Below are 72,089 nucleotides of genomic sequence, written 5' to 3'. Positions count from 1 at the left end.
AGGAGTGAGACGACAATACAAAGTGGAAAAACAAAAATCCGAAACTACACTACCAAAATTATTACTAAAAAAAAACAAACACCAAACTACTAACAAAAATGGGTCACCCTGTGGTGGCTATCGGCGATCAAGGCCAGATCTCCACGAACGATGACCCCCTAACTACGCGCACGCAACGCAGCAGGAACAGAGCGTAAGGCGATTACGCGCTAGCGCCTGACGCTACGTGCCACAAACACACCGACACTACCAGGAAACTAACGGGACACGCTTAGTGTAAGATTTTACGCTAAGGCGTGCCATGCGATTGAATCCTGGCACAAAACACTAACAGTACACACCAGATAGCAGCACTGTCGTGGGGAACCGTGCTGGAATCGTCGACGGTACAGGATCACTTTAATAACAACACTCACACACACTGGCACCACGAGACACGGTTAACTGGCCAAGCACGAAGAAGCGCTAGCGCGTCCTATACGCTCGGCTGCAGGGAGCAGAATGAACCAAACTACTTTCAGTGTTGAAAAAATATTCTAACGTAATCCAAAAAACTAACGAAAAATTGTCATGCACTACTAACATAAAACACACAATTAACACAAAGGATGACATCCCGATTCACACTAAAACATATCGCTATCCACAAATACATAAAGCAGAGGTCGACAAACAAATAGAACAGATGCTAACATATGGCATTATTCAACACTCAATCACACCATGGACATCACCTTTGGGTTGTTCCGAAGAAAATCGACGCAAGCGGAACCAAAAAATGGCGTGTTGTCATATATTATAGAAAGCTGAACGAGAAAATTATCGATGACAAATTTCCCATACCCAACATCGATGAAATTCTTAATAGACTCGGAAGAAGCATGTACTTCACCACTCTCGATTTGAAATCTGGATTTCACCAGATAGAAGTCGATGAGAAAGATAGACCAAAAACAGCTTTTAGTTCCAACAAAGGTCATTTCGAATTTATCAGAATGCCTTTCGGACTAAAAAACGCCCCGGCAACCTTCCAAAGAGCTATGAACAGCATTCTGAATGAACTAATCGGTTCATGTTGCCTAGTCTATCTAGACGACATAATTATTTTCGGTAGCTCATTACAACAACATTTGGAAAATCTCGACAAAGTGCTGAAAAAACTAACAAAAGCAAATCTAAAGATACAACTGAATAAATGCGAATTTCTTCAACGTGAATGCGAATTTCTTGGACACATTGTAACGGAAAATGGAATAAAACCTAACCCTAACAAAATAGACAAAATTTTTAACTGGCCCATTCCAAAAACCACCAAACAAATAAAAGGATTCCTCGGAATTCTCGGCTATTACCGAAAATTCATTAAAGACTTCGCAAAATTAACCAAACCTGTTGCGTCACCGAGCCAGCCCTGGAAACCCGAGCAGCGAGACGCGACGATGCCAGGCGGTCACCAACCCAATTCGCGACCACAATGCACGATATCGTCATTCTGCTGACACTGCATGCCGATCAATGGAGGACGGCGGGGCGCGCTGTGCGACGATTAACAACGGGCCGGCCAGCGACTCCCGTTTGGCAGCCGATCAGCTAAGCTGGCGTTCTACGACAAGCACAGCGCGCGCTGGACAATGATGCGCGGATGACGACACGATGTGCGCTGGGTGACAACGGTATCGCCGGGCACCAAGCGATAACGAGGTGGTCAGTGCTCCTGGTTGACGACCAACCAGCTGAGCCAGCGTTCCCGATGCGTTTTACGATTTGTTTTTTTGGCCGCCTACGCGCTGTCGTCAAAATTGTAGCAATAAGCAATTTGCAAGAAAATGTTAGTATATAAGAACGAAAATCGTTAGCAATAACCTTTTTCGTTACGATAGCAATAAGCTTTTTCTCACCTCAAACGCTTACGGTTCAGTCGTGACTCAGTTCGCATCCGCTGTTTTTTTCATCTACTTAGTGGTTTTCCGAGGTACTGCGCAGTTTTAGTGGCTGTTTCCGGTGTGTTATCCCGGAATGATACACACTTTGCGAGCTCGTCGGCTTACTCGCGCTATTAACCGCAATATTCGACTTGGAAATTCCCGGCGTCGCGGTGAGCCTCTATTCAGTGCTGCAATGGCCGCCTGTGGTGTGTGTTCTCGACCACTGGATGGAGACTTTGTCAGTTGCAGCGGCGGGCTTGGAGGATTGGCTTGTAGCCGGCTTTTCCATCCGGATTGCCTGAAGCTTGGAAAGCAGTGCACCAAAAAAGTGTTAGCTAATCAAAACCTGAGATGGTTTTGCGACGATTGTCGGAAGGTTGTTTTGGTTCCAGCGAGCCATTCATCTTGCGAGCTCTCTCGTCTCATTGATGAGAAGTTGGGATGGCTGCTGAGGGAAATTGACCTCCGATTCTCTCGTGGCCTGGCTCACAGCATGGATTTGGCTGCGTCCGCCGCGGCATGCAGCCCGTGCCCGAGTTCATCTGCTATTTCAGCTAGGGCCCCCGCACCCACTTCATCTCACTGCACTACAACAACGACGGCCTCAGCGCATCCCACACCTGCGAAGCCCCATCCGATTACGGAGGATACCACTACTTCTTCTACGGCAAATGTTCTGATCCCATCTCACTGTACGACATCGATGGCACAAACGAAGGCGATCACGAATACCACTACGCCCGGGCGGAGTGCTTCCCGTGTTGCCGCTGCTGAGGATCCACTTCCACACACCCCACTTTCACACGCCGCACACACTCCGACCACCCATTCCGGCATGTTGCCAGCTTGCGAGAGAGGTACTGGGGAAGCGCTTACACATACACAAGCAGCTTCAGCACAGCCTGCTCGAGTCTGCACAGAAACAGACTTTGCCCACGGATGCGCTAAATCTCGACGCCGGAGCACCTCAATCCAGCCTGTTGCCCCTAACCAGCCAGCTAGGGGCATCCACGGCGCGGCTCCAAAATCGTCTACACAGACACGACGCACCACTACCTCCCCCATTGATGGCTCTCCCTCGGCTGCGCATCACACTCCACACAACTCGACCTCGACTGCAGCTACTACCTCTCCACTCTCACCTACACCAGCACTACAACATGGGGCCGGACCGTCACCTGCAGACAGTATTATCGCCGACTGTCTTGCCACGCCAAGGTTCTGGCTTTATCTGTCAGGATTTAAACCGAGATGCACCGAGGAGAGACTAACGAAGTACCTCGAAGTGCGGCTTGGCACCGTCGATCTGCGGGTGCACCGGCTGACTAAGGCTGGCGCGGACATAGAGAGATTGTCGTTTGTCTCCTTTAAAGTCAGCCTACCCACACAACTGCGCGCACTCGCATTGTCTCCAGCCACGTGGCCGGTGTCAATTTCTTTCGGCGAGTTTATTAACCGGCCGCTTCCGCTTGTCCCAGAAGATCATCATCACCCTGCGATCTCCATAATCATCCGACCACCTTCACGCGAACCCCCGGACGCAGTCAGCCCATTGCCTGCGGCGGGACCTAGCAGGCTGAACTTCGCTAAGTGCGATTTCGAGCGTCTGAACCGGCTTGTGATGGAGGCTGATTGGTCCTCGATCGACACTGCGAGCTCCGTGGACGAAGCTGCGGTCGCGTTCACCGCGTCTCTCCTAGGATTGCTGCCCTCATGCTGCCCTCCCCTGCGCCCTCCGCCCCACCCCCCCCCCCCCCTGGTCGGCGACGCGCCAACCGCCTGTACAGCAACTCCAAATCGCCCTACTACAAGCTGCTATTCAAACTCGCCTCTGCGGTGTTCCGCAGCTACAACCGATTCCGTCACCAAGGCTACCTACTAAGGACACAATCCAGGCTGTCCTCAGACCCCAGGTCCTTCTGGCGCTACGCCAACTCTAGGCGGGGCTCCTCTGGACTCCCCACCACCCTCACTCTGGGGAGCGATACAGCCTCCTCTCCGGAAGACGTGTGCGACCTCTTCGCTAGGCACTTCTCTGAGCTCTTCATCGACCCAGCCAGCTCCTCCGTGCCTCTTACCGCCGGTCTTGTGCACACTCCCCACGACTCCCTCTCCATTAACGCAGTACCCATCTCGGAGGATTGTATCCTCTCAGCCCTCGCAAATCTGAAGCCCTTCTTCTCCCCGGGTCCGGACGGTATCCCTTCCTCTGTGCTCAAAGGATGCATGCGCTCTTTAGCACCAATCCTGGTTAGACTCTTCAGCAGATCTCTGCGCGAGGGGTCTTTCCCGCGGAGTTGGAAGTCCGCTTGGATCGTCCCAATCCACAAGAAGGGTTGCCGCCAAATTGCCTCTAACTACCGCGGCATCTCCCTCCTCTGTGCCACCTCCAAGATCCTTGAATCAGTCGTTCATTCCCATGCTCTCTCTCTCGTCTCTTCCTCTATCACTGAGAACCAACATGGCTTTATGCCTAGGCGGTCCACAGTGACCAACCTCATGTCGCTTCTGCAACACGTCTACCCTGCCGCTGCATCTGGCTCGCAGGTCGATGTTGTCTACACGGACTTTAGTGCCGCGTTCGACTGCATCCCTCACTGTCTGCTGATCGCTAAGCTAAGGCAGATGGGTTTTGCGCGATCCTCTCCTCTCCTGGATTCAATCCTTCCTCTCCGGGCGAACTTTCCGCGTTCGGACCCCCTCCTGTACTTCCCTCCCTCTTCCTATCACCTCCGGGGTTCCCCAAGGCAGTGTCTTGAGCCCCCTCCTCTTTTCCCTCTTTATGAACGACTGCTCCGCTGTGCTCCCTCCCAATGGCCACCTCATGTACGCCGATGACGTCAAGTTCTTCCTTCCGGTTTCCAACCTTGACGACGCCCGCTCCCTTCAGATGGCTATTGATGATTTCTCTGCCTGGTGCTCGTCGAATGGCCTCCGCCTATCCCCGAACAAGTGCTGCGTTATTTCCTTCTCCCGATCTAGCTCCCCCCTTTGCTGGGACTACTCCCTCCATAACGCCCCCCTCCCTCGAGTATCCATTGTGCAAGACCTTGGCGTGCGCCTTGACAGTGCGCTCACCTTCCTTCCACACATTGAGGCCACTGTGTCTAAGGCAAGCAAGACCCTCGGCCTCATCACCCGACTATCATCGGAGATCCGAGATGTGCGGTGCTTGAGGGCTCTCTACTGCTGCTGGGTCCGTCCGATCCTTGAATACGCCTGTGTCCTATGGTCGCCCTCCTCTGCGTCCTCCATCGGAAGGCTTGAAAAGGTGCAAAGGAGGTTCACCAGGCTGGCTATTCGTCGACTACTGGGGACATCCTACGTCAACATGCCCCCCTATGCCACCCGCTGCCACATGCTCGAACTGCCGACCATCGAGTCCCGCCACGCCATGGCCCGAGCCCTTCTCGTCGGAAGCCTGCTGCTTAACAGCCTCGACGCGCCGCGCCTGCTCGCATCTATACCCATCTACGTTCCATCCCGCGCCCTCCGTGACAGGCCTCCTCTCCTCATTCCCGCTCGCCGTAGCATCTTCGGCCAAAACGATCCGTTCCTTAGGGCGCTGCGCTCGTTCAACGACGCCAGCGCACTATTCGACTTTAACCTTCCTATCTCTACTTTCCGTTCTCGCCTCCGCAACGCCCTCTCCTAGCCTTCCAACCCGACCTCATTTGTACTCTCAGCGTCTTAGCTTTAAGTAACTTTGTATAGCCCCTCTCGGCGAACAAGGTGTTTTTTCAATAAAATAAAAAATAAAAAATAAAAATAAAAATAAACCAGTATTGATTGATAACACGAAGAAGCACGTCTTTTATTCAAGGCCTCGTTTCTCTGCGCTGTTCTTCGATCGATGCTCCGAGGGAATTCCGCCCTCCATCCGAAAGGCCGTCGCGATCGACTTTCCCCTTCTGCAGCATAGGCTCCCTAATAATCCCCTTGAGAAGCAACTAGCGGGAAGGTAACATAGAGCCCGAAAGCTTCAGCCAATTATTCGGGCGGAATAACCCCTCCTTCTTCTTGCTGCCCCGTGTTCGGACCAAGCGAAGAGGTCCCACCTTCGCCGGATCTCTGGCCTCGGACACGCGGCAACAAAACCACTTACAAAATGCTTAAAAAAGGATGCTAAAATAATACACGATGACGAATTCATAACATACTTCGAAGAATGCAAGACATTACTAACAACAGATCGCATTCTTAAATACCCCGACTTTGAGGAAAAGTTCATTTTAGAAACAGATGCAAGTGACTTTGCATTAGGGGCGATATTTTCCCAAAAATTCGAAGATGGAAAGAAGCACCCAATTTGCTACGCTTCAAGAACATTAAACGAAACAGAGTGCCGATACTCCGCTACGGAAAAATAACTTTTAGCCATAATCTGGTCAACTAAACATTTTAGACCTTACTTATACGGAAGAAAATTCGATATCAGAACGGATCACAAACCACTTGTCTGGTTGAGACAGAAGAATGATCTCAACAGAAAATTACTAAATTGGAAACTAACACTTGAAGAATTTGAATTCGATATAACCTACAAAAAAGGCATATTAAATAACAATGCTGACGCACTTTCACGCATGCCAGATAACCAACTAATCCCTAACACGCTAACCCAACTAACCACTAACACACTAACATCATCCGAAACCCTTGAAATCAATAACAATTCAACTGATGATGATATGACGCAACGCAGTGCTGATACCGATGATAATGATTTTATTAAAAGTACCCTAAAACCCCTCAATGAATTTCGACATCAACTTGTCCTAATAAAATCGCACGAGGATAGTCGTCAATTTGAAACCATTTTTCCAAATAATCATAGGACAATTATCAAAAGTCTTGTATTCAGTCCTGGTGTGCTAATAAACATCCTCAAAAAAAGAAACATCCCCAAGTCATGTTAACGGATTGTATTGTAGCAAATAAATATTGCAAACCCTCCAAATTATTTACAAAAAATACTTTTCACGAGCAAAATCTATCAAAATCCTATGGACAGAAAAAATACTCATTGACATCTCCGAAGATGACGAACAGGATCAGATTATTCAAACTAAACACAATTCCAACCACAGAGGAATTGTAGAAACACAGAAACATATTTCACTAAAATATTTTTTCCCAAAAATGAAATCAAAAATTACTAAAGAATCTATGCAAACTATGTCAAAAATCGAAATATGAACGACACCCTTATAAACTGAAATTTTTAGGTATGGAAACCTCATTCAAATCATTAGAAATCGTTCACATGGACATATTCATAATCAAAGAGAAACACTACCTCACATTTTGTGACAAATTCTCAAGATTAGCAACTTCAATACCAATAAGAACTCGTAACACAGTTCATATCATCAATGCCATTACATATTACCTAGCTAACATTGGAAAACCTTCTTTATTAATTATAGATCAAGAAGCCTCCTTCACCTCTTCAATGGTCAAGGAATTTCTGGAAGATCGCGACATAAAATACCACTACACAAGTGTGGTCAATCAACATCAAACGGAACAGTAAAAATCGTACACAGAACCGTTAGAGAGCTACATAACATCCTCAGCAACAAAGAATCCACAAAAGACCTCTCTGAAACCGGAAAGATCAACCAGGCAATAGCTATCTATAATGATTCTATACACTCGCAAACAAATGTAATCCCAAAAGAACTTTTCTTAGGCTTCCGCAACGAAGACTCGATTCCAGAGAATCTAGACGAACGAATCGAACAGAAAGAGAAATTTTACAAAAAATTCTACGAACAAACAAAAATCAGGAAAATCAAGGAGTTAGAAAAAACCAACAGGAATAGAGAAGAACCCCAACAATTTGACACAGACGAGACCGTCTTTATCAGAAATAGAAATAACATAAAACATCAAGAATCTTATAAGGAAGTAAAAGTCAAAGAAAACAAAAATATTCAAATAATCGATGACAAAAACAGGAAAATTCACAAATCTAAACTTAAGCGTAAAAGAAACATACCGAGGCTATAAATGATTTCACCTCACTCTTTTTATATTCTAACACTTAACAATTTATTTTCCTTAATTATCTCATTTTAGGATAAAGTAAAAGAAGAAGATGAAGATAATATTAATCCTAATATTATTTACACTATGTAAGGAAATCAAAAGTTCCCATCTCGACATTCAGGACCTAAGTAAGAACCCTGGAATGTTCGCCATGAAGCTAGGAAACGCATGAATTATCGAGGATTACCACCTCGTAACCCACAAAATCAACATAAATAAGTACGAAGCAGTAGTAAAGCAATACAAAACCATCATTTTCGAGCTAGATGAAAAATTGGAGACAATTAGAAATCATTCGGACATTCCGCAAGATTACAACCAATTGTCAGGCATAAGAAATATCCTGAAACATAAATATGAACAAACATATTTGATGTTCCTAAACTTCAAACCAATAACCACAAAATCGAAAAGATCTATTGAATTCTTAAGATCAGTTGTCAAGGCAATTACAGGGAATTTAGATCATAACGACTATCTAGAAATAACCGACAAATTCGATGTGTTACGCGAATCAACTAACAAACTAATAACCGGAAATAACGTGCAAGTCACTATCAATGAAGAATTTGAACAACGCCTAAACAACATAACAGAAGCAGCAAGAAGTCAAGCGAAAGAAATCCATGATTTCATCCGACAGTCTGGATTTTACACCAACGATTTTAACGCACTTCAACAAAAACTCCATCTACATAACGTCATCTTTGGTCTCGACAATGTTAGAGAACAAGTGAACATAATATTCGAATCGGTGCAGCTAGCAAAACTAGGAATACTGTCAAAAGCATTACTTTTCCCGTCCGAAATGGACTTCATTATAAACATACTAGTAAAAGAAGGCATTCAAATAAGCAGCTACGACCAAGCATATCAATTTTTAGAGCCAAGAGCAATTCATAAAGGTCAAGAGATACAATTGTTGGTAAAAATACCGAAACTGAGAAACGGAAACTACTCTTTGCTAAGAATCGAGCCAATCCCTAAGAATCTGGCAGTAATTCAAACGCTATCGAATTACGTTGTCATCAACAAACAGGAATCATACCTGGTCGGCAAATTCAACAGAATCGAAAAAGAATACATTCTAAAATTAACCGACCTACAAAATATCACAGGCAACCAATGTGAACATCAATTGCTACGAGCCAATCCCAGTAGATGTGTCACGACACACCACGACAGTAATATGGAAGTCGTGAACATCGAAAATTACGGGATACTTATAAAGAACGCTGAAACAGCAAATCTGGAAAACACATGCGAATATGGCAACAGAAACCTTAATGGTACATTTCTCGTAGGCTTCAGAAATTGCACAGCGTCCGTCAACGGCATTAAGTACGAAAACAAACAGATGCAATCTGAAGAGCAACCGAACATCATTCAATCCAAATAGAGACCAAGAAAATTCACATGGATGCCTTCCAAAACACAACGTACCACCAAATCAGCAACAGGGACAAAATCCGTGAATTAACAAAAACCAACAAGACCATAATTGCTCATCAGGCTACAAGCTTTACCATAATAACCATGGTAATTATTATAACTGCGTGGTGCCTCATTTTAACGACCTACAAAGGAAAGTCACCATTACGGTAAAACCAGAATTGGATCGAAACGCTCCAATCTAACAGGGGGAAGTTATGTGCCGACGCATAAGCCAAGTCGTCACATCGACACAGCGGTTCCAAGGTCAGCATACACATGTGCCGACGCAGCGACGGCTACCAGCGAAGAAACCGGAGCGGACACAAGCCAATCCACCACATCGAAGCAGTGACGAAACCGGAGCGAACACAAACCAAGACGAAACATCGACGCAGCGGTTCCCACGAGCAACGAAACCGGAGCGGCCCCGCGTCACGTGGCCGCCACGATGGTGCATCCCGGTGTGTCCAGTCGGGATGGTCCGCCAACCTTCAGTCTTGTTCCAGCCTTCAGAGTGTTCCCACCTACAATTCTAACCCCGTTCTAATTTGAAACGATTAGCAAATAAATAGATTTTATTTTTTAAAACTCAAACCTTCATCTCCCATCCATAATTATATATCAACTAGCTGCCCCGACAGACTTCGTACTGTCTTTGATCGGTCGTGGGTTTATCGTAAACAGAAACTTTAAAATTTCAGTAGATATAATTTTATCTATTCCATAATTTGGTAGTATTCGATTTATCAATGAACAAAATCAATGGCTAGGTCCGTTAGTGATGTTGGAAATAGAGATGACGACGTGCTTGTAAATATGAGCTGGAAAGTTAACATGAAGTTTGAGTTTTAAGGCTTTGCCTTTCGGGCTAAATGACGTCATTTGGAACAACGAACTATATTTTCCCAAGTATTTTTAAAAAAAGTTTGACTTTGGTATTCGGCTTGCACATAGCTCGTTAAGTTCAAATGCTGTGTATTTAACGGCATTACAATACGACACACTTGATTCATTTTTCCGGTATTCAGTTTACGATGATTTAAATAGTCACATGGTAGATCATAGCTAAAAGCACCGCACTTCAAATTAACTCAAACGTCGATCGATCAGATCGAGGGTCTTTCTTTTCTCTCGGACATTCTCGGTGATCATTTCAATCGCAAGTTGTTCCGGATAGATAGGATATGTTGGTATTGCTTTCTATTACTATTCGGTTACTGCTGCTTGTTTGTGTTTGTGCATGCAATTCCGATCGTTTACCATTCATAATCCGATACGTTGAAAATTGTCAATGATAAGAGGCACGTAAATCAATAGTCGAAAATTAATATAATTCTTGATCAATTCAAATATTTCACAATTGAATAAGTTTTTGTTATTGTTTCATGTAAATTGATTTGTGAAAATTAAAGCAACTTCTTAATTAACTCATGACTTAACTAAACTTAAGAAATTGTTAAGAAAATTTAAACCAACAATAGACAACCAATAAAAAATGGTAACGATTTGCAGCATTGCCGGTCCCATGGTTATCATTCCACCCTAGCCGGGTTCCCTCTCTCTCTCTCTCTCTCTCGCTTTCTCTCTCTCTCTCTCTCTCTCTCTCTCTCTCTCTCTCTCTCTTTCGTTCTTTTCCTTAACATCTATTGGTCTCATTTTTTAAATTATTATTCATGAATTAAACGCAACTATCTAACCATCCCACCCCTCACTCTGCTCTGCAAGAGTACGGAATGAAGGGTGGTGATGGTGGATAGGTGAAAGAAGCAAGTAAAAGAGTATTAACAGAATCCAATCGATTTAGAGACCATCAAAACCTAGGAAACGATACCCATATTGCCCTAGGACGTATTTTAAGGATTGGGGTTGTATGGAAGCGCCCCTTTCCCCTCATCCGATGTAGACCAAATTTTGTCCCATAGTTTCTCAGATGACCATCAACAATTGTGCAAGTTTTAATGGTATTCGGTTCTCAACTTGCGAAGTAATGAATGTTTTTAACAATCTAGTGTTAGAGAAGGGCATGAAGGAAGGTAGCGAGGGGTTTCTAACCAAGCCTATAGCACTCACCGGCCCCAAAAACCCCCACATACCAAATTTGGAGTCAATCGGTCCAGTAGTTTCGAAATCTATACGGGACATCCGGACAGACACATTCATTTTTATACACTGTGTCGGACATGTCGGACATAAGTTAAGCAACTTAGTCAAGATGTATGAAAAAGTGTTCAAAACATTAGTTTTCAACCAAACTGTACAATTTCCGACTCAACTACTGAAAAGGGTACCTATTTACGATATTTTAGGACGATTTCAGTTATTATTTTTTCTTTAAATAGCGCATTAGCACGATGGTTTCAAAAAAACATTGTTTTTTCATGCGACATAAGTTAAGCAACTGAAAGATATCAATTCGTATATACTGATTTTTTCAGTATTTCGTTGTGAATCCGTTATTTTTAATTACAGTGTAGAAGTGTAGCACTTCTTTTGGGCATAAATTCAATCAATTTGTTGATCGTTTCTTTCGGAATTTCACTCCAAGCCTTGGAAAGATCCTCGAACAATTCAGTACAGTTTCGATATGAAACATTCGTTCTTACTCGGCGAATTACAATTTTTCACAAATGTTCGATTGGGTTTCAATTGAGTGAGTTAGTTAGCCACGATAGAACTACAATATTGGGATCTTGGTTTATTTTATTTTTGCATTTTTGCAAGTATCGTTCGGGTCATTGTCGTGATGATATTTGCAATTCGACGGAATTAGCGGCAAGCATGAGGAAGCATCACACTTTCCATGATGTCTCTGCACATTATTCCGTTGATAATCCCTCGAATTCAATGAAATTGTCCCATACCTTGCCCAGAGAAGCATCCCCAGACCATCACACATCTTCCGCCATGTTTAATAGTTTTCGTGCAATATTGTGGATTTAGTCTAGTACCAAGTGGCCATCGAGCTCGCTTCATATCATCCGAATTAAACAAATTGAATATGGATTCATCACTAAGCAACACTATTTTTTAATATTGAGACATCCCAGATCAAACAACTCATCGCAAAATGATGTTGTACCTTCGTTGTTGATGTACGGCTTTTTTGTTGGTTTGCAACTGAATAACCCACGGTCTCCCAATCGTTGCTGAATGGTCTGGGAGCTCATATCCAAGCTTAATTTACTTCTTATTTCCATTCCTGATGCAAACGCATCTTTGGTCGAATACCATTTGATAATGTGGTCCATTTTGGGTGAAGTTTTTCAAAGACGAACAGGACGCAAAGCCGTTTCAACAGTTTCTTTTGCCTTTTACGGGTTATTAAATGAGAAACTACTGATTTATCTATGCTATAAGCTTCACTAATGTGTTTCTGAGAGTTTCCCTGAGTCGCTAGTTTCATTTCTATTTTGTTTTTAATCGCTAGAATAGATATTACGCGACACTGTTTCGTTTTGAATGTAACCGAGTGTATCGGGTGCTCAAAGGCAAAAAGAATACTAAAACTTCATAAACCTTGACAGATTTAGCAAGCTTACACGCCAATAGACTACTACTATGCAGAAATTCCACATGTGATGATCAATATTTTATTATTTTTGCTCCAAAATAGCCAGTTGCTTAACTTATGTCGCATGAAAAAACAATGTTTTTTTTTTTAAACCATCGTGCTAATGCGCTATTTAAAGAAAAAATAATAACTGAAATCGTCCTAAAATATCGTAAATAGGTACCCTTTTCAGTAGTTGAGTCGGAAATTGCACAGTTTGGTTGAAAACTAAAGTTTTGAACACTTTTTCATACACCTTGACTAAGTTGCTTAACTTATGTCCGACACTGTATATAGATATTAACGTTGTATCAATGTGTAAAGCATCGTGATAATGTCTTTCTTTATTTGAAATATATGAATATATTTCTGCTCGCACTTTGCTGATTGATGGATTTCAAATAATGGTGAAACTTAAGGAACTTAAAACATCCATTATTTAACGATATTATCTTACTGAACGATATGGATTTGTCGCAATGTCTCGTATCAGATTATATCGTTTTAATGGAAGCAAAATTAAAACCTCATAGATTGAATTTACTTCCTTCATTAAAACCATGCAATTATTTTGTTCATAAATGTCACACTTGCCATGATGCATCGAAATCTCGATGATGTCCCAATTATGAGAATTGAAACATGGTACATTTAGAATATGTTTTTAGATGTTCCGTTGATAAATTCGTTACTTGCTTTACGCAAGATATAACTGGCAGTTCATAAACTTTCTTAATTTGCAAATGATTTCTTTGCCAGTTTTTATGATACACTTTTATAATGTTACTCAAAAATAATGTTCTGATTGACTCAATCCACACATTACTCTGCCTTTGTTTCTAAATTGAATTGCAGCAAAATATTAGTCTAGTTTGATTGCCCAGTTTTGGATTGGTTGCGCGGGTGAGCCGGAGGATGTAGTGATATTAGATCTTAAACATATTTTCTATTAGAATGTAAACTTCCGTTTCCGGTGATAAATCTATTTCTATTAAATCTTATGTTATAAAAATGTAAAAAGAGAAGCCGAGCGAATTTTTGATTAGAAAATAAATGGCTCCTCGGAGAATAGTTTTGATTGAATTTTCAATGTCATTTGAACTGTGTTTTTGAAAGACGATGTAATAACTGCGCATAAAACATATTCTTCCAAAATAAAATGTGCATATTCGATTCGGCAAGGAGATTTTCTACCCACTGATAAATTGCTTTCGCGATCACAAGGTAAACACCTAACCCTATTACATGTAAAAAGTGTAAATAATATCAATACTGTCATCATTACCTTTCACTGAAACACTCATTACAGTACTTGCATTCCTTGCATATATTTTACTTATATCATTCCTATTATAATTATATCCTAATTTCGTATGCTTGAACGCATTTTGTCATTATGTTACACCTCATTAAGGGCATAAATTTCTTCTAAAAACACATTCGACTGTAAGCTAGCCTATCTGTTAGTGTATAGAATTATCGTAATTGCAGGTAAGATGGTTCCGAATTTTTTTAAACTATGAACTTTTTTCCGTATTTTTTTAAAACTATGCTATATTCCATATAGGCTGCTCTAGAAGGAGAGTTTAGAAGGAGCTATTTAAATATTGAATAACTATGCGTGCTTATCTAAAGAAATTTTGGAGACGCCTGCCTTGGCACCTAATTCTGAGTGAGTTGTCAATAAATGACATTGTATTTGCAATAACATTGTTCTCTAAATAAATCCCATTAATTAATACAAATAGTTTAATAGCTCCTGTCTATATGGCGCACCCTCACATGCCTATCCAACATTCTCGTTGTACTTCGTTTCTACCTTCATTTTCAGTACATGCATTTATACGCCATTTACAAAGTATGGAAACATGCAATGTAGAGCTTGATTGTTTAATGTTCTAATCGTGAGAATAGTGTAGATAAAGATGATTTAACGTAGAATTCTTTGGCATATCGAAGTAAAAGATGGAGGTGAAACAAACAGCACTGGCTGATGTTTTAGTAATATTTAAAAACACATAAGGATGAGCACCTCATAAGATTTCAGGTTTCACATAATTAATTTTCCCAACATGAATAAGCGAGTAATTCGTGGTAAGCATTCAAATGTTCAGGTATGTAATCAAGGGGTTTGCCTCTATCTATAATCGATAACATCTGATTTAAATATCAAGCCTATCAGCCAAATCTTTTAGGGTGGATAGTGTTACTTTTTTGGCCGATAGTGTTAGTGCCGAGCCGATTGACACTATAAGTGTTAGCTTCCCTTGTCGTTGCATGATTGCCACTTATATAGATCATATCGTTGTGCCCATAGCTCGTTAGCGATCTCGTGAACGTTAGCGATCATATTTACATCCATAATTTCGACACATTACGACACAGCCATGTGCCTCGTGTTTCTCGTTTTAAAATGTATTTATTACATTTAACACGGCGCGAAACGAGTGTGCTGCCAGGAAGTTCTGTAATTTTTTTAGCGTTAACTTATGTAAAGGTAAATTATCAGATACAGCTACCGAAGTGAAGCGCCGTTTGTCATCCGTAAATCGTGTTCGGGGTTACTCTCAAACAATTATTTCTCGAATGACGCGACGATTTCGTGAATTTGGTGTTGAGTATCCGCTTTCCAGGCCTTCATCGTACATCGGTTGCGATTGTTGCTGCTGTAAGCGTCCATTGTCTTGTGAATGATTTAGCTGTAGCGATTTGCTATCTTTTTGATCAAGGTGATGTTCCAGGTAGGGATCTTGCAAACCATTTAAGTCATAATATGATGAATCTGAAGCAAATTTATAAAAAGCAGTTACGAAATATCGCTCATGAATGGATTTTAATGTGTTCAAAGTATAGTTTTTCTGTCTTACCGATTTGAGAAGACTGCTCTAATCGTTTTTGTGCTGTATGCACTGACGCGTAAGAATCATTGCAGTATTCCTGACGTGAGGGATGGAACGTACCTGCACGATACTCTTGATGTGGCTGATGATGTAAGTAAACGTCTTCGCCGGCTAGTTGATTGAGTGGTGTCACCTGGTTAGGATATTGAATGCACTCATCTACTAAGGATATCGCAGCTCCATCATAAACGTTTGAGATTGACGCTAGTGAATGATATGCATTGTTTATATCGGTTTTACTGGATACGGGTACTATTCCAGTAGCATAAGCCGAGCTAGTATTATGAAGCTCACCGAGAGCGGAAAATGGATGCACGGTCGCTGCTTCTTTCAGTTGACGCCAAATGGAATCCTGTGAGTAGACACTACCGTCATTGTACGAGAGTGTGCAACTATTTTCTGTGTAGCCTGTTCGGACCCCTTTTATCCATGGAGAATGAGTGAGAGAGAGAGAGAGAGAGAGAGAGAGAGAGAGAGAGAGAGAGAGAACAATTATGTTGATCTAAGAAACTATATTATTATTTTCTTTGTTCATAATTTGGGATAGGGCATTATACAGTCCGTTTCATAATAATAGCCTCACCCTCTTTTATCGATTTCGAGCTCAAATAAAGCGTCCCAAAAATAATTCAAATGACTGTATATTCTCCTTTTATCTCTAGAAAACGTATGCAATTTGAATTTTTAAAATATCTTAAAAATTGTGGATAAGAGAGCCAAAAAACCAAAAATGCGGTGATTCATAATGATAGCCTAACTAAGAATTCTAAATATAAATCTGCATATTTTTGCAGATCTCATCCAAAATCCAAGATGTTTTACTAATCAGTGCTTCTTCTGTTATCGTTTCATCCCAGACAGATGAGTTTCGGTTCTTACTTACTTACTTTCCGGCGCTACAACCGACGAGCGATCTTGGCCTGCCGCAGAAGATTCCTCCACCGCCCGCGATCGAGCGCCGTCGTATAATTCCGCGTTGTATCGTTTTCTCCATCGCCCCTCCTCACACACGGGGCCAAATATCCTTCTGAGAACTCTCCTCTCGAACGCGGATAAGAGGGCTTCGTCCGTTCTGGACAGTGTCCAAGTCTCAGAGGCGTATGTGAGCACAGGTACTATATACGTTGTATACAGTCCCAGCTTCGTCCTTCTCGGCAGATTTCTCGAGTGAATTAGTTTCCGCAGTCTAAAGTATGACCGGTTGGCTGCTAGCACCCTAGCGCGAATCTCTTGTGTTATGTCATAAGTAGGTGAAGTTCTCGACGACTTCGAACTTCTTGTCACCTATTAGTACGTCACCCCCAAGCATATTAGGCATAATAGCTTGTCGGGCCGCTGACGGTGCCACCATAAAGTTTCGGTTCACTTTTTGGTATTTTTGTCAGGTTTTTCTTAGATAGAAACCTCTGTGCATAGCTTATGGACTCTTTAAGCGTCTGTATGATCATAAAATGATTCAATCTGCTAAATTGTAGTGATATTAACAAGTTTAGACCTTTATTATATGATACTAGCTGCCCCGACAGACTTCGTACTGTCTTTGATCGGTCGTGAGTTTATCGTAAACAGGAACTTTAACATTTCAGAAGATATAATTTTATCTATTCCATCATTTGGACTTAGTGATGTTGGAAATAGAGATGCGGCGTGATTGTAAATATGTCCTGGAAAGTTAACATGATGTTTGAGTTTTAAGGCATTGCCTTTCGGGCTAAAATATGTCATTTGGAACCACGAATTATATTTTCCCAAGTTTTTTTTATAAAATACCTCGACTTTAGTGTTCGGTTTGCACATAACTCGTTAAGTTCAAATGGTGGTATGGGTCAACGACATTACAATACGACACATTTGATCCATTTTTCCGGTATTCAGCTTACGATGATTTGCATAGTCACATGGTAGATCATAACTAAAAGTACCGCACTTCAAATTTACTCTCTCGGACGATCTTGGTGGACATTCCAATCGCAAGCCATTTCTGATAGATAGGATATGTTGGTATTGTTTTCTATTAATATTCGGTTACAGCTGCGTCAATGATAAGAGGCACGTAAAGCAATAGTCGAAAATTAATATAATTCTTGATCAATTCAAATTCTTCACAACTGACTGAGTTTTTATAATTGTTTCATGTAAATTGACTTGTGAAAATTAAAGCAACTTTAAAAGCAAATTTAAACCAACAATAGACACCAATAAAAAATGGTAACGATTTCTGCAGCATTGCCGGTCCCATGGTTATCATTCCACCCCAGCCGGGCTCTCTCTTCTCTCTCTCTATCTCTCTCTCTCTCTCTCGTTCTTCTATTGGTTTCATTTTTAAAATTATTATTCATGAATTAAACGCAACAATATAATTTTCCCTTCCATTACTCTGCTCTGCAAGATGTACAGAATGGAGGGTGGTGGTGGTGGATAGGTGAATGAAGCAAGGAAAAGGGTTTTAAGTGAATCCAATCGATTTAGAGACCATCAAAACCTAGGAAACGATACCCATATTGCCCTAGGATGAATTTTAAGGATTGGGGTTGTATGGAGGCCCCACCCCCTCCCCTCATCCGATATATACCAAATTTTGTCCCATAGTTTCTCAGGTGACCATCAACAATTGTGCAAGTTTTAATGGTATTCGGTGCATAACTTGCGGAGTAATTAATGTTTTTAACAATCAAGTGTTAGAGAAAGGCATGAAGGAAGGTAGCGAGGGGTTTCTAACCAAGCCTATAGCACTCATCGGCCGCTAAAACCCCCCCATACCAAATTTGGAGTCAATCGGTCCAGCAGTTTCGGAGTCTATAAGGGACATCCGAACAGACGAATTCATTTTTATATATACTAGCTAAACGGCCCGGTTACAGAATATTTCAATGTTTTGCCAAGGTTTTTGTTTTTCTTTTGGTTTTTGAAATGTTTTTGTTTCATGCCATTCCATGCCATTCTAGCGCTCTCCATGTTTTGCCGCTTATGATTTGTTTTCTAAAATCCAAGATCAGAAAATATGTTAAGCGCCATTGCGAAATTTTCGTCATTGAAGCAATACTTGTGTAACTTTTATCGGTTCACCGGAATGCTGGAGAGATCAATGATTTCCAGGTTCCCTTTCGTCAGTGACTTACCAGGCCATTGTCCGACTAACCGATGCCATGTTAGACGCGATCGATCAGCGCTTGATCATCCGCCCGTCGGCTGATCTTCAATGTGCAAGGGCGGAAGGAATAAAAGCATCTGCCATGTCCAGGTCCTTCATGCCCAGGCCATGTCCTGTCAGGTCCAGGTCCAGGTGTGATTTCACGCTAACCGATAATATGAAACCGGCCACTTTCCCAGCCCCGGTTGCATAGCCTTTGTTTCGCTATGATAAGAATAGAAAATCTGGCACGATGTGTTGCAATGATCGATCCCATTCGGATTCATCATAAGGTTGGGTGCTACTTGCTGTGAGGTTAAACTCATAAACCACTTACAGCGCATGACATTTGCGGACCATTTCCAAGTTCTGGTGGCCGCTCCTCCATGGTGCCATTGATAGCGATTAAGCCACCATTTTCCGGTGACTTACCAGGCCACCTGTAGGCTGCGCTTCGATTGGCAAGGGCGATCTCAAGCAAGAACAGCTTCTACCATGTCCAGGTGTGATTTCAGGTCCATCAAGGAAATGAATCCCGCCACTTTCCTCTGCACACCCCACGTTGCATAGCCTTCGTTTCGCTATGACAAAATCTGGCACGATGTGTTGCAAGGAGCGATCCTATTTTGATCAGGTATAGAGATAGTCGGACAGTAAACCATTCCTATGACCGCGTGTAACCATTGATAGCGATTAAGCACACATTTTTCCTGTGACTTGCCAGGCCACCAAGGTTCAACAGACAGACCATTGCAAGCATAGACACGATCCATCCGCGTTTGATCATCTACCTGTCGGCTGATCTTCGATTGGCAAGGACGATCTCGAGCAAGAACAGCTTCTATCATTTCCAGGTGTGATTTCAGGTCCACCAAGGAAATGAGATCCGCCACTTTCCTCTCTACAGCCCACGTTGCATAGCCTTCGTTTCGCTATGACAAAATCTGGCACGATGTGTTGCAAGGAGCGATCCTATTTTGATCAGGTATAGAGATAGTCGGACAGTAAACCATTCCTATGACCGCGTGTAACCATTGATAGCGATTAAGCACACATTTTTCCTGTGACTTGCCAGGCCACCAAGGTTCAACAGACAGACCATTGCAAGCATAGACACGATCCATCCGCGTTTGATCATCTACCTGTCGGCTGATCTTCGATTGGCAAGGACGATCTCGAGCAAGAACAGCTTCTATCATTTCCAGGTGTGATTTCAGGTCCACCAAGGAAATGAGATCCGCCACTTTCCTCTCTACAGCCCACGTTGCATAGCCTTCGTTTCGCTATGACAAAATCTGGCACGATGTGTTGCAAGGAGCGATCCTATTTTGATCAGATATAGATACAGTCGGACAGTTAACCATCTCTCTAACCGCGGATTCATTCTGGCGCATGCAGCGAGGCCAGCGAGTGTTTGCCTGTCCCATTTTGCATCGGCAACCGTGACGCGGTGAGCGGCTTAACGCAGCGATCATATGCTACGATGTCCTGGAACGCAAGCGTGGTTGACTTATCAGGCCACAGATTATTGGACTTGTTCTGGCATTCAATCATTCCAGAGATTAAAAACCACGACAGCGGCGCCCGTTGAGTCGAATCTAACTTCATTTCGAGGGGGGAAATAGCGTAAGATTTGTTTAACTGCAGGTTTTTTGCCAATCTCATAATATGCAATTCATATCTATCAGTAAAATAGTTTTTCAAATCCATTTTCGCGCAGAATCTGTTTTTCGCTGGAATTTGTTTTCTCGCTCGCGTTTACGTCTGCGGTACGTTGCATCCCTCGGGTGGCGGAATTTACTAAAATATGTATATGGATCATCATCACCATCGATCTATTTCATCATCATCATTGCATTACTTTCAGCGTGAGGTTTTGCCTGAGGTTTTAGCGTGAGAATCCGTAGAAACTTTTTTTGCTAGGTTTACATAGGTTTTTGTGAGAAAAAAAAATCACCATCATGTTTGCCGTCATCAACTTCATCTTATATCGTGTTGATGATGATCATCATTCATCATCATCACCACGTTATGGCACTTTTTAGAGCTTTTTACAGCAAAATCATCATCATCATCATCATCCACCATCATCCACCATCATCATCGTCATCCCCGTCTCCAGACGCATCATATGCAGTGCTCAGAAGCATCGTGCGATGGCCCGTTTGGGCGCAATGCCGCGTTACACGGAGCGTTACGCGAGCTAAAATTTGTATATAGATTTGATTTGATTTGATTTGGTTAAGCTCAAACAGAGTGCTAGAAGGTTATTAGGTTGATCTACGATCGGTCAAACCACGCCTTGTTTGGATTCCTTTCGTAGGCTTTCATCCTTTCGTAGTTTCATCACTCCTGAGACCTTCTAAATTGATACGGAAACAAAAACATACGAAAATGTTAAACATCATAACTTTGACTGTTACAATCATTCCTTCACGTTATCAGATGTGGTCGTAAAGCATGTCCGACAATTTTAGTTACAATTTTGATCATGCAGTTTTGTTTCCAATAAGTTGTAGGCCTGCTATCATATGGTTGAACTTCTCTGTACCATACCATGTACCACTTTGCACAATTCTGCACTCATGTAACAGTACTGCACGTCCAATAATCACAAAATATCAATAATAAACTTTAGTTTATTGGTTAGTTGATGTATCCTTTTGATAGAGCAATTTACCATTTAGATTTCCGTTAGTAAAAATTAAATATGTTAGGCTATCATTATAAAACGCCGCATTTTTGGTTTTTTGACTCTATTATCCACAAACTTTAAGATATTTTTAAAATTCAAATTGCATACGTTTTCTAGAGATAAAAGGAGAATACCAGGTGTATGCCTATGAAACCGCCCTCCGTTTTGTAATGCGATATTTATGCCAAATGGAACCGTAGAACCGTTCTCAATATTTCTTTTTGTTCGTTCGGCATCTGGTAATCAAAATCAGTGCGCAATAGTTCTAATTTCACACTACAACCAATATTTTCATTGTGTACAAAATGGCAAGTTCCGTCCTTAATAACTGCAAAATGCGGACATCGTTCATTTTCTGCCTCTATTTTCAAAAATAGGGGATAGAATCGCATCAAATGCTTATCGAAGCTTACGGTTAGCATGTTCTTTATGAAACACAGTGCAAAGAGTGGTTTAAAAAATTTAAAAATGGCGATTTTGATGTGACAAACGAAAATCGCGAAAAACCACCAAAAACGTTAGAAGACACCGAATTGCATTCCGTATTGGGCGAAACGGTTATTAGTGAGCCATACAAACAACACTTAATCGATTTGGATCGTGAAATCCGCATAAATCGACCGGAATATCGAAATTGATAAAACAGACCGATTTTGCTCGATGAAAATGCTCCGCCACACCGCGGAAAACCGGCCAAGAAGACTATACAAGACCTGACACCAGACTTGGCTCTATCGAATCAACACTCATTTGCATCGTTGGGACAGATACTGGCCGAGCAGCGCTTCCATTCTTACAAAAGTTTGAAAAAATCGACCTGTGATTGGTTCGAAACAAAAGATCGGCTTTTTTTCGGCGAGGCCTAAAGTGTAAATTACCTAAAAGATAGGAAAAATGTATAGCTAACTATTGCCATTTGTTTGAAGAATAAGAGTTTCTCCATTTTCGCAGAATAAAAGCTTTTTCTTGACAAAAAAAGGCGGTTTCATATGCATACACCTGGTATACAGTCATTTAAATTATTTTTATGACGCTTTATTAGAGCGCGAAATCGATAAAATAGGGTGAGGCTATCATTATGAAACGGAGTGTATTATTCATAAAGGGACAGGGCCAGAAATGCAAGTCCTGCAATATAATGTAATGCAATAAAATGTTACTACATGGTGAAGGTTACTACATAATCTACTGCGTATAATCCCACAAAATATGGAGACTTTTTGATAGTAAAATGTCTAACTTTCTAGTAAAGGCATTTAATCCTGGTTTGATAGAAGCGGTATCTAAATAAAAGGTATTGTACAGTTATTGGTTGGTGTTTGGCGATGACCAGAAAAAAAGAACTGACATACAGATTGTTATACGATCAGAGCCATCCCTTTATATTACGAGGTTGCATGAGCTAAGCTAAATACTCACATTCGTTTGATGGCTGGTTCCGGTTTGCTACTCGCCTTCTAGTTCCGCTGCGATATTCGTAGCCATTGTGAGTAGCGTATACGGATGTTTGTTGATCATCGACCGATAGTGCATGATCCATTGAGTAGTCTAGCGCTTTGTTGTCCAACACTGGTGTAACGTGATAGTAAGGAGGTGGTGCTTGACATTGTTGTGCCACTATCGAAGGTCGCGCTGCTTGCATTTCATATCCCTTTGATTGATTCGATTTTTTCATTTGGCTTCGTTTACACCGACAAAACATTCGCATGAGTCCGAAGAACAATGCAAACACTACGCACGAAACGACAATTGCGATTAGCGTTGGGGTGACAATGATTGCAGAGTCATGTATCAGTATTGGACCAACTGCAACAAATAGGAAGAAGATAAGAAACATTTTACAAACGATGAAATTTACGTTCAACAATTTGTGAATAATGAAAAGAGGAATTTTTGTCATCTGGTATCTATTAGAATTTGATGGTACTTACTTTCAGCATCTCTGTATGCGCCGCAGTGTTCGTGACTAGATTTTAAACACAACTTGACACGAATTTTTAGAGGAATTTCCTCCTCCAGTGACATAGAAAAATCGTCATCGGTAGTCATTGACCGACCGCTGGTTGGACGACGTTCAGAGTACATGTTCTCGAGGACATGTTCCATAAACAATGGACCGTTACCCGACACATTAAGAGGAATGGATTGCACAATCTGCCAGGACTCTATTAAACTTTTGTGAAATCCAATTGTCTCGACGACGGCCATCAGTGGTACACAAGTGGCTCCAACACTTATGCCTATTTGTTTGGTATCTGGGTCGAATCTAACATGAAGAGGAGCGAATATTTTGTTGATTTTGGTCGTCGTTGCTATCTCGTTGGAGAGTTCCGAATGGCCCTTTCCGTTAATGGCCTTCACCTTGAAAACATAATTCTGATACGGATCGAGTGGTGTCACGCTGCACGGTACGTTCCGTTGGCAGTCGTATTCGATCCACTCGGAGCTAACCTGCTGCGTAATTATACAATCGTCTATCGCTTGGCCATGCTGCGAAATAGCCACTTTCCGGAAGAATACAAAGAATTTTGTATTTGTGATGCCACCGTCGAAGCCAGGATCCCATATTAGCGATACATAATTTGAACCTACGTCCGCCGCAGCAAGATTTGTTGGTTTTTCTGGTGGCCCTTTCGGCTGTAGACGTACTGATATCCGAATCGTATCAATGGGGTTCCTTACGCGACAATTGTAGTCTCCATAATCTTCATGGTTGACGCAGTTAATACGCAATACGCTAGTATAAATATCATTGTTGTCAGTGGAAGTGTTTATTTCGTAGTGCCCATCGGACGACAAAACGGCCGTGTTGGTACCGAGTTGCCATTGGAACTCTGGTTTTGGAAAAGCCTGCACGCGACACACAATGTCCGCTTTCTCGTTGATCTCGTAGGCGACCTTATTATACTGATGCACTACGATCGGTCCGTGCTCGATGCGCAGGTTCATACTAGCATTCGTAGCACTGACGTCGTTCTCAAACAGACAAGAATAAGTACCCCTATCGCTGGGAAGGAGCTGGTTCCTGTGCGGTCGAGCTTTACCCTGAAACAGCAAAGTGCTCTGGACAGTAACCATACCACTTAAACTATTATTACTCTTTGTACTAATGCGATACATGTTGGCATCCGTCGTTATATCTCGAGTATCTTTAAGCCATCTTACTGTTGGCCGTGGCTTACTTTTTACATTACAGGTAGCCGAGAAGTCCATATCACCTTCGCGTTTCATCATGTGCTGTTGCATTTTCCCGATTAATTGAGGAGGTTGATGAACTTCTAGACTGATTGTAGCCATTGGGCCATGGCCTAACTCATTCACTGCATGACAATGATACCTTCCTTCACTACCAAGATGCGCACTTATTATCACGTATTGGGGTCCTTGTGCAAGAATAGTTTTGCTTTTAGATAGTTCACCAACAGCATCCTTAAACCAACGGAACTGTGGTACTGGCCAGCCGGGAGGATTTACGGAGCAAGTCAGCGTTACTCCGTTGCCGACATGTACAACAGGTTTGTTCGGATTGATGAATGCCTGACCTGGACGATGACGTACCAGCAAAGCCACCGTTGAATTACCTGCGCGTTCCACGATTTTACCTTTATATGGTTTCATCCTATTGACTGCGCGGCAGATGTAACGTCCAGCGTGTTCTGCTCTAACATCCTGCAGTTGCAGAATATCACCAGTATACCGAATGTCGGGATTACCTTCTTTAAACCATTCGATGGTGATAGGCGGCGGATTGGATGTCACATTGCAGCGTATTGATACCATCGATCGTTCTTCCGCTTCCCAGGTTTTCGACTCGATAACTACAATCGGAGCATACAGAACATCCACCGTAATGATCTTTTCATCCATTTTGCCAAGCCCGTTGTCCGCTGAACAAGAGTAGCTGCCTGCATCCTGGACTGATACACGTTGTATCGTATGGGAAGGTGATGTGCTTACAAGCCTTCCATTGCGCGTCCACCTGACATTCGGAACCTTGGGGTTAGAGTCTACAGTACATTCTAAAACCACATTCTTACTATCACGTTCCACTTGCAAAGGATTTTCGGGGCCAATCATTACCCTTGGATAATCTGTATTGGAAAAATGGAATGAAAAAATGAACAAAAATACCTTACATTGATTAAGTATTCCAGTTTGTACTCGGCACTGCATAGTCTTCTTTAATATACTATACTACATTGTTTGGTAAAAGGAGCTTTCAAACTTTTGAAAACGATGTAAAATTCATTTGTTTCTTAATTTTACTGAACAGGAATTAATTCAGGATTTTTCAATAAGTCTCTTTTAGCAAGACTTGAAACGGTAAATGAAAACATCACGCGATGCGCGATGGCTTTGAATCATAAACGGAAAAGTACACTTTTGCATCTGTATAACTTGCATTTTGCATCTGTAGTTGAACTGGCATGAATGGAGATTGAGCTCGCGAAATAATCTGTGATGTAAATTTTTTTTAATTTACAATATGCAGTAATTAACAGACGAATGATACCAATAACAAAAGCTGATGGCCTTTTTAGTGTGAAATGTTTCTCTTTCTCACTGTCTATAAATTTTAGTTTTTTCAGGTCAATTGCTGGAAAATCTATTCTACAGGAAGCTCAAGCTCAAGCAGTAAAATTCTTCATCAATTGCCCGAATGTGCTCTACACACTTTATACCATCCATATGCCTCTACCGCTGTCCGTGCATCTGATTCTGTGATTGTTTACATTAGAATGTTATTTATATCTTCTGCCGTTAGCATCGTTTGGGTTTCCCGAAGGCTATTTTTCACATGCAGCCTACTACAAGATGCTCGGACTACGGATCACGAGAAGTGTCTTTAGAAAATCGGCTAGTAACCAGGACTGGAAAACGTTGAATACGCAGGAAAATAATCATACAGAACACGATGAGTATCTGTTTCGAAAGGCGACTGCAGGGAGTGAACGTAAACAGCTTTTCAAACACGAACTGCAGCGTAAATAATCAACCAGGCTTTGTGTCTTTGTCTGAACAACCTACCGGAATGCAGCGCACAAATTTACTAATTGGGTTGCTAGTGAGTTTATTAGGGTCAACGTACGTAGCGACCCAACCATTTTAAATCTTTTCGGTTGCAGCATCTTGTTTACGAAATGAAGCCGTTCATATAAGTCTGAGATCTAGTACTGAGGGTTCATAGTAGGTTGCATTCCACAAGCCTTGCTGGCATTTGTGATCCATTAAATGCCAACGTCGGAAATACCGTCAACCGATTCAGTTCAAAAGATTTCTTCCATTTTTAGAAAGAGTTTGAGTTATTTTTGGCATTTTCAATTCATTGCATGAAAACTCGTTTAGGGGCTTCAAAACGCAGAACATGTTGTACTATCAATCAATATTATGAAGGTGGGTACGGCATACATTACATTTGAAATCTCCTAATAGCTCTGATTTATCCCCTATCATAGTTTTGATCTTGCATTTACAAAAACTTAAATTAAAAAACGACCCCAAAAGACATTATTTTTAATGCTATTTCTGCTTTGGCGTTTAAACGCAATATTTACGTAAACCAAAATATCATCAATACAATGCATATTTCTGATTGTAAACAGTCTTGTCGTTTGGAGATTTACTGGAGTCAATGCTGACTGTAACAAGTAGAAGAACATGCTTCTTATTTAAAAGCAGAACCTGTGCCGGTGTTGGTTTGAAAAAGAGTGATGACAAATGCACCACATACATGAGCTGCTATTCTTTTTGCAATATGCAAACAGCATACATGAATGGAAAATCATAAAACTGCCGTCTAGTGGTTGTGGTTGTGCCATCGCGTGAAAACTTACTGTTTTTGATCTCGGATCTCAGAAAAGGAATTCGGAAAGGAGACAACATGGATGAATCGAATGGAAGAGCATGTGTGTGTTATACATAAGTGTCGGACATAAGTTAAGCAACTTAGTCAAGGTGTATGAAAAAGTGTTCAAAACTTTAGTTTTCAACCAAACTGTGCAATTTCCGACTCAACTACTGAAAAGGGTACCTATTTACGATATTTTAGGACGATTTCAGTTATTATTTTTTCTTTAAATAGCGCATTAGCACGATGGTTTAAAAAAAAAAACATTGTTTTTTCATGCGACATAAGTTAAGCAACTGGCTATTTTGGAGCAAAAATAATAAAATATTGATCATCACATGTGGAATGTCTGCACAGTAGTAATCTATTGGCGTGTAAGCTTGCTAAATCTGTCAAGGTTTATGAAGTTTAAGTATTCTTTTTGCCTTTGAGCACCCGATACACTCGGTTACATTCAAAACGAAACAATGTCGCGAAATATCTATTCTAGCGATTAAAAACAAAATAGAAATGAAACTAGCGACTCAGGGAAACTCTCAGAAACACATTAGTGAAGCTTATAGCATAGATAAATCAGTAGTTTCTCATTTAATAACCCGTAAAAGGCAAAAGAAACTGTTGAAACGGCTTTGCGTCCTGTTCGTCTTTGAAAAACGTCACCCAAAATGAACCACATTATCAAATGGTATTCGACCAAAGATGCGTTTGCATCAGGAATGGAAATAAGAAGTAAATTAAGCTTGGATATTAGCTCCCAGACCATTCAGCAACGATTGGGAGACCGTGGGTTATTCAGTTGCAAACCATCAAAAAAGCCGTACATCAACAACGAAGGTACAACTTCATTTTGCGATGAGTTGTTTGATCTGGGATGTCTCAATATTAAAAAATAGTGTTGCTTAGTGATGAATCCATATTCAATTTGTTTAATTCGGATGATATGAAGCGAGCTCGATGGCCACTTGGTACTAGACTAAATCCGCAATATTGCACGAAAACTATTAAACATGGCGGAAGATGTGTGATGGTCTGGGGATGCTTCTCTGGGCAAGGTATGGGACAATTTCATTGAATTCGAGGGATTATCAACGGAATAATGTGCAGAGACATCATGGAAAGTGTGATGCTTCCTCATGCTTGCCGCTAATTCCGTCGAATTGCAAATATCATCACGACAATGACCCGAACGATACTTGCAAAAATGCAAAAATAAAATAAACCAAGATCCCAATATTGTAGTTCTATCGTGGCTAACTAACTCACTCAATTGAAACCCAATCGAACATTTGTGAAAAATTGTAATTCGCCGAGTAAGAACGAATGTTTCATATCGAAACTGTACTGAATTGTTCGAGGATCTTTCCAAGGCTTGGAGTGAAATTCCGAAAGAAACGATCAACAAATTGATTGAATTTATGCCCAAAAGAAGTGGAGCTGTAATTAAAAATAACGTATTCACAACGAAATACTGAAAAAATCAGTATATACGAATTGATATCTTTCAGTTGCTTAACTTATGTCGCATGAAAAAACAATGTTTTTTTGAAACCATCGTGCTAATGCGCTATTTAAAGAAAAATTAATAACTGAAATCGTCCTAAAATATCGTAAATAGGTACCCTTTTCAGTAGTTGAGTCAGAAATTGCACAGTTTGGTTGAAAACTAAAGTTTTGAACACTTTTTCATACACCTTGACTAAGTTGCTTAACTTATGTCCGACACTGTACGTAAAACGAAAATATCAAAATTTCTAATAATTCTCTTTTCATGTGCGAATCCCTGCCTGTTCAGCTAGTCATTTCAAATTCAATTTCTCGACAGTTGTTTTTTTTTGTTGGTAAATTACGAGCGAGGTCGTATTTATTTCTGTTGGTTTGTCTCGTTATAAAATTTCAACCAGTATAAATTTGGGTAATTTTCAATATATTTTTTGCGAATTTTTTTACATCTAATCATCATAAGAGGCATGACAGAAGCCGATTGCGTCGTGTTTAAAAGTTACTTGTACTGATGATAATAATTACAATAATAGTATGTTTAAAAGTGTTCGTCGTCAGGCTAGACATGATGATGGTCGGATATTGATATTCCCCTTGATTTTTGCGTGAAATGAAAAAATGTAGGAAGTGTGCGGAAGAATCTTCCGGAGACCAAAACTACTAAACGGTTAAGTGAATAATATGAATATTTGCGAATTAGGTACTTACAGTTTACGGAAAGAGTGACTGTCGTTTCCAACACATCTATCTCCGACAAGGCACGATTCCAAACAACGCAACGGTATTTTGCTCCATCGTCCTCACGGCGTGGCACTATTCCCAGAGTAATCGAAGTACGAAGGTCCTTTGACCCTCCCTTTATGATAGTTGCTTCAAGAGGTTTTTCTGAACCTATCCGATACCAGCTTCACGTCACACAAAAATGTTTAAAAAAAAGACAAATTTTAGACGTTAATTTTTTTTTAAATCGAAATTTATAGATCCGATAGTAGTACAAGCATTTTTTAATTTTGTATTTTAAATATACAATCAAACTTACGTTATACTTGGATCTGGTGATCCTCCAACACTACTGCATGTTAGTTCAAACTTTTCATCCTCGGTGGCTTTAAGATCGATTGGTTCAACAATTGGAGGCTGAGGTGGAGTGAGCACAGTTAGGTTGTAGAATTCCTGGTGTACGTCAGCTCCAGTTCCGCTAGCCTTCACGCGACACTCAAAGCGGCCATTATCTCGGCTGTAGGAGCTATTCAATATTGTAAGATCGTATATACCTTGTTTAGGTCGAAAGTCGATTCTAGAGAAAGAAAAGATAGAAAGCCTTATTAAATAGAACAAAATTATCTGTTTGTGCTTGTGTTTCCCTTCCAATGTTTCTCGTATCGCATCTCGAATGACTTGATCAAATTTAAAATCGGAGTAATTTGTATCAGGTATTTATATCTACATAGTTGCAGTATATTTCAAGAATAAAGCCCCATCCATTTAGAATCTGGACACACAAAACAGTTCATATCTCAGCCAAATTGACGTAAAAAGAAAAGAAAGGTGTCATTTTGTAGGTTTTCTTATTACCTTTAATAATATATATTGATGAAAATTATTCATTCATTTTTTATATGACTTTTTCAACTTTTACTTTGACATCACCCAAAAATGTTTGCACAGTACTGTAGGTCACATCATTTGCCCTCTTGTTGCATGTCACCCTCATTTTAGTTGGTTTTTATACATTTCTGATATACTTTTTAAGTTTCCTTGTGATAATTGTCGAATAGAAATCGATATAACGAAAATCCAGACATTTTTGTGGATTGATAGTTTTCCCTGTGAAATCGATATATTTGAATACCAAACATTAACGCCACACCTTCAACAAGAACAGCTATCTAAATCATGCCAAACTTACACAGAATCGTTGGTGGACAAATGCAGGACAAAATCCTTTTCTGTAGCCACTCTTTTTTCGCACAAATTTCGAATGAACGTTGACCGAATGGTGAACACATTTGATTTGTCGCCACAATGTCAAATCCCACGCCAAATCATCATCTTATGGGCAAATTTATCTCCGTAAAGATTCCAAACCCTTCCTAAGCCATTCCCTTTATGATTGGCAAAATATTTTTTTTGCCCGGTATTTTTTGAAATGCATTTTTACGCTTGTTGCACCGTTCATCGAAATGCATGGTTTCAAATCGGTCAACACTTGTTCATACAGATTCCTTGCACGGATTTGGGCAATTAAGCTGTGCTCTAGGGTCCTATTTGGCTGTTTTCTGGCATGATACGACCATAAAACTTCTCTTAAACATATTTGCCGAAGTGTTGTGACGTCTGTCGTGAGTTTTTCTTGGTGGAATCAAGCTGGGAGATCCCAAGATTGTTGACTAACTTTTGTCTGCAGAATCGGGCATTTGTTACACTTTTCGGCTGTTTCATTGTGCTAAAATCAAGGTAAAAGTCTTCCAGTAACATTTTCATACGGTATTTTTAGTTAAGTTTGGAAATTTTAAGAGTTTCGCGGTTTTTCTCCAGCCAAATCGAGTTTTAGTCATGAGTGTGCAGATGTTTTTTTCGACTTTCACGTTCCATCGGCGATAACTTTTGAAGGCGTAGATCAATTTTGACAAAAATTTTACCACTAAATGAACAGACTACTACCATTAAAACGCTGTCAACAGAATTGCAAAGTGACCACTAGAAGCGTTGCAGTGATTACAAACGTGTGTCCAGATTCTAACTGGACGGGGCTTTAGCAAATTCTTCGGTTGTCAATTTCAAGGTTTAGTAGTTGTTTAGATTTGGTTAGTTGAAACCATCTATGAAGCGTACCTAAACATTAACTAAATCTGATGTTTTTTTAGATATCTAAGGACGGACCGTATGTTTCATTTTGATTTGATGTTAGGGTCACAATCCTTATTTTGATTATTTTGAATATTGAGCTATTTTAAGTTAATGAACTACAGGGTGCGCCATCTCAACACGACATATTTAAATGTTGAATATCTCCGTCATTTCTGACTCAGAATATAGCTATAGGTCTAATGACCGCCTCCACACACACAAAAAGCGGCTTTTTTTGGATATTGTGCATGGTAGTTGACAACATTTCGGGAGTAGCAGCAATTCCCGCCCTAATATTAGCAATTAGTTCTTCAAAAATCTTCGGTTTGCTGTCCTGTTGTTCATGTCCTGTAGTGTTTATGTGGATGTATACCTGTAGTTCATGTTTAGCTGCACGCCGTTGATAGCAACGTTGTCGAATTTGTTACCAGCAGAGCGGGCCCAGTAGTAGGAAAAACGGTTCGATACAGATTCCGCGCTGAATCGACACTTGAGCGTCACTGTTTCACCTTCCCGAGTATCGTGAATTTCGTCTGCTGCAGATAGCATGAAGAGCGTTACAACCGCCAGTGGCCATGGTAATACTGCAAATAAGAGGAAAAAAAAAGATAATAATAACTATTGTAATGCAAATAGATAACTAAATGACGGTGCACAACCACACAATTTTCTCACAAGACACTATTTTACAAAACAATTTTGTTATATTAGGTTCTCGCATGCTCCGAGTATGATTTTTTCGATTTTTCAGATATCCAAAAAAATGTTACCCAAAATTTCATGATTTCCGATAACCATGTTTGGGTCCGTTCAGGCGAATGCAACGTGGTTCTATCTTGCTGATATACAGGGTGGCAACGTGAAAGTGATACACTTAAATTTTGTCATAAAAAGGATACTATGTAATTTTTCACGTATTTCTTATTTTTAACACAATGTTCTGCTATAGTTTCAATTTGATTGATTCATTTCAATTCTTTTCCCTTATTTTTTTATACCAGCTCACAATCGCTTTCCAAAACTATTCCACGCCGCACGGACGACTTCCTTTGGCATTTCGTCTCAAACTTTTACAAACCGTTTTTTAACGTATTATAGTCATATCCTTTGCGTCAACCAGCTTCCCTAGCATGTATTCCCATACTTAAAAATCAAGTGGGTTTAAATCTGAAAACGATATGGTCCATTCCGATGAGCTTACAAAACATGGAAAATTTTACGCTCACCATCAATACCACCACAAGGAATCAATTGGAGCTTGAGAACGAACTCCAAATCGTATTTTTCGTGGATTTTTATGGCTTTATCAACGAATAACCGTGGGAGTTTTCTTTCCTTTAATATGGCGCCCCATACCATCATATACGAGCCATTTTGATATCGCTCCGCACCTTTTTTATCGGTTGGAATACCGCGAAAAGATACACTATGCACGCAATCATTTTGCTTGTTCAAAGATGCCTCCAAGTCTTTTGTTGCCCTCTTAAAAAAATATGTTGTGAGCAGCGTGCGTCTTCAGCGGCTTCCGAGATCTAGCAAAGTTGTCGGCGACGTTTTTGCGAGACAACCCATGAATCCTCTGCTTCTTGAAAGGACTAAATCGAAGGTCCTTTTCATTATGTTTTTCATGCAGGTGTGACTCATTTTCATGCCATGTGCCATTTTTCTTTCCGATCGTTCCGGATTTCGTCGTATACGCTCCATCACGGCATTTATTGTCGTTAGACTTCGTACAGTCCGTTTTTCCCCGGTTTCTATTTGGGGACAACCATATCACTATCTTAGAATCGTTTGATGGTTCTGTACGCGCTCAATTCTGATGTGACAGCTTTCCTCTTATTTGAATGTTGGTGAGGATTTGAAGATACAACATTCTGATTTGTTCTCTACAAGAATCCATTACAATTTTTGGGTGAACAACACTCAATCCCAGCAGTAAAAATGCTGCTTTTTACCAAGATCTGCAATATAGGTGTCCGAATTAGTACAGGGGGCCCTAGAATAAGTGTATCACTTTCACGTTGCCACCCTGTACAATATTTCAGGCACGCCGAAGTTTGCTTTGAATGATGGCAAACCATGTTTCTTCAAAATAAAGTTACAGATTTTAATATTCATTTTAACGATATTGGACGCAACTGTTCCAAAAACCACACCGTTCACCGTTTACCCATGCATATTGTTTTCCACTTTTGAATATGACCAATGGATTATTTTCGATATGATAGCTAAGTATTCAAAAAATAGGAAAATTATTTTTCGTAACTTTCTGTTAACCTTTGATTTGACATTTTTCTTAGATTTTTCATACAAAAAACTAATCCCAAATTTTCAAAGTCCTAGCTCAAACAGTTATTTTTTAATGATTTTCTGAAAATCCACTAATTCACCGAACAGTAGATTCAATATTGAGTGCCAGGGAGCGTTTCCAGCGCGAATAAATTAAATTGATGAGAATTTTAGCCTAGACGGCTTATCTCAGACCAGTTTAAGCATACTCAGGGTATATTCGAATTTTCGAAATTTCATCAAAGGTCCAAAAATTATCTGTTATATATTATACTAGCATGACCCGCGTGCCTCGCTACGCGTAGAAGATTAAGTTTAATGAAGCGTTCTATTTCTTTGAGTTTCTACTTTGTGTGTTATCATGGTTGTTTATATTTGCCGATGATCCAACCTTGGTTACATGGTCATGAGGTACATGATGAGGTTAATTAATAAACTATCATTGGCAGTTGATACTCGGCTGGCACGCTTCCCTTTTGCCTGCGAAGGAATCGGAAGCTTTGCTGCGCACCGACTAACGGAGACTGTTTGTTTCGTATGTAATCCCGTCGCCTTTAATTCCTCCTCGCTTTTGGGGACTATCGAGCTCAGGTTTTTTGTAGTGGGTGCTAGGCGCTCGGATAGGAGTACTCGCTTTTGGGATACCATTAGCGTCGCAAAGAATCTGACCAAAAAGGAATTTTATAGTCAGATTCCCCTTTATTCGCAAATCTCCTGCCCTTTTATACCCCGGGTCTGCCGGTGTTCTTCTAGGGAACACACATAATGACTCATTTTTCCAATAACTGAGTTGAGCTCCTAACGTTACCGCCTGGAGTTTGGACCCCACGCAACAGCATTTATGATAATGTTAATCTATATATCTATATCTATATATATATAAAAATGAATTCATGTCTGTCCGGATGTCTCTTATAGACGCCGAAACTACTGGACCGATTGACTCTAAAATTGGTATGGGGGGGTTTTAGGTGCCGGTGAGCATAGCAAGGCTTGGTTCGAAACCTCCCGCTCCCTTTTTTCCTTCTCTTCCCTAACACTTGATTGTTAAACACTTTTAATACTCCTAAAGTTGAGAACCGAATACCATCAAATTTTGCACAATTGTTGATGGTCATCTAAGAAACCATGTGAAAAAATTTGGTATACATCGGATGAGGGGAAGAGGGTGCCTCCATACAACCCCAATCCTTAAAATTCATCCTAGGGCAATTTGGGTGGCACATCCTAAACTGGTAGTAATGTGTGTGCACGTTTTAAATATTTATAAACTAGCTGCCCCGACAGACTTCGTACTGTCTTTGATCGGTCGTGGGTTTATCGTAAACAGGAACTTGAAAATTTCAGTAAATACAATTTTATCTATTCCATCATTTGGTCGTATTCGATTTATCAATGAACCAAATCAATAGCTAGGTCAGTTAGTCATGTTGGAAATAGAGATGCGACGTGATTGTAATTATGAGCTGGAAAGTTAACATGATGTTTGAGTTTTAAGGTTTTTCCTTTCGACCTTTGCCCAAATGATGTCATTGGCAACCACGAATTATATTTTCCCAAGTTTTTTATAAAATATTTGGACTTTAGTGTTCGGTTTGCACATATCTCGTTAAGTTCAAATGGTGGTATGGATTTTGTATTTATTGTCAAATGTGGCATTACAATATGACACATTTGATCAATTTTTCCGGTATTCAGCTTACGGTGATTTACATAGTCACATGGTAGATCATAACTAAAAGCACCGAACTTCAAATTTCTAAGGGTGGTTTCTTCTCTCTCGGACACTCTCGGTGGACATTCCAATCGCAAGCCGTTCCGGATAGATAGGATTTGTTAGTATTGTTTTCTATTAATATTCGGTTACAGCTGCTTTATGTGTTCGTGCATGCAATTCCGATCGTTTACCATTCATAACCTGATACGTTGAAAATCGTCAATGATACGCAAAACAATAATCGAAAATTAATATAATTCTTGATCAATCCAAATACTTGACAACCGAATGAGTTTTGATTAGTGTTTCATGTAAATTGACTTGTGAAACTTAAAGCAACTTCTTAAACATTAAACAGAAATTGTAAAGAAAACTTAAAGCAACAATAGACATAAAAAATTAAATAAAAATGTCTTTCTCTCTTTCGTTCTTTTCCTTAAGATCTATTGGTCTCATTTTTTAAATTATTGTTCAAGAATTCTACGCAACTATCTAATTTTCCCACCCCTCACTCTGCTCTGCAAGATGTACGGAGGGTGGTGGTGACTAGATGAAAGAAGCAGATTTTAAGTGAATCCAATCGATCGATCGACCCATATTGCCTTAGGATGAATTTTAAGGATTGGGGTTGTATGGAGGCACCCTCTTCCCCTCATCCGATGTATACCAAATTTTTTCACATGGTTTCTTAGATGACCATCAACAATTGTGCAAAATTTGATGGTATTCGGTTCTCAACTTTAGGAGTATTAAAAGTGTTTAACAATCAAGTGTTAGGGAAGAGAAGGAAAAAAGGGAGCGGGAGGTTTCGAACCAAGCCTTGCTATGCTCACCGGCACCTAAAACCCCCCAATACCAATTTTAGAGTCAATCGGTCCAGTAGTTTCGGCGTCTATAAGAGACATCCGGACAGACATGAATTCATTTTTATATATATATAGATATAGATATATAGATTAACATTATCATAAATGCTGTTGCGTGGGGTCCAAACTCCAGGCGGTAACGTTAGGAGCTCAACTCAGTTATTGGAAAAATGAGTCATTATGTGTGTTCCCTAGAAGAACACCGGCAGACCCGGGGTATAAAAGGGCAGGAGATTTGCGAATAAAGGGGAATCTGACTATAAAACTCCTTTTTGGTCAGATTCTTTGCGACGCTAATGGTATCCCAAAAGCGAGTACTCCTATCCGAGCGCCTAGCACCCACTACAAAAAACCTGAGCTCGATAGTCCCCCAAAAGCGAGGAGGAATTAAAGGCGACGGGATTACATACGAAACAAACAGTCTCCGTTAGTCGGTGCGCAGCAAAGCTTCCGATTCCTTCGCAGGCAAAAGGGAAGCGTGCCAGCCGAGTATCAACTGCCAATGATAGTTTATTAATTAACCTCATCATGTACCTCATGACCATGTAACCAAGGTTGGATCATCGGCAAATATAAACAACCATGATAACACACAAAGTAGAAACTCAAAGAAATAGAACATTTCACTAAACCTAATCTTCTACGCGTAGCGAGGCACGCGGGTCATGCTAGTATTTTATTCAATTTGGTTGGGGAAATAGTAAATGTATTCGTCAAAATTGTCAAAAAAGCAAATCTGTGGAAGTGTGCATTAGCAGGTTGAAAATGTCCAATCTATTCCAAATAAAACTAGAAACCATGAACTATCAATTTATCATCGTTTGATAAGCTGTCGGTATTGATATGGTGCAATTTTCTTGTATATTTAATTAACCTTCGCGTAATCCTTGTTGAACAGCGAATTTAAGCTTTTGCGTAAAACGGCGCTACTACACTTATGCATAACAATTTCGCCGCGAAGACCTACCAGCGGCACTTGAAGCAGGATACGTGCGTCGGGATCACAGGAAAATGGTAATAGAGATGACCCGGGACCTTAAGCGACGCCAGGAACAACATCAACTATTCAGAGGGATGCACTATAAACGATCCGTTTTCCAGCGTAGCAGGGCGAGCGGTGCCATCGAACAATCGGCGACGCCGACAACAACAACAATCATCGCCCAGTAAACGCCTGGGACAGCCATCGACGCATGATGTTCTCCGCCGAACAGGTAGAACGGGTAAAGCATGCGGTGTAAGGAACGGACAACGCGACCGCATATAGCAGGAGCACGGAACACGGGAGAGGGAGAAAAGGGTAAAAGGTACCCATTACCTATACTTTATACTTACCCAAAGCCTATTCCAATGTATGTACACATATCCGAATAATTCAATATAATCAATGAAAATCCTATTCACGAGTGAAATTTTATTTGTAACCGCAGTGTTTATTGTAACCGCATACTTTTGGTACGCAAATTTTATTTGTAACCGCATACTTTTGGTAGTCTGAAAGACGAAAGTGCAAGTTTCATCATATTATCCAACGAACCGAGACGTTCTATTATTCGTTAATCAATGCGACGAAGAATGCGACCAAACATTGATTTTTTTTATATTTAAGAACGGATGTTTAATTTAAAAAAAAAAAACAAATATTGTAAAAATAACCTGTGGTTGTGAACGAATGAAAACGTGCCCTAGCCAAACTAAAACCATCGAAATGGAAAGATAATGGAAAATTTAAACAAGAAGGGAAATGATAAATCCTTTACAGAAGGGTCTAATATTAATTCCTATTATTATCATTGTTTTGATTACAATGTAATAGCACATCTGAATAAACTTTTTTTGTGGAATTTGGCGTGATCTGACGTGATCTCGTAACAGTAAACCTTCTCAACGCCACAGCAACTTGCCATCGTGTAGCAATATACTAGGGTGAGAATATTTTTGCTTCCGGCACCTTAGAAATTTAATGGTGGGGTTGAGAATTGTTTCAGCATAATCAAGCATCCCCTTTTAACAGAAACAATAGCTCTAGCATCAATTTATCTAAAAGGTTGGTTGGTTGGAAGAAAAAGACATTGTTGTGGAGGCCTGGCCAACGCACTCGATTCTTCTAGAAGTGGTAGAAGAAGAGATTCTCTCTTCTCCATTCTGGACGCAGAAGAGAAAACTAATCTTTCCGAAAATTAGTTCTTTGCCGGTGGTTGTCGTTTTATTTTTTGGGGGAGATGAATATTTGCGTTTTGCTTGGTTGGATCATAGTCGAAGACTGGCTTTTGTGCTTTTTATGCTGCTTATGCGAATGACTATCTTACGCATGTCCTTGTTAATAATAATCAACTGTGTTCTTGTTTTTTTGCTGATCTTGAGTTGATAATTATTGTGTTGAGCCAGAAGTTGCATAGCTAGACTCGTTATTCACAAAGTAGAACAACGAAGTAAAATGCCTATTGCATTGATCAAGGTCAATCAAGCTGATATGGTTGATGATTCAATGATTGACGATGATTTATTGCTACGAAACTTACTAAAAATAAACGAAAAAACAACTATTTACGAAAAAATGGCAAACAAAAATGATCATCTATCGCGTACTAACATTAGAAAAGTCGCACAAAGCATAGAGACGTACATAACAAACACACACATATTTTGAAAATAATATTAATATTAATAATAATAATATTAATAATATTAATATTTATATTTTACATATTCTGTGTTACATCTGATTTAATTGAATTTACTTCAGTTGTTTGCAACAATCAATAACATGCATTACAAGCTGTGTGTTAAAAAAATGAGTGATTTGCTATAAAAGCAATCAATATGTTGGAATTAAAGGTAAACCAACTAGTTTGTCTTCCTAGACATTCGTATGCTCTGACGTCATGGGAGAATTCGTAATTATAATTAGAAGAAGAAAACAGAAAGGGTAAAAAACATAAACATGCTATACAAACATACAAAGGAACGAAATGGGTCATTTATCTGAACCGAATTAAATCTCTTACGAGCAGAACGAACCGAGAACTTAATCGAGGAGAATAAAGCTCTCAGTTTATAGCATTAATGAAAAGGAATTTGATGCTCTAATACCTCTGGAAAACGTGTCTGGTGTGACCGAACGAAGCTATAAGCTTATATAAAAACAAACTCTTTTTATGTGGGTTTCCTAAATTTTCTTTTGTTTTTTCGTTCCATGACCTAACTCAATTACACTGATAATACTGATACAAAAATTGATAAGCCGATTAATTTAGACCGATATTGATTCAAAACGATTTTAGATTAGTCAGAAACGCGAAATTCAACGGTGACAAATAACAAACCTAGAAGGTTTTTATCAAATCTATATACAAATTTTAGCTCGCGTAACGCTCCGTGTAACGCGGCATTGCGCCCAAACGGGCCATCGCACGATGCTTCTGAGCACTGCATATGATGCGTCTGGTGACGGGGATGACGATGATGATGGTGGATGATGGTGGATGATGATGATGATGATGATTTTGCTGTAAAAAGCTCTAAAAAGTGCCATAACGTGGTGATGATGATGAATGATGATCATCATCAACACGATATAAGATGAAGTTGATGACGGCAAACATGATGGTGATTTTTTTTTCTCACAAAAACCTATGTAAACCTAGCAAAAAAAGTTTCTAAGGATTCTCACGCTAAAACCTCACGCTAAACCTCACGCTGAAAGTAATGCAATGATGATGATGAAATCGATCGATGGTGATGATGACCCTTATACATATTTTAGTAAATTCCGTCACCCGAGAGGGATGCAACATACCGCAGACGTAAACGCGAGCGAGAAAACAAATTCCAGCGAAAAACAGATTCTGCGCGAAAATGGATTTGAAAAACTATTTTACTGATAGATATGAATTGCATATTATGAGATTGGCATAAAACCTGCAGTTAAACAAATCTTACGCTATTTCCCCCCTCGAAATGAAGTTAGATTCGACTCAACGGGCGCCGCTGTCCTGGTTTTCAATCTCTGGAATGATTGAATGTGTTCTGGCAAGTCCAATAATCTGTGGCCTGATAAGTCATCCACGCTTGCGTTCCAGGACATCGTAGCATATGATCGCTGCGATAAGCCGCTCACCGCGTCACGGTTGCCGATGCAAAATGGGACAGGCAAACACTCGCTGGCCTCGCTGCATGCGCCAGAATGAATCCGCGGTTAGAGAGATGGTTAACTGTCCGACTGTATCTATATCTGATCAAAATAGGATCGCTCCTTGCAACACATCGTGCCAGATTTTGTCATAGCGAAACGAAGGCTATGCAACGTGGGCTGTAGAGAGGAAAGTGGCGGATCTCATTTCCTTGGTGGACCTGAAATCACACCTGGAAATGATAGAAGCTGTTCTTGCTCGAGATCGTCCTTGCCAATCGAAGATCAGCCGACAGGTAGATGATCAAACGCGGATGGATCGTGTCTATGCTTGCAATGGTCTGTCTGTTGAACCTTGGTGGCCTGGCAAGTCACAGGAAAAATGTGTGCTTAATCGCTATCAATGGTTACACGCGGTCATAGGAATGGTTTACTGTCCGACTATCTCTATACCTGATCAAAATAGGATCGCTCCTTGCAACACATCGTGCCAGATTTTGTCATAGCGAAACGAAGGCTATGCAACGTGGGGTGTGCAGAGGAAAGTGGCGGGATTCATTTCCCTGATGGACCTGAAATCACACCTGGACATGGTAGAAGCTGTTCTTGCTTGAGATCGCCCTTGCCAATCGAAGCGCAGCCTACAGGTGGCCTGGTAAGTCACCGGAAAATGGTGGCTTAATCGCTATCAATGGCACCATGGAGGAGCGGCCACCAGAACTTGGAAATGGTCCGCAAATGTCATGCGCTGTAAGTGGTTTATGAGTTTAACCTCACAGCAAGTAGCACCCAACCTTATGATGAATCCGAATGGGATCGATCATTGCAACACATCGTGCCAGATTTTCTATTCTTATCATAGCGAAACAAAGGCTATGCAACCGGGGCTGGGAAAGTGGCCGGTTTCATATTATCGATTGGCGTGAAATCACACCTGGACCTGGACCTGACAGGACATGGCCTGGGCATGAAGGACCTGGACATGGCAGATGCTTTTATTCCTTCCGCCCTTGCACATTGAAGATCAGCCGACGGGCGGATGATCAAGCGCTGATCGATCGCGTTTAACATGGCATCGGTTAGTCGGACAATGGCCTGGCAAGTCACTGACAAAAGGGAACCTGGAAATGGTTGATCTCTTCAGCATTCCGGTGAACCGATAAAAGTTACACAAGTATTGCTTCAATGACGAAAATTTCGCAATGGCGCTTCCCATACTTTCTGATCTTGGATTTTAGAAAACAAATCATAAAGGGGAAAACATGGAGAGCGCTAGAATAGCATGGAATGGCATGGAAGGGCATGGAATGGCGCATAGTAAACTAAACAAAAACATTACAAAAATCAAAAGAAAAACAAAAACCTTGGCAAAACATTGAAATATTCTGTAACCGGGCCGTTTACCTAGTGTGATTGCAAAAAGAAATGCATACCGGACACTTGAATAAAGTCATATTTTTGTCTTCAATTCATGCATTTAATTGATGATGAAAATGAACTGATTGTTAACTCACTGTTATATAAGGTTTTAATCCCCGTTAATTTCTATGAGATAAATTTAAATTTCTTCCAGAAGCTTCCTCTAGCTTCCTTCGAGAATGCTCGAAAACATTTGAGTTGAAATAAAAAAAATGGAAAGCTGCACACAACATCAAACCATCCCCAACGCGTTTTATCCTTGAATTTACGATGAAGTATAGTGCGCCCCTGATAGTTCAAATCATACCAATAATTGCTCTCTCCATCCAAATCATCGAGACATTACATTTTTGCTTCAAAAAGTAATTCATTTTCTAAATATTTGTATGCTAATGATTTCTAATTAAATGTATGCTAAATAAATCCGTCATCGATATGGGTATCAATTTGTTATAGTCTGGTTATTGCTGGTCCTTCCTTTAATTTATATCCTTTAATTTGGTTAAAAGCTTGCCCATCTCTGGCTGATTCATGCTAAAACTGGCTTCTGTCCCTCAGGAAACTATTTTCATCGTGTCTGATAAAGGCATAATCTCCCTATTACTTACATTTCGACTTACAGAGATTTCTAATACTCTTACATATAAATTAAATTTTCTGTGTACTATAGTCACATGTGTGCCAACATAATAACAATTTGGTAGCGTGAAATAATACATTCGTTCGAACCTCATTGCCGTTTTTCTCCTGGACCTCTAGATTCGGCTAAACGATTGTCTACCACTGTACCAATCACTTTAGAGACCCCAAAAACAAAGGAAACGATTCAAAATTACTTAAGAATGAATTTAAAGGATTGGTAGTATGGAAGCCCCCTCCTCCCTGCCTCTTGTCAGAAAGGAACCAAATTTTGTCACATGATATCTGAAGCAGCCACCAACAACTGCGTGAGATTTGGATAATTTTGCTTCGAAACGTTTGGAGTTATTAACTGTTGAAAAATGAGTGTTGGAGAGTTGGGAAGAGGGGGAATCCTGGTAAAAGGACGTCAGATTATATAATCGGGGATGATACCCTGTGTATGTGTCAAGTTTAGTGATGATCGGCCCGATAGATTTTGCGTGATGCGCGCACATATATACACCGCAGGGACTTATTTTTATTTATAAAGCTTAAATAATCCAAGTTACATACGTCGTTTAAAAATATAAAAGAATTTTATATTACAATTATTTTAAGACGCTTTATGTTAACGCGAGAAAAGACTTATGAGGCTACCATTGTGAAACAGACGGTTTACTGCAAATATTTATTTTAGATAGAGCTTTATCAAACATAATATTTTACAGAAATAACTAGTCACGCCATTAAATGTGTATAATTATTCCGTTATTTTTGATTTGCTATTTATCATTTAAGGTAGCCTGTAAAATATAAAAAAATTTAGCGTAAATATAATTGCCCAAAGATTTCATGACATGCAATGATTTCCTTGATCTTTACACAGTAATTCTATATCGAAAATATCTACTCACATCTGGTTCGCACATGTTTTTCAAAATTCTACGTTGTGGCAGATATAATGTTCAAAAGACATAGTAATATGATCTTTAAGCAGAATCGTCAAGTGAAGGGTATCAGATTTCTAGTCTTACAAATCTATGTTAAACCCGAATCGTTTACCGAACCGAACCAAAACCACTTCAAACATCAAAGAAGATGTGGAATAATTTAATTTTAAGTAGTAATTAATGTAATTAATTGTTTTAAAATTAACGGAAATGATGATCAACGGAAACGAAACGGATGAAACAGAGAGCTATCAGGTTCATGATGATTCATGTAGATAACGTATAAACCAAGCCCTGTTTGGTAGGTTATAGCGTTTTTCTGATGAAAATCGTTGTAAATTTCTATTTCATGGTTCCTCGAACAGATGATGTTTTACACTTTTCTATTTATTCTTAAGCTAATCGTTTTAGAATATTTTAGAAAATGCACCTAGAACCAATCAAACAGTCTTTTGTTGAAAAACCATGACACACGGTCAAAATTTCATTTCAAAATTTTAAACATAAAGTCTCATTTATATAGAAAAAAACCTTACCTCTTATCATCGCAATATTGCAGCAGCGCCTCTTCATTTTTCCGCTTGAAGCATGGAAGGAATAATTTTATGAACGTAATAACTTTGGTTTTATGCGCACTATTTTCACTGGAGATCCTATTTTTTACATCACTTTTTCTCTCTTAACATGCACGCATGGCCACCAAAATCAAACATATACCCTATCGAAATTGCACCAAACACGTTAATTTGATTAACACACTTCCGGTTTACTATTGGCTATTTTGCATATACACTAGTGTAACACAAACGTTATACAATAAATATGGTCACTTCTTTATAACTACTCACGCGACAAATAGATTCAAAAATAAATATGAGGAAAAGTATATTCCACAGTAATTAAACGGCAATCAACCAACCAAAAATACATATTTATACGGAAAGACTCCACACAAAATTCATCGCCTCACATAAACTAATTTACTTTCTCCATGAAAATTATTTCAGCCATAACAATTAATAATTGCTCTCTTAGAATAAACTATTGCAATTGTACGGAAAATGCACTTAAGAAAGTACTACAAGAGCATGAGTTATAATATATATTTGTATCATAGTAATATATTCCACGGATCGGAGAGGATGCACTTCTTCCTAATAAGCACATACACTAAAAAGAACAATATGTTTTATCAACTTCTCCCGTACATTACTATCGCAAATTACTATAAAATAAACTCTTGAGGTAATGAATGAACGAACGATGGGAATTAACTGAACCCCTCCCGGCGACCTCCCGGTACCTTTACTTCACGGTTGCTCGGAGATCTTTTTTGTTTATACTCTTGGGCTCGGGAATCCAGCCCCTCGTTTCGTTTATTTGCCGGTTTTTTTATCGATTTTTTTATGAACAAAAATACTAAGACAGATAATTGATAATCTGTAAACTGCATTTGGAAGGTAATTTTATCACCTTTCACAAAAAATTATGATTGTGCCATTCCGAGCACCCATCCGGTAGTTAGCTGGATTTTTCGACATGAAGGTCGAAAACTCGTTTGCACACTTGTTTTTCAGATATTTCTGTGCTTTTTCGATAAATTCCTTCTCCGTTTTCGCCACAAAAATGTTGCAATAGATGCTACGATTTAAGTATGCACCGAATTTTTCGATGGGATGCAGTTGGTGGACGTTGGGCGAGTTCAAGGACTTGGGTATCATATCGATATTAACCACTCCATCTCATATAACGATCGCTTCGAGGACCAGATCCCGCCAGATCCCCGCTTATTAGTTCTTATAGTGTTCCTTGATAAACGGCGCAACTTCCGGTGGGCCCTTTTTATTATAAATATCCTCTTTCATGGCCAGTCCGGAGCTAAAGACGAACGACTGATTGCCAGCCACAGCATTACCTTCTTGAGGAAGTTAGTTTGTGGGTGGACGACACTACGGCGCTCACTTTCTTCGTGCAGGAAGTAAAATAAGAAGTGGCTTTCCAATTGATGTCATCCTGGATGAGATAGGTCTCGCGGTTCATCACCATCGCCACGTGGCGATTCACCGGGAAAATCGAGTTGACGAACTTGTTCAGCTGCTGCCGCTGTGACATTACCTGATACTCCGAGACCAGTGGACGGCATTTTCGCATGTATATGTCTATGTTCGTCAGGTACTTCTACAAGGTTTGGTTAGTTATACCGACCTCCCGGACCATCACACGCAGCGGTGTAACCATTTTTCTGTCAGTCTTCCTCTTCAGCATCCTTTGGAGCTTCTTGGCTTGGCTTCTATCGATGCTCTAATTGTTGTTCATTAGTGAAGATGCTGTAGATGCCGAAACAGAAGTCCACGGCATCTACATAGTTCCATATGATGTCCATTTCCGGCGTAGCGCACTACCGTTTTTAAAACGAGCAAATGTCAGAACGGAATAGCTTCACTATTTTCACCATCACTTTTAGAGTTCAACTGATAGAGGTTTCAAATTTTTTTGCGAGTACAATGATAAAATGATAAAATTCTTTGCGAGTACAATGATGACCTTTCTCTCTGGTGGCGATTGGCGCTGCAATGCGCCCACCAACAAGTCGGATATGCTATCCAAAGAAAGATATGTGGTTGCCTCTAGCTGCTCTGAGACAGTCAACATGTCCTCCTGCTACAATAGGTGGCCGCTTAGTCGCCTCCTTAACAATAAACATGCCTTTTGGCATACGAAAATAACCGTTTAGAAACCAAATCGAGGCGAATTTGCCGGGAGAAGACCAGGTTTTGTCCTGAACAAACGCACATATTAACTAGTCTAACGGATTGCTTAGAGGCCAAATACCAACACCACATTTTGTATGTATGGTGTATCGAAGTTCGAAGGCTTTAACACATGGTATAATGTGTTTCTTTGAAATATTGACATACACATCAATATTCATTTTACATACATCATTAGTCTTTAGGGCCGATATGAATTTATCCGTGCGGAATTTGTTGCTGTGCATCAATCGCTAAAAGTCCATCAATGAACACGATCACCGAATTCTTCTTCTTCAGAACTGACAACAAATGCTTCGATCGCTCATGCTATGACGAGAGGATATTCCTAGGCACTTCTTTGAAGTATTTTTGTATGGAAATCGTATTGCAATTGTATTGTTAGAGACGAACAAATAAAGGATTGCGATTATCATTCCAATGACGTCGTTTCAGTTTCAGTTGCTTCTTTTTGTACCTGCCTTGGCACTCCTTTGGAGTCCTTTTCCAAAGAGGAAATCCGCGAAGGTTTTGTAAGGGTTGTTCATAATCTCTTATTCCGATGTACTATGTTTGTTTCGTACCTGCAATGCGGACCTGAAAACCATTGATGAAAATGTCACAATTGAAAACTACTGGATAACGGTATAGTATTATCTCTATGTAGAGAATATGAAAAGGAAATTTTAAATAGAAAAAAATTTATTTTTCGCCAGAAAGTAGCCTTATGATAATTAACTGTAATTATCTTATAATAATAATTAACATAACCTTTTAAAATGTAGAACTATTTAGAATGTTGCAGCTAGAAATATTAAGGAAAAGGTAAATAGAGATTTTCTTGCCCAGACGACACTAAAATCATTACTCAGTCGTTATTTACATCTTCCTGTTTCGGTGGACGGAAAAAGTGTGCAAAATACAACCAAAACTATTTGTAATCATAATGCATACAACACTCTTCATTACATCTTTTTATTCCACGATGTTGTTCGATTTCTTTTTAACTTTATCAAAACGTGTAACTGAATGTCACATGTCATGTATGAGATTATCTGGACCAGATTCTGCGTCGTTTTACCGTTCACACTAAGCGATTATATGGAGTTCCAGAATGTGAGAAATGGCATTTCGCTCGTTTCCTTCATGTCCCTCATTCATTATGCTTGCCATTTTACATGCCGTGTATGTAGTGTTACTACCGTACTGAGCAAAAATAGATATGGAAAAATTATTTTCTGTTCCAATTTGTTACATTCACGATTCGTCCGATAATCTGAAACAAACACGAGTGCTGTCCATACATTTGACCAGATAAAATCATATGAGAGAGAAAGAGAGATAGAGAGAAAGAGAGAGAGAGAGAGAGAGAGAAGAGAGAGAGAGAGAGAGAGAGAGAGAGAGAGAGAGAGAGAGAGAGAGAGAGAGAGAGAGAGAGAGAGAGAGAGAGAGAGAGAGAGAGAGAGAGAGAGCAGAGGAAAGTAAAAATTACACTGCCACAATATACGAGCGTTCCGTAGTTTTACAATGCCTAATGATCAATATTCAGACCAAATTTACTTAAATTAAAAACGTTTATATGATAGTATACGATTATTCTAGAATATAGTTTCAATTTCTGCTTTCTGCTTACTAATTTTATATCCTTGTTTTCTCCACGGCAACTGTGCCGAAAATAATACTACAATAATAATAATTCCCTTAATATTAAAGAATCTCACATAGCAATACAATCTAAAAGTTATTTTGTGTTTTCTTTTCAAAACCAAAAGGCATTCGTCGTTAAGGTCAAATAACACTATGTACATTAAGACTTTTACGTAATAAACAATATACTTATTGTGATAAGCTTTTATCTCTTCTGTATATATCAATATCATGAAGCTGGATTTCAAAAGAGAACCATTTTCATATATACGTAAACAATACTTCACGGCATTGTGAAAAACTGATACTATACGTAGCTGCATTGCCTCATACATATGTTTCGGAAAGGAACAAAGATGTTCGAGATAATTTTAATTCATTTGAACTCTCCTGTGAGATTTGATCCTCTCATGAGTCGATTGGGAATGTGTTTTTGTCTCTTGTGCTGTAAATAAGAGGAGGATTGGCACAAAACGAAACATGGCACTGCTAGACACGAACTCTTTAACACACCGGCTCGAAATTGCAATACTGGATAATGCGAAGAAAAGTAGAGCCATTCCAATGCCTCCTATAATATTTGCAATTGAGAATGCAAATAGTTTCTGTTTATGTTAAACAATCGCTTCTTTCTACAGTGGTTTGCGGGATGTAATGTGACATCAAATCGAACCGAGTCTCACAAAAACTATTGGCAGGATTTAATTGCATTCGTTCTTGACCTTACAAGCTCTGTACTACATGCTAATGGCACATTCAGCACTTCATTCTCTATTCATTTCAATATTTAAGATTCGGTTCAGTTATTTTGCTGTACCTTCGGAAACTTAGTACCATTGAGCTCGTTCGTTGCGTTTAACTTATCTTTAAGTATCTTACTTCAAATTGGACGATACCAGTTGGGCAATTTTATCAGTTCCTCGCAAAGCTCGGACAATTTTATCTATTTTTTGCTGTTTCCTGTTTTCATTAGTATGAACTCTATATGTACAATCACAGTTTACAGTCGTTACACTCATTGATGGACATTCTGCCTGCCTAAAAATCCGAAAGGAAAGCAAAAGCGAGCGTTTAAAACGATTGCTGGTTTCAAAATTAAGATCGAAACATTGATACTTACCACTTGTAGAAAGGATTTGGGTTATGAGATCATCCTTCATCTCCCTTCATCCCTTGCAAAATATGGCTAGGTACCAGATTGTGTGACAGTGGCAATTGAAAGTTAGCAATTTAATATAAAAGGTCCAATACGAGGACTGTGTGTTGTTTCTGGTTCCCCTATTTCCTCGTAGTGTTAGATCGGTATTTGCCATACGATTAGTATATTCGATGTCGGTTTCGTTGCAAGTTGTTACTTTTCATCGATTTTCGATGAAAAATTTCGTGGTCGTGGCTCATTTCATAAAATACACTCTGATGTATTGTGTATCATAATAACCTCTACACAACGATCTCGTGTATAACGCGCCGGTTGCGTGAATTAGGTGTAGAGTAACCGCTCTCCATAGCAAGCGCATCATCGTAGCTCAAAGACAAATGCTGATTCTGAACGGGGGATTTAGCTTCGTCCTGTTCCATATATGGATCCGGCAGCCCACTCACATCATGATAAGGAGATTCGGCAACAAAATCTGTTGGAGATCAGTATGATTGTATTATAATAAAGGACGAATGAAACATATATTTAATAGAAATGGCGCATACCCATATGTTGATCTAAGCGTTTTTTCGGCTTATGAACCGAAGCATACGGATCGCTGCAATAATCTTGACGGGACGGGTTTTGACTATTCCGAAGATTGTGATGATAGTCGTCACCACCATGTTGACTGCTGTTGCCAGTTGCGGTCATCATGTGCGGATAAGGGGCATAATCGTCAACAGCACCGTATCCACCATGCGTCATTGGATCGTACCCATAATTCGGTTGTATCTGCTGCTCCAAATAGTTGTGTTGCGGAATAAGGTTGGCCGAATTGGAAGCAGCCGCTGACATTTTTAACTGCCAGATTGAGTCTTGAGAGTTGACGCTACCACCATTGTTAGAGTTTGAATAAGAGTTTTCGACGTAGCCCATGTTAGACCCTACGGTTGTAAGAAACATGTGACATTTTAGTAACAATCTGTTTCGCGAAAATATATAACTTAACTACTTACAATCATTTTGTGGCATTTGAGGTACTATTGCATTTTGCTGATGATATCCGTATGTCTGTTGACTGGCGTATAGCGCCGTGTTAGAATCCATAGCTAGGTCCATAGAGTGTTCCAGAGCCTTATTTTCTAAACTACTAGCTGAGTAATAAGGAGGAGGCGCCTGGTTTTGTTGGGCTACAATCGACGGATGTATCGAATCGATGTCGTATTCCTTCGATTTGACGCTCGACTCTTTCATTTGGTTACGCCGTTTGCAGCGGCAGAACATTACCAACAAAATCGCACACAAACCAGCAACAATAGATGTGACAATTATAGCTATTAGTGTTGGCACCTCTACAAATGATGCTTCTTGAACAAGTGATGGTCCAACTGTAAGAAAGTATAAGAAACATAAGTTGAATCAATTTACTAGTTTGCGTTCAAAGTGAACTTCAACTTACTGTCTGCTTCAAGGTAGTCACCACAATATTCATGGTTGATTTTTAGGCACAGCTTGACTCGCACACGTGGGTTTAATTCATCTTCAATTGGTAACGGAATGTCTTCAAGGGAGTTAATACCTAGCGAGCGTCCATTACTACGCCGATTAGCCACAAAGTGTTTTATTTCGGTCTCGCGATAAGTTGGCTCATGCCCGTCCACCAACAGATCGATCTTCTCGATGATATGCCATGCAGCCATTGGTGTATCTCCGTACAATACCGATTCAACTATAGCCACCATTGACAGGCATGTGGCTGCGATTTTTAATGTTAGTACCTTAGTTTCTGGATCAAAAGCTGCGTTCAGTGGAATCGGAACGTTTTCCACTTTAGTTGTTGCTGTCACCTCGTTGGAGTGTTCGGAAACTCCTTTCGTGTTGAGCGCCTTGACCTTGAAAATGTAGCTTTGATGGCGATCCAGTGGATTGATAGTGCACGGAATCTCCCTTTGACAATCAAACTCCATCCATTCGGCACCACTAGCCGCTACAGCCGCACATTCTTCTGTCACTAGGCTTTCGTTCGGAATGACAATTTTACGGTAAGAAACGAAGTACTTTGTATTGGCTAGACCTCCATCAAATCCAGGACTCCAGGACAAGATGACAAAGTTTGATCCTAGCTCGACTGCTTTCAACGTTGTCGGTTTCTCTGGTGGTCCCTTGGGTTGTAAGCGAATCGGCACCTGGATGGTATTGAGAGGGTTTGACACTCGGCAATGGTACTCGCCGTAGTCCTGATGACGTACATTCCCAATTTTCAATACACTTGTGTATATATCATTGCCGTCAGCAGTGGTAACGATCTCATAATGCCCACTTCCACCAGCGCTTAGTAAATTCGTACCAAACTGCCACAGGAATTCCGGTTTCGGATATGATTGCACTTTACAAAGCACCTCTGCGGTCTCCTTGATATCGTTTGCAACTTTGTTGTACTGATGTAGCACTATCGGCTCGTGTTCAATCTTAAGTTGCATAGTTGAATTTGCCTTATTGACCTCATTTTCGTACAGACATGTATATTGCCCACGATCAGTTGATGTCAGATCGTTTCCATTCGGACGTGCTTTTCCAGCAAATTTAAGCATACTCTGAACTGTTATCATGCCATTCGGTCCGCGATCGACGTTTGTTTTTACCTCGTAACGGAGCAGCTCGGGAGTGAGTTCCACATCGTCTTTAAACCAGGTGATTGTAGGTTCAGGCTTTCCCTTTGCACTGCACGTCACGAAAAAATCAGTTTCCCCCGCGCGTTTTATCATGTTCGATTGAAGCTTGGCTAGAAACTGCGGTGGTTGATGGATCTCAAGTGTCGCACTTGCCATGTCACCATTGCCGAGTTCATTGCTAGCATGACAATGATACTTGCCCTCACTGGATAGCCCTGCCTTCGGTATCAGATACTGAGCCCCCTGCGCTATAACGGTAGTAGAGATCTCACCACCTACATCGCGATACCAACGGTACTGAGGATCGGGATAGCCTGGGGGATCTGCTTTACACATCAAGCTGACACTATTGCCGACGTGTACAACAGGATTTTCTGGCGTAATTTTAGCTCGCCCAGGACGATGACGTACCAGGAGTACAACCGATGCATTACCTTCACGCTCGAGGGTTTTGCCACCATACGGTTTCATCATGTTGATACCCCGGCAAACATATGTTCCAGCATTCTCTGCTCGCACATCGCGCAATACCAGGGTATCTCCGCTACGCCTGAAATCAATGTCTCCTTCCTTTAGCCACTCGATCGTCACTGGCGGCGGATTTGATGTAACGTTACATTTAATATGCACCGTTTCCTTCTCTTCGGCAGTCTTGGCCTTTGTTTCAATTTGTACGATTGGTGAATACAACACATTCAGTGTAATTTCCTGCTCGCCTATCTTACCCAACCCATTATCGGCCGAACAAGTGTAGCGACCTGCATCTTGCAGTGACACCCGGTGGATCGTATGGGTAGGATGTGATGAGATGAAACGTCCATTCCGTGTCCACTTGACTGTTTCGGGCTTGGGTTTGGCATCGATATTGCACTCAAGTTTTGCCGTTTGATCTCGTTCTACACTTAGTGGATTTTCAGGGCCAATCTCTACTCGTGGATAATCTACAATATTAAAACAAAAACGAGAAGTTGATAAAATACGTTAATAATTATAGAAACCATTTTATCTTTATCAATATATCGAAAACATCTGAAATGAAATTCGTTGAACCACCTTCAAAAAAAGTGAAAGACGAATTGCTTGATAAATATTTACTACCGACTTCAAATACTAACGTAATCATTTTTTCAAAAATAATCATTTTTTTGGTAGATGTGTTCAGTGCTCGATTTATCGTGAAGTAATTATCAAAAAAAAGTCAAATTTATAGTTTAGACAACAACTACTAGGAAAGTGGCATTTTCCATTTAAAACAATCTATACTATTTGTTAAAGCTTTACCACTTGTTAAACACAAAAGTCACAACTGAAAAAAAATCACGTTTATTATAGTTTTGCTTTGATAAAAGTAAAAATGCAAACCAAGTCGCTGATATTTTTAACGATACTATGTCAAACAATCGCAGTTTTGTCGATCTCATTCCGGCATTTATTATGTGGAAATGTATCCTTCGCATAAACAAAAAAATGCTGCCAAGCAAATAATTCTGCTAAAAAGTAGTTAGATGATGAATGACGAGAATTGCAAACTTTTTTACAAACAAAACTATTTTTCGTAACTTTTTGTTAAACTTTGATTTGAACTTTTTCTTAGATTTTCCATACAAAAAAACTAATACTCCAAAATTTTCAAACAATCATTTTCTTCTCATTTCTCAAACAATTATTTTTTAATGGTTTTTTGAAAATCCACTGGTAGGCTCAGTTCACCGAACAGTAGTTGCCATACTGACCGCAGGGGGGGGGGGCGTTGCCAGCCGTTTGAAATTAATTTAATTGAATTTTATCCTAGAAGGCTTAGCTCAGACCGGTTTAAGCACACTCAGGCAATTTGCATAGTTCGAATTTTCGAAATTTCGCCAAAGACCAAAAAATTATGTATAAACATTTAAAATGTGCACACACATTACTAACAGTTCAGGATGTACTCGATTGCACTTTTAGTAGGAGGTAAAAAAATCCACACTTTCCCCAAACAACAATGATAATAATTGAAGCATAATACGGAAAATCGAGATATTTTCAATCGTCGAGTCACGAACACCGATATTCGGCAGTTCTTAAGTTATGGGCGTTCGAAAGTACGCAACTTTCATTTATATATATAGACAAGCAATTTTCATACAGGCGTCTAATATCCTTAACAAAATATTTCCGCTGGCTTGATTAATACGTTGACGAGATATTTGGGTAATACCGTAGAGGATAAGCTTCACCACTAAACAGTTCTTTATCATCAGCCAAGATGATGTATGATGTGCTTTGTTGATAAATTAACTGCCGTCTGCAGTACCAGTAGTGTTCATAAAATTAAATGATTTTTTTTGTGTGGTGCGGCCCGCTAACTAGCTGTTGCGTTCGACTGCGGTCATGATTACTTACAATTTACTGATAATGTCGTGACTGTTTCCAATCGTTGTCCTTCCGGTAGCGCTCGATTCCATACGACACAGGTGAAGGTCGCCCCATCGTCTTCGCGGCGTGGAATAATCGTCAGGGTGCTAGTTGTCTGCATGTCCCGTGATCCACCATAGAGCTGATTGGCCATCAAAGGTGTTGTACTTGCTTCGCGATGCCAACTGCGATAAGACAAATGTTTATATTATATCCAAGCTAACTATGTACTCATAATGTCGAAAGGTAAATGTACATGAAACCATAATACCCATGACTATGTGAATTCTACTTACGAAATTGTTGGATCGGGTGATCCACCGACACTGCTGCAAGTGAGCTCTAGCTTTTTGTCCTCTGTAGCAGTAGTTTCACTACCCGGAAAGATTAAGGGAGGCTGAGGAGGTGTCAGAACTGTTAGGTTATAATAGTCTTCGTAAATAGTATTATCACTGCCGATTTGTTTGATACGACACTCAAAACGCCCATTATCGCGTACATAAGACACATTAAAAATTTGAAGATCGTAGATGCCTTGATTGGGACGGTAATCGATTCTGCAAAGTACAAAAGAGTAATGAAAACTTTCTTAATCTCAAGTCGAGTGCATGTATTAGGAACTTACTTGTAGTTTGGGTTGAAGGTATCACTCTTTATTGCGACATTATCATACTTATTAGGAGACTGTTGTGCCCAGTAGTACGAATATTCACGATCCGAGAAATGTTCATTGAAGCGACACTTGAGCGTAACATCTTCGCCTTCTCGCGTGTCCATTGTTTTATTTGCCATCGCCAAACCAATCACCAATGTAGCTGTTAAGAAAATAATAAAACCATAAAATAACGAATACTGAATTCAATTGTTATTTATGTCAAGTAGTTGGATTATTCAACCCCTTTTATTGACATGTTGAAAGGAATTTCATATCTATATTCCTTTTGGTTATTTTATATACTATATATAAATATACTCTATAAAATAGAGAATATACTTATCGATTGCAACAATAGCAATCATAACAGAATATAAACCATCAGGAAACGGGAAACAACTTTGGAAGATCCTATAGAACTGGCTATGATCAGATGATGACAATTTTATGGAATACCATAGCTATGGAATACCATAGCATAGGTGCGTGAGGAACAAATATCGGACCAAAACCGATCAAACAATAAGATGCTTTCGATGGTTCGCGAGAGTAAAAATTTATCCATATGTGTCCCATGTAAACATGTGAAAGAGCTATGCGTCTGTGAACATAATAAAAAAGGGGAAATTGAATGCAAAAGGTGTTGTTGAGAATCGCCAAGAAAATATGCTGGCATCTGAATCCATTGATAATTATTGTAAGAACAAACAAAGTAAATATAAAGCCCTACTCACATACACATATAAACGTGCATGTATACTTTTTCTTTTTCAACGCAACTTTTCATTCCCCAGCCTAATCAACGGCCCGTCGCTTTAACCCCCAAGAAGGTCTCGCATTCGTTGACTAACCATGAACATCGAACAAAAGCAATGGTCGTCGTGGGTGCAAAAACGTAAGAAATAAAACAAAAATGTTAATTTTTACTTTAACGCAAACGAGGTGTTCGCTGAGCGTGAGAATTTTTCGCGCACATTTCCCAGGCGCTCTCATAAGGGTCTTTCAGACCCAACCGGTGCAACGAAAACTTCTTCAGTCACGCCTGCTATTCAGTTTTTTTTGTTACTCTTTAATGCCCAGAAGATTTCTTACAACTTCTGAGACGTTTTCTCACCAACTTGAATTGAACCTTTGTTTTAAGGGAGTAATTTAGGCCTTCTCTTCCCCTTATATGCTTCTTCTTTCCTTTCCAAAAAGACTTAAAACTCTATGCTTTTGAGAATTTGTGGATGGGTGGAGGGTTGTTAAGTGTGCGAACCGCGAAACAATAGACGCTCTGCGTTTTCATCTCGGAACGCTAGATTGAATGACGCAGATTATCTGCTATAGTAAGCCGACAACTACTTTTCACCTGGTACGCGGGGAGATAAAATTAATCCTCCTTCATTGTACTGCGTACCGCCGAAGGAAATCGGGTGAATTGTGATGTTTAATCCACTTCCCCTAAACCGTTTTTCTTTATTTGACAACTCCCAATATTCTTTACGGTCTTGTTTCAGGCCCGGTTTCCGGTCCTACATAAATGTATCCCCAAGCTATCCCCAAGCTATCCCCAACATGATATTGACCAAATGATTATTTAATGCACACCGGGAGCGATGTACGGCTCGCTGATACCATAGGACAACGAACGTTTGAATTATTTATTTGATTTACAATATCTTACAACGGCGAAGTTCAACAAATCAATAAAAAATCGAGGCACACTTTCGAAAGTTGATAACGTACAGATCCTCTGACAATGATGCTCAATGAGAATTTTAAAAATCTTTCTACAATAATCCCGAAAAATTAAATAACAACCCAAATTTAAACATACTACTTGCCCGTTCTTATATATGTTAAAAACAAAAGTCAAATTTAAATCAATTTCTCCAGATTATCTCGGATGCTGGAATTTATTGCCCTTCCAAACAATCTTATTTTTTAATTAACAGTATTATTTTTTCACATGGATTTCAAATAAATTTATTTTTTCTGATTTTTCTCATTTCTAATTTTTTATATTTATGCTTTAAACATATGTCAATGTATTCAACATATGTATTCTTGAAAAGATGCTGTAGAATATGAAAACAAACAAAAAACAAACATCTCTTTAATTGACCAGAAATTAACGTAAGTTCCATTTAAACAAAATAGTGAACTTTATTTTGTTTAAATTGATCTTACTTATAACCATTGATCAACAATTTTGGTAAGGTGACTTTGTTATGTCGTAAATATGAAATAAATCAACTTATCACATCAATCGGTCTTATATCAACTTTTATATCGCTTCTCATCTTGGAAGGAGTAAACCGTAATTCCTTTTCTCGTTGCTATAGTCATTTGTCACCAATCCAAAAGCGTGCTTTCTCTCTGCAGTGTTTTGCCCAATTCATCGTTCGCTGCAAACCGTTTCTCTTGTCACTGATAAAGAACCGTTATTTTTCTTATTGACCCCACTGCAACGCCAGGAGAATGGTTGGAAGGGTCCGATGAAAAAAAGGAAAATGGAAATGGAGAAATGGAAAACGAGGCAATTATGGTTTGACTCTTAAAATGAAGAAAAGATTCAGTTCGGATACACCGGATAGCACCCACTAGAAACCTGAGAAATGTGTAGAATTCGGTGGCTAGTTATATGCAAGTTAATGGAAAACCAGAGGAACACAGGTTGTCCTATTAGAGTGTCAGATCCCTTGCGATCGGATCAAATTATATGACGGTTTACCCCGTTGAAAGCTTATATTTCTACCATGTCGCTGTATAAGCATTTGATGGAGAAGCCTGTACAAGGTGCTCCAGAATAGGGGTGAGTAAAGTAAAAATGATCAATCATCTTTGTTTACATTATTACTGTACAATTCAATAGTTTGCAGCACCAACATGATTTAAATATATCGACGTTTATTTTGATATATTTGAGCAAATTATTTACGACACTGTCCCAGTTGAACCCTTTCGAGAAAGTTTACTTTGAAAATATTGCCAAAAAGTTGTACATGCATATTTTTGGTAATAAAAACTAGTTTTCACTTACTATAACTAACACTCATTTTTGGATATTTTACCATAATCAAAATTACCAATTTTACAATTTTATGTTTTTTATACAAGTTCAACAATTTTTTTATACAACCGAAGCAAAAATTATAAACTGTCGCAGTAATCAAAAATGTGTGATCCCGTACCCCTTTCCTTTTACACCTCGCACAGATCCCAGCATGCAGTGAAATGAAAACAAATGGAATCTCTAGTCTATCGGTCAAAATAAAAAGGCCAAATAAATAAAAATGATGAACTACTGATAGTAAGTATGGTGATACGTGTTCTGGGATGCTCTGTAAGTTCTACTCTTCCTTTGTTCTATCTGTCTCACTGTTCTGGATGCAACTAATTTTTGTTCACTTGCTGCCATTACTGCCATGCTTCCAAATTTTTACGAAAGACGCAAAAAGAAAATTTAAAATTATTGATACAGATCAGCACGCAAACCACGTGTGTGTCGATCTCCATTTGAACCACACCTGGTAAGTGTCACGCCTTAGGGCATGCTCTAAAAGAAAACCAGCGTCGCTCCAGCATAAGAGCAATTCTACGTGGCTCAAAAGAGAAACCTCTTTCCGAACCGGCTATCGGATCTCTCCCTAACGATAGTACAAAGAATGGCCATCCAAGACGATAAATTATGATCCTCCTGGCTTCCTCTTTCCATGTGACCTGCTTGTATTACCTTTCTGCTTCAGTCCTTCTTGCCTTCCCCACATTATGTCCACGCGCTGTCCTCCCATGTCATCGGTTGGGTGGATTCAAAGAGCAAGCTGTACGAGCCAGCTGCCATGTTGCCATGATATCGGACGTTACAGCTGGCAACGTCACCATTTTACACAACAGGGTGACCGATTTTCTTCATGGTCCACTCGCTTGTTCATTCGATCATTCGCACGCCCGATCTTGCTCTCTCTACCAACCAAAGCCAACATCATTAGCGTCCTCAACTTCACCATTCAGAGAGGAGAACGCAATGAAACCGGATAAGACTGATGCAAAAGTCTTTCTACATTATCAATAATTACTTTTATCTTAATTACTGTGCAATGTTTGTGAGGAATCCGTCAACCAATTTGTTTACAGCATTTTTTTTTTGAGTAAGTCGATGTCAGTAGAAGTGGCGATTTTTGTTTTACGGCTTAAATCGACTCAAAATAGATGCCACGAAGCGGCAAGTTTAGCTTTGAGAAAAGGAAAAATTCACAGGGAACCAATTCTGGTGAATACGATCTAGGTTAATGATTAAATGCATTAACCGTACACTTACGGGAATATCATTCGAAAACTATTAAAGTTTAACTATAAAAGGAATGTATAATTTTTTGATTTTCAGACTAATATATAAATTCCCTTAGTAACTAAACCGATTTTGAAACACTTCTGCGATAACATTTAATAAAAACAAAAAGCCAAATGATTACTTTTTCATAGTATTTGAAATTCTAAACTTTTTCTTACATTTCTGTTAATGAAAAGAAACCTAAAAACATTATTTAAAAAAACTGCAGCAGCGCTTCATATAAACGCTATAACGATTACAACGACGATAATAATACCTTTTCTACGTACAACTTCATAATAATATAAAACCGATACAAAATGAATGCTTCTTCCTTCCATCGATTCCATTGTTTCATATTACCGTCCATTTTTTATGTTCCTTCCATCAGGTGGTCAAGGTTTTGGAATTTTTGTATAGACGAATCAACTCCTCCCAAAATTGGTTTCTTCAGGAATCTTTCCCTTAGCCTGATGATATCTTAGGCTTAATGTGGCCTTAAGCCCCCAATACACCATAATATTATTGTTCGGTTCGCGAAGACAATTTGCACGAAATACCGTCATTACAACCGACAGAGTTGAAGGAAGATTGGAAATCGGAAGAATAACAAATACTTCTTTTCTGGTCTTTTTGGAGACATCAATGATGACTTATTCTAATGCAGCGAGCACTAAACAGAAAAATACTATACGATGAATAATATTTTGCTTGCAAAATTCTTTTTGATCAGTCACAACATATTTGTTTACGAAAGAATGTTGCACGTGAATGAATGAAGCACTGTCAATCAGATTTTACACAACATGCAAAATCTTATGGGTTGAGCAGGTTCTGAACCGCCAGTAGCAACCTACGCAAACAAACCATCATTGCACTTTTAATTGCAATGTGTTTTGGCATGACTGGGGTGATATTCCGGGGAGTTACTGAGTGACTGAAAAAACCGTTAATTACCACTTTTTTGAAAAACAAACCTACATAAAAATATGTGGAACGCAAATAAATGCATTAAGGAAGGAAATAAATTCCGGTGGGGGGCGGGGGGGGGGGGGGGTTGGTAGGAAAAGTTACATTTTATCAGTAAAACAGCGATTTTTCGGTCATTCATCGTAACTCATCGTGAGTGGAGACTATTTCAGTTTTTTACCAATATTCCGGCAATCATCGTTTTGTGCGTATATTAAACTATTTATCATGATTTGATAAGTTGCCGATAGTGATATGGTGTTATGCGTGTATTGCGTGTGTTTACGATTAACCTTCGCGTAATCTGCTGTGAATTTGAAGCATGAAAAAGCTGATATAAAAATTATGAAAAAGAGAGCATGAAAAGGCTAATATTAAAATTAATAAATTAGTGTTCTGTGGATATTTAACAATACTGGACCTAGACTACCGAAACCTATATCGTCGTGTATTGGATTTCCGAGTATCACGATGTCATCTGCTTGAATACCGACCCGCCTGGAAGATTTCTTCAGTTTGTAGTCTGAGAACTCTCAACAGTTCGCCGCTTTTATCCCTAGTTTCATGTATGCGTCTCAACGCTCGCGTCCCAAAAACCGGTTTTACCTGTCGAACCCCCTTTCGCCGATGGTGGCCAGGCAAGCTAGCCTCCTATCCTATAGGGGGACAGACTGCAAAGCACAAAGAAGCCCATTACAAACTGGTTTTTCTTTTGACCTGTTGCGTTTCTCTTCAACACACCAATCCTAAGAAACGAGAAGGGATTACCTGAGTTGTTTTTTTACATACCAAGATGGCCGTCAACTGACTGGTTTTAAAGATTCACATCTCACCACTCACTACAACGATCCAGCATTTGATTTGACGTTCTTTTCGCTCAATTTGTACAGTGTAATGTGATGATGCAGTGCCCATGCTCACTATACATTACGTTACAACCCAAAAAATTAACCCTACTGATAAATCAGGTTGTAAATTTCAATTCATTCTGTCAAGAAAGTACCGGGAATAGTTGATTTAAATCTAACTAAGCAGTCGGATCAAGTCTTTTTTTTTCCTAGATTGGTACACCAGCCTTTAATTATTGTTCAAAATTTGAACCGAATCCGTCAACCCTTGTATTTACAACATTTTTTTAAGTAAGTCGATGTCAGTAATGAGCGGCGATTTGTTATCATGGATGACGACGTTGAACAAAGAATTAGCTTAGTTTTGTTTTGCAAATTAAATGTCGTGTGCCGTTTGGCACACACGTATACATTAAGGCCTTTGGTCATAATACTCTACCGAAAACTCATGCATATGAGTGGTACAAAGCCTTCAAAAGTGGTTAGACCAATGCTGCCTTGTTATTTATATTTTATTTTGTTTTTTCGATCTAAAACTCTCAAAATATCATCGAACAACCATCGTATTAACCAGAATTAGTTCCCTGTGACTTTTTCCTTTCCGTAAAACTTAACTTGCCCCTTCACGGCATCCGTGTTTAGTCGATTTAAGCCATAAAACAAAAATCGTCACTTACTTAAAAAAAAATGCTGTAAACAAACGAGTTGATAGATTCCGCCCAAATTTTGCACAATAATTAAGGGCATTTGTATCAACATAGGAAAATAAGTCGTTAGCTAATGGCTGTTTTCTGTAATCACATCACACCAAGCATGTGGGTGCTCTGAATGCATTTATTTTACATTGTTCGAATTGTTCCGTAATCCCGCCCGTAAGGTACCAAAAAAAATATATTCCGGAATGGCAAAATTAAAAATGCAATAGTAATATTCGTCGTCTGCTATATATTGAAGCAATAGGAATGGCTCTTTTGATCCACACATTGCAATAAACAAAACAAGACAGACTGACTGATATTAATGCTGCTAATGTTTTATGATAATGCCCGCCCCATTCGCCATTTGACACGCACTACCAAAAAGACCGTTGCCATGTCTGTAAATACAAAACTAACAAAAACGGTTTTGCTAAACGTTGCGGATTGTGTGCCAAATTCATTTGTGCTGACCATCGATATGATATTTGCGAGGTACATCTCTCTCAAAAAATAAAAAAAAAATCCTGAGAAATTGGCTTTTTCCGATTTTTCGCATATTTCTTAAAAACAATAGCCGTGGCCACACGGGGCGAAAACTCTAGCGCAAACGAAAAAATTAATGCCAAAACGTTTACGCTTGCCGTTTACATGCTGTCAAACGATTATTGGTCCGTGGAGCGTAAAACCTAGCGTAAAAGCTTTTTGCAAACGGTAGGGCTCACAATATGTTCTTTTTGTGGTTTACATCGACAGTGAGTGATCATTGCTAGTGTATTCAATCCTTTTCTTCAAAAAAACGATTTTAATTTCCTCAACCCGGCCATGTAAACATATCGAAGCGAAAACATTTTGGCATTAATGTGCAAATTTGCGCGCAAATTTTCGCTCCGTGTGGCCACGGCTAATGATTTTTATTTGCCGTTTTCACTACTTATTTTTTAAATTTTTTTAATGTTTCCATTTTTTATCAATAAAAAACATTCCAATGAATAAAACCAATAACAAAGGTTGTTAGTTTTACTTTTAGCGCCTTTTTACCTAGGTATTAAACATCTGTGTATATGCAGGCATACACAAGAACAGATTCGATGTAGTTGTGGAGAGACCGATGAGGGTTAAGGCATCACCATGCAACGAAACAATGTTTCTATCATCGCTTTATGGTGTTAGGAAATCTCTGGATTAATTGTCCAAACAGTGGAATGAGAAACCGGTTAATCCGTATGCAGTCGCAAGGTAAGACGCCTCACGATCTTTTTTAGGAAATGAAAGTTTAAAAAAATGAAAAATTAATGAAATGTTGGTCAGAACGAAACCGACCATCAGGTACACGGTTTTCTACCGTCATCTGCCGCCTTGATGTTTTTTGACACTCGTTTTTCTACCACACTATTATCATGTGCGCTCCATACATGTGATAAAAAATAAAATAACGAAAATCATCAGCATTATGCAGGTATATGAGTTACAGATTTTTTTTTAAAACCATACAAAGAGACCCATTTTGTGAGGCATTCGAATGACCTATCTCTTCCTAATGAAAAGCTGTTATCCGCCAGATGTGCTCATCCATACAGTTCTATGGATGCCTTTCATTTCGATCGCAGTAGTGCTATAGCGACCATCCTTTCGTTGAAGCCATTATATGATCCTACACTCTTCAGTAAGAATCTGATTAAAGCTCAATCGTTTATTTTCAATTTTGAGATCAAATTCAGATATCAAATTATTTTTGTAGAATCGTAATCGTATCGTAAAATGCATATAATTGCGTAACTGTCCCAAGAAAGCCTAGCTGAAAACAACGTGGTGGAACCCTATTTTTTTTTTCAATAGATTATAAGAGATTTCAATAGAAAATATTACACCCGGAACATTCGTTATTTTTTCATAATTAATAAAGGTAGGCGGCTAAGGTTAATTCGGGACTAAAAGTCTAATTTTTGAAGATTTTTTGGGAAGAAACCATTTAATTTTTATTGATCTATATTTATATGAAACTACAGCTTTTCAAAAATATCTGCTCGTTTTTTGTGGAACATTTGTTAAAAGCTACGTTCTGTGCATCCAATCTAAAAAGGCGAGTCTGCAAAAATCTACTCTTTCGGGGCCCGGGCCATCATAGCTTTTTGCTGGATAATCGAAAATATGTAAATCACTATTCTTTCGTTAGATTGAATGATAAGTTTATCCACGTGGCTCCGTCGAGTTACATCAAAATCGAGTTTTACATAATTAAAAAAAAGTATCAACAATTTTTATGACTACTCGACGGGGCTACCTGAAAAACAGTGTACAGTTTAAGTGTTCAACATTTCTTATCGACTGGTCCAGTAGTATATATGCTAAGACCAAGGTGTTTTAAATAGAAAGGTGGCGTCAAAGCCGCATTGACAGGTCACCAAATTGAATTGGTTTAACAGTGGTGTCCGGTCTCTCTATATCAACAAAGCCACGTGAGTTTCAAGAAGAAGAAACAGACGACATGGGCAAGTTTAATGGTTTTATCAGGTAAAGTACCTGATTTCACTCTTTTTCGAATGTTTAAGTAATTCATTTCTCTATTTAATATCAAACGAGCGACCGAGTACTGTTTTACAGCGAGCACGGTCCAGAAACGCTAGCTCTGATTCTAGGCCGGGTGGCAAGACGTACGGACCGATACCATATTGAAACACTAGGAAGAACTTTGGGAATACTAGTATATACTTTAACTTTCGTGCCACTATTTGTGAATTTTAAGTGTCGTGATAACACGGAAAAGCGAAAACCGTTAAGAAAAGAGCCTTCCCGAAGTAAACATAAACAGTCCCATCACTCTCAAACTCTGAAGTCTTTTCTAAAATCCGATCGGGGTTTTGTTCCACTGGAAGCCACCTTTCTATTTAAAACACCTTGGCTAAGACCATGTATAAAATGAGCCATTGCGGTTTATCAAAAATCAATACCTTTGTTAGTTTTGGTTTGATCGATCCAAACATTTCACACAATACTCTTGAAAGGATGCATTCATGAACAAATATAAAAACAAATGGGAATAAAAAAACCTTAGCAATTTTCACAGCCATCTGAATACCGAATCTTGTATTGTGTACCAAAAATGAACTTGTAAACAGCAGAAGAAACAGAATGCTCAATTAGTTTCGAACACTTAGAACTACCATTTATCAAGAGAAGTGGCAAACTTTGTTTTAACGCAAAATGAAAATGAACTGCGAATTTGGGGCACCTTTCTTTCAGCATTTTCCAGCACTGTATCGTGAAGCGTGTGCCATATAACGAAACTTTCACAGCTGCTCGCAACTTATTTAATCCCGATAGTAGACCACGGAATGTTGATCAGCATGAACTGTTTTTACAATGGGAAGACTTTTTCACAATCTGCACGTGATTGATGAAAGGCAATGAAGCGGGCATGACAATCATAACGATCACCTAAGGCATGTTAGTGTGTTTTGAAAATTGAATATTCAGCAGCTCTTACAATATTTTTATAATAATACAATTATTAAATTACGTTTCCACATATTTTTAAGAAGCTTTGGGTAAAAGACTGAAATAGGCGCCCCCACTCACGGTGAGTTACTGAGTGACCGAAAAAATCGTTAATTACCATTTTTTAGATAAACAAACCTTCATAAAAATATGTGGAAACGTAAATAAATGTATTAGGGGAGGGGGTGGTGTGGAAAAGTTACATTTTCCCAGTAAAACAACGATTTTTCCGGTCACTCAGTAACTCACCGTGAGTGGGGGGGCCTATTTCAGTCTTTTACCGTTACATTTTATCAGTAAAACAACGATTTTTTCGGTCACTCAGTAACTCACCGTGAGTGGGGGGGCCTATTTCAGTCTTTTACCTTTTTTATTATCACATATTTTTATGAAGGTTTGTTTATCTAAAAAGTGGTAATTACCGATTTTTTCGGTCGCTCAGTAGCTCACCGTGAGTGGGGGGGCCTATTTCAGTCTTTTACCATAAATATTTGGCCAAAAGGCCCCCTCCCCTAATACATTTATTTACGTTTCCTCATATTTTTATGAAGGTTTGCTTATCTAAAAAGTGGTAATTAACGATTTTTTCGGTCACTCAGTAACTCACCGTGAGTGGGGGCGCCTATTTCAGTCTTTTACCAAAATTGGGTCTAAGAGTGTCCACAATACAAATTTATTTGCCAAACATTTCTGTGAGTGCCTGAGTGATCGCTCAAAATCGGGCAAAAATTGGGACATTATCATATCGATAATGGGCCGCATTTTACCAAAAACCCCAATTTTCTTATCTCCAACAAAAAAATGTTTTGGTTACGTATCCAAAACATGTTTTTGTTGGAGATAACTGAAACAAGCTGCATGCAACCGCCGCTCACTTGGATGCAAATGTCACTCATGGTAACCCACGTAGCTGCAAAAATTTGGAGTTACTTGTTGGGCTCCGCCATACATTATCCCCAAAAAATTGGTGGTGTGGACGGCCGGTAAGCGATAAAGTTGCGTGTACTGACAGATTTATGGAAGAATTCAATAGGCCCTGCCAGACGATGCGTAAAAACGAAAAAAAGCCAAAGATTTGACAGCGTGTAGGGATTAAAATGAAACGTTTTGGCATGAATTTGTAAATTTACGCGTAAAGTTGTTGTTATGCGATTGTGAGTTAAAAAACAAAGTTACTATCATTTCCGAGAGTCTAAAATAAAGTTTAACAAATAGCCAAATGATAACCAATGACAGTATCTATTGAAATTTGTCCTTCCAATTTGTCCATAACGGGGAACTTTTTTGCATGTTTTTTGTAATTGACGGAGAACATTTTTACATGTTTATCAAAATTAAATGTGATCCTTGCTTACCTGTTAGGATCCAGTGAAAATCCATCGTTTGTTTGGCTCGTGTTGATTTCATGTTGTGTTTTCCAATTTTAGAACATTTGATCCGTTTCTTCTTTATTGCTGTTATTATAACGTCTCCAATGATTTCAAGAGGCCAAATAACTTTAAGGCGTCCTATTGTTATGCGATTTAACTTTTGTTTTTAGCACAGTTGCGCTAACAATCTCTACTTGCACATCCGTGTTTAGAGAGAATGAGATTTAAGATACATCAGCATGGATATATTGTTGTAAACTTGTACGTTGATAGTACTGAATCACCTATTCAATATTTTACTTTTCCTTTAAGCAAGCATGGCACATTTTGCAGTATTGTTCACTATCCCACACGCACATACAAACCAAGCTCGTATAGCCACCTAAAGACGCACTTATCGCTTTCACTAAATTAATTCGTGAAGGTTGCATTAGATATTGCTCAATGCCGTTTACTTTAATCGACACACGTAGTCAGATCTACCAATGACCATTTGGGCAATTCCGCTTCTATCTAAACTTTGCCAACTAGCTGTTGCATTCCAACAGCAATTCAATATTTGAAACCACTTACAGCCATATCAATTCACGCGACTAACTTCCAATTTTTCCTTCAACATTTCAGCGGTGCTAATGAATTGATGACGAGATGATTAAACTTTCCACATTACTACTGCTCTGCAAACAAGTATAAAAAGTATACGTTGCAAAAAGCACACACTAACTTCGAGCTAAAGATCCGTAAATTCGGTGCAAATTTTCTCCCACTCACGCATTTCTTGCTTTATGCTGTTTTCTTCACCACACTGCTGCCTTTGCGCTGACTTCACATTCACATCAATTCATGTTTGCTCTAGTAACTAGTGCTAAACCGTTTCACTTCCTTCACGATCGTCTGAGATCGCTACTTCGCGGAATTCCGTGCCACTATGGAGAATTATCTGATTCCGTTGTTCCCTCTGAGTACAGTTAACCATTAAAACAAGATGATCAGAACAACCACAATTGCGTTCGATTTATCACGTCTTGGTATCACTTAATATCACTTGTTTAATAAAAGATTGATGAAAGGTCGAAACCAACGCTGAAACGCTAAATGGCAAAAGTGCCTTCTCCAAACGCTGCCGATCGAAAAAACGGAATTTCTTCTTGGAACCTGGGCGGCGCAACCGACTTTGCACGCACACCCTTCGCTTTTCGTGTAGCTACACGATCGTACAGCCCAAGGCTAGTGGGTTCACGCACACGATTACGCATGGTTCACCACTACACAGCAGACAAGTCCAGAAATGCGGCAACAACGCGAAGAAACGGAAAAATTAACGGAGGTGAAAAACGCGGTTGAGAAAAAAGAATTCCAAGAAAACGGCTGGGTAAAGTAATAAAAGTTTAAAATAATCTAAAAAAGTAATAAATAATAAAGTAAAAAATAATGTTAAAAAAAGTAGCTGTTTTTTTTTTGTTTTTGTTCCACGGAACAATTTTTAAATTTTTTTGTTTATTTTTTTATTTTTTTTTTTCAACCAGTCAGCCAGAAAAAAAAATGCCAGAAAAAAATTTTTATTCAAAAACTAGGAAAATTATTTATCGTATAATTAATTAAATAAAGGGGAATCTTACCGAATTTTTCTTTCGCAAATAAAGGTCAAGGGGGGAGAGACTTCAGTACCGCTAGACGATTGCGATTATCGCGCGCGCGCCCTCTAGCGGTCATTTTGCCGCGAAAAGGGATTTTTTTCTCTAGTGTGTGAAAATGCGAGCGAAAAGTGTGAGCGAAATTGAACATGCGAGCGAAAAAACGGAACATTTTTTTGTTTATTTTTTTATTTTTTTTTTCAACCAGTCAGCCAGAAAAAAAATTGCCAGAAAAAAATTTTTACTCAAATTATTTATCGTATAATTAATTAAATAAAGGGGAATCTGACTTTTTGGTTACCTTAAATTAATTCATTAAATTCAAAAACACGCTCAAAACCATGGTTGGCTAGACAAAAAATTTTATTGTTATTTAAGTTATAAGTTGAAGTATTAGAAAAAAATACAATAATACATAATTACACAATTACATAATTACATTATATATTAGAAACCGCTACGACGAGTGGCCTGTGGCTAGCATTCAGACTATCATTCAGGGATTCCATCCTGGGGGTCCAGTTTGTCCATACGATGTTCCGAGTGCCGAGTGACGACAAATCGTCGCTCAAACAATCGCATCTGGCTGGTGGCAATCTCCAGTTTAGTCTGCAAAATTCGAAGCCTTTAGTTACCGAGTCTCTACACGGGAGCGCAAGTCGCGAGAGATCTATCACTTAATTGTCAATTCTATCATTTAACTGTCAAATCCATACAAATCGGAGGCGAGAGATCTCTCGCTCGTGTAGAGGGTGAAAACTTTGAAAGAATTGAGCAACCAGCGCAAGAAAATAACTGCTCATAAAAAAAATCAAGCAAGCTGTCGTTTCAAGTGAGCGCGGTAGCTAAATAGACCTAGGTCAACAAGACGATGACGTTTGGGTGAGAGTTTTGAAAGTTTTGAAAGGATAGCTCAGTTTGAGCAAATCTCTCAAAACTTTCGCGAAAGAATCTGCGCTCCCGTCTAGAGAGGCGGTTATGTGCCAATCGCCTGTGCTTACACATGGCACTTTGCGTCTTATAAATATTACTGCACAATGTGCATGGAAACTGTGCAGCTTTGGAGATCGGAGCCATCTCGGAGATCGGAGCGGTATATGGTGATGGCTCAGCTTCGATCTGCTCTGTGAACTCTTCCGGACTACCGGAAGAAGTAAATAAGACATCGTAGGTATAAGTAACCCACACATCGTGGATCTCTGTTGGTACGTCGTCGAAGACGACGGAGCCTGTAGCAGGCCCTACGTCAATGGGCTCATCTACCTCTGCCAGACTGGCAGAAGTAAATGGGTCACCGTTGACGGAGTCCATGGTCGCTTCTTCTGAGGCACCTGGTTGCACTACCCAGGTGCTGTGCTTGAGCAGCTTGTGTTTCGTCATGTTGCATTTTTTAGTGTAACTTGCATCACACATATCACTTTTAAATTCAACGTGTGTGAGCTTATGACGAACCATAACTGAATAGCTATGGAACGTTTTTCCACACACATCACACTTGTATACTGTCTTAATGCCGTGTCGTAGTTCTTGGTGTTTTAGCAAATATGATTTTCGATTGCTATTAAAGGGGCATTTCTCACAAAAGTACAACTTTTCTATTGTTGGCTCGTGAGTGCGCCTGTGACAGTCCATTTTTTTTATAGTCTCCAAATGTTTCCCCACATGTGTCACATTTGAATGCATTGGGGTATGCCGTTGGATGCTTTCGTTTCACGTGGTTTTTTACGCATCTCGCGTAAGCGAAATTCATGTTACATATGTAACAATCGTAGCCCTGCTGTCCGTGGGTACGCATGTGCTTTTCCAACTGGATATGTGTTCTGAAAGTTTCAGAGCACTCCCCACATTGGAAATTTCGTTCATGTAGTCTGGAGTGCTCTTCCATTTTCTGTCTGCTTACGAAACTTTTGTCACATTGGTCACATTTAAATTGTTTCACTTGATTTGTGCCAATCTTGTGCATTTGCCTATTGTGTCTATATAGGGCAATGTTTCCAGCGAAGCTCCTAGGGCAATAACTGCAGTTTCTCATTCTTTTTCCTTTGCGTTTTTTTTGTTGTTCATTTTTTTTCTTGGCGCGCGTGCTTTGTTCCTCGACGTGCACTTCCGCGTTGGTTATTTCTTCTTCTATTTCTTCGTTGTGTATTTCTTTGTCGACGTCGGAATTGTCGTCCGACGTCGAATCATAACTGTCTACTACCAACGGCCTGCTAAAAGTCCCGTCCGGCTCAATACTTTATGAATGAATCAAGCTGTGGAAAGAATATTATTTCATTTTAATTATTATTATATTATTATTAATGTTATTTAATTGTTAAATCTACATATATATAAAAATGAATCATGTCTGTCCGGATGTCCCTTATACGATCGGAATTGCATGCACAAACATATAAAGCAGCAGTAACCGAATAGTAATAGAAAACAATACCAACAAATCCTATCTATCCGGAACGGTTTGCGATTGGAATGTCCACCGAGATCGTCCGAGAGAGAAGAAAGACCCTCGATCTGATCGATCGACGTTTGAGTAAATTTGAAGTGCGGTGCTTTTAGTTATGATCTACCATGTGACTATGTAAATCATCGTAAGCTGAATACCAGAAAAATGGATCAAGTGTGTTGTATTGTAATGTCGTTAAATACAAAACCCATACCAACATTTGAACTTAACGAGCTATGTGCAAACCGAACACTACAGTCAAAGCATTTTATAAAAAAGAACTTTGGAAAATATAATTCGTGGTTCCAAATGACATAATTTAGTCCGCAAGTCAAAGCCTTAAAACTCAAACATCATGTTAACTTTCCAGTTCATATTTACAAGCACGTCGCATCTCTATTTCCAACATCACTAACGGATCTAGCTATTGATTTGGTTCATTGATAAATCGAATACTACCAAATTATGGAATAGATAAAATTATATTTACTGAAATTTTAAAGTTCCCGTTTACGATAAACCCACGACCGATCAAAGACAGTACGAAGTCTGTCGGGGCAGCTATAGGGCCCTATTCCAAGCGTCTGTCTGTCTTGTGAGACAACCGTCAGTCTGGTATCAGTATTCCAAGCGTCTCATGAGACACCGATTCCAGTCTATGTTGACAGACTCGCTGTCTGTTACCAAAAGGTACCAGACAGCGAGTCTGTCATATGAGACTGCGATTTGAAGTGACTGTTACGTTTTTGTTTTTCACGTTGGCGGATCGATGACCTATTCTCAGAAATTGATTAATTAAGCCGCGGGAAACGCGGGCACGGGCATAATTAGCGTTTGAAATTTATTTTTGTGAAAAATAAAAACACGTTAACGGTAAGGAAACTCAAGCTGCGCCCGATTGTTTACATACAAAGCTGGGATTTTGACGGATTTTGACAGCCAAATGAACACTTGTTCATTCAAGTGTTCATGAGACTGTTGGAATACCGATTTTAACCAACAAAGACTGGACGGTTTACGACAGACTGGACTGGACGAGCCCAGTCTGTCAATAGAGACAGACGCTTGGAATAGGGCCCATAGTATATCTATATATATCGGAACGATCATTGCGACACACCATACTCGACCACGCTAAGGATGAACCACGCCAATAGGATGAACCAACAGATGAAGCA

General features: G+C 39.6%; 2 protein-coding genes across 5 annotated transcripts; both read right to left on the bottom strand.

Moving 5' to 3' along the window:
* Window positions 1-14,349: 14,349 nt before the first annotated feature.
* LOC125950761 (hemicentin-1-like) lies at window positions 14,350-44,453 on the bottom strand. The gene is made up of 9 exons (XM_049679017.1): window positions 44,417-44,453; window positions 32,260-32,470; window positions 30,076-30,333; window positions 29,745-29,941; window positions 23,620-25,779; window positions 23,108-23,494; window positions 16,158-16,283; window positions 15,831-16,067; window positions 14,350-15,745 (listed from the first exon to the last, which is right to left on the bottom strand). The coding sequence occupies exons 1-9, from the start codon at window positions 44,451-44,453 to the stop codon at window positions 15,531-15,533; spliced, it is 3,828 nt and encodes a 1,275-aa protein (XP_049534974.1). The 3' UTR covers window positions 14,350-15,530.
* Window positions 44,454-47,321: 2,868 nt separating this feature from the next.
* Window positions 47,322-67,971, bottom strand: LOC125950568 (hemicentin-1-like). Of its 4 annotated transcripts, none has more exons than XM_049678674.1 (10): window positions 67,408-67,971; window positions 66,820-67,240; window positions 55,110-55,299; window positions 54,781-55,041; window positions 54,473-54,669; window positions 50,878-53,031; window positions 50,435-50,806; window positions 49,982-50,362; window positions 49,398-49,908; window positions 47,322-49,315 (listed from the first exon to the last, which is right to left on the bottom strand). In XM_049678674.1, exons 2-9 carry the CDS (start codon window positions 66,869-66,871, stop codon window positions 49,718-49,720), a joined length of 3,798 nt encoding a protein of 1,265 aa, XP_049534631.1. In that variant the 5' UTR covers window positions 66,872-67,240; window positions 67,408-67,971; the 3' UTR covers window positions 47,322-49,315; window positions 49,398-49,717. The 4 variants fall into 4 exon arrangements, with proteins under 4 accessions (XP_049534631.1, XP_049534632.1, XP_049534634.1 ...); XM_049678675.1 differs by having other exon boundaries at window positions 67,606-67,971; XM_049678677.1 differs by having other exon boundaries at window positions 66,820-67,024; window positions 67,606-67,971.
* Window positions 67,972-72,089: the final 4,118 nt, after the last annotated feature.

This window comes from Anopheles darlingi, chromosome 2 (assembly GCF_943734745.1).
Source record: "Anopheles darlingi chromosome 2, idAnoDarlMG_H_01, whole genome shotgun sequence".
Taxonomy (NCBI): domain Eukaryota; kingdom Metazoa; phylum Arthropoda; class Insecta; order Diptera; family Culicidae; genus Anopheles; species Anopheles darlingi.
The sequence above is the reverse complement of the archived record's forward strand: the minus strand, read 5'-3'. Positions and strand labels throughout refer to the sequence as shown.

Bases quoted from the DNA above. Each gene is read 5' to 3' on its own strand.
- LOC125950761 (XM_049679017.1), bottom strand. From the start codon at position 44,453: ATGAAGAGGCGCTGCTGCAATATTGCGATGATAAGAG. The intron at 30,334-32,259 runs GTATACATCCAC...TTCTTTCTCTAG, and splicing joins CAGCTAAACATGAACTACAG to AATCGACTTTCGACCTAAAC. The intron at 29,942-30,075 runs GTAAGTTTGATT...TGTGACGTGAAG, and splicing joins TCACCAGATCCAAGTATAAC to CTGGTATCGGATAGGTTCAG.
- LOC125950568 (XM_049678674.1), bottom strand. From the start codon at position 66,871: ATGAAATCAACACGAGCCAAACAAACGATGGATTTTCACTGGATCCTA. The intron at 54,670-54,780 runs GTAAGTAGAATT...GTCTTATCGCAG, and splicing joins TCACCCGATCCAACAATTTC to TTGGCATCGCGAAGCAAGTA. The intron at 50,807-50,877 runs GTAAGTTGAAGT...ACTTTCTTACAG, and splicing joins TGACTACCTTGAAGCAGACA to TTGGACCATCACTTGTTCAA.